This window comes from Capricornis sumatraensis, chromosome 5 (assembly GCF_032405125.1).
Source record: "Capricornis sumatraensis isolate serow.1 chromosome 5, serow.2, whole genome shotgun sequence".
In the NCBI taxonomy this organism is placed as follows: domain Eukaryota; kingdom Metazoa; phylum Chordata; class Mammalia; order Artiodactyla; family Bovidae; genus Capricornis; species Capricornis sumatraensis.
In genome coordinates, this window is record NC_091073.1 from 97,236,714 (window position 1) to 97,307,572 (window position 70,859).

The 70,859-nt window shown below is 47.0% G+C and overlaps 2 protein-coding genes across 4 annotated transcripts; both read right to left on the reverse strand.

Annotated features, from left to right (window-relative positions):
- Positions 1–4,499: 4,499 nt before the first annotated feature.
- On the reverse strand, positions 4,500–36,313 carry RBM28 (RNA binding motif protein 28). 2 transcript variants are annotated; one of them, XM_068972927.1, is made up of 19 exons: positions 36,196–36,313; positions 32,364–32,518; positions 31,968–32,066; positions 31,459–31,534; positions 30,950–31,042; positions 30,089–30,160; positions 29,294–29,453; positions 28,983–29,125; positions 23,478–23,550; positions 21,238–21,347; positions 18,611–18,684; positions 17,480–17,615; positions 16,398–16,462; positions 14,519–14,677; positions 11,313–11,462; positions 10,918–10,992; positions 8,246–8,502; positions 7,579–7,678; positions 4,500–5,129 (listed from the first exon to the last, which is right to left on the reverse strand). In XM_068972927.1, exons 1-19 carry the CDS (start codon positions 36,311–36,313, stop codon positions 4,995–4,997), a joined length of 2,250 nt encoding a protein of 749 aa, XP_068829028.1. In that variant the 3' UTR covers positions 4,500–4,994. The 2 variants fall into 2 exon arrangements, with proteins under 2 accessions (XP_068829028.1, XP_068829029.1); XM_068972928.1 differs by lacking the exons at positions 30,950–31,042; positions 31,459–31,534; positions 31,968–32,066; positions 32,364–32,518.
- Positions 36,314–41,404: 5,091 nt separating this feature from the next.
- On the reverse strand, positions 41,405–49,417 carry PRRT4 (proline rich transmembrane protein 4). 2 transcript variants are annotated; one of them, XM_068973434.1, is made up of 4 exons: positions 48,766–49,417; positions 48,575–48,679; positions 47,573–47,692; positions 41,405–43,230 (listed from the first exon to the last, which is right to left on the reverse strand). In XM_068973434.1, the coding sequence occupies exons 1-4, from the start codon at positions 49,415–49,417 to the stop codon at positions 41,405–41,407; spliced, it is 2,703 nt and encodes a 900-aa protein (XP_068829535.1). The 2 variants fall into 2 exon arrangements, with proteins under 2 accessions (XP_068829535.1, XP_068829536.1); XM_068973435.1 differs by having other exon boundaries at positions 41,434–41,969.
- Positions 49,418–70,859: the final 21,442 nt, after the last annotated feature.

Below are 70,859 nucleotides of genomic sequence, written 5' to 3' on the forward strand. Positions count from 1 at the left end.
CGCCAGGCCTCCCTGTCCTTCACCATCTCCCGGAGCTTGCTTCGTGGCATTACCCACCTCTAAAGACACAGGCCTACTTTGCTCCCTAGGGCCCTGCAGCGGTGGTATCGTGAGGGCAGGACAAGTACATATACTCCAGCAACTGATGGCCACTGCACTCCTGGAGGAGGTGTTTGTTGGGGCACTTTTAAAAGAATATTGTCTATAATTCTAACTACAATTTTGCATCCAACTCCAAAGGGTGTGTTTTTTTCCCCACACTAAGCAACTCTCCAACACCAGCTGGTGTCCTACATTCCAACTGAGTTCTGACACTATCTACTTGGAGATAGCATCAGATCCCACAGGTTAAAGGCCCAGTCCCCTAAGACTGCTCCCCACCCTCAAATCCAGAAACCAATCACACACTCAGGATGTCACCTGTGCTTCTGACCAATCGCAGTTCCAGTGACCCCCTCCTAAAGCAGCTCACAGAACCCAGAGAAACTGGATTACCAGTTAATCCTAAGAGGATGTAACTCAGGAACAGCCAGATGGAAGAGATGCACAGGACAAAGCACTGGGAAGGGGTGGGGGGCTTCCATGCCCTCTCCAAGTGAGCCACCCTCCCCAGATCTCCTTTCACGTTATCAACCCAGAAGTCCTGAGAACCTTGTTCTTCCAGGTTTCTATGGAGGCTTCCTCAGAGGTGTGATTGATTAAATCACTGGGCACTGACGACTGAATCTTCAGCCCATTTCACTGCATGGGAGATGGGAGGTGAGGCCTGAAAATTCCAACCCTCCAATCGCTGGGTTGGCTCCACTGGCATCTTTAGGGACTTTCTAAAAGTCACCTTATAACAAGACACCTCTATTGCTCCCTGCACAGGAAGTTCCAAGAGTTTTAGAACCTCTGTTCCACGAACAGGGACAAAGACCAAATATATATTTCAAATTATAAATCACAATATGACACTATCTTATAAGAAGGGTACACCTAAATCCTCTTATAGGAACAATGTTCTGGACTTCTTCCTCCATCTGAGGTGCCAACTGCCACGATAGGGTCTTCCCCAACACAGGTTAAAATAAAAAGCATCTGTCCTGCAGTACTTCCAAGGGGAAAACCTCATCAAAAGCCCAGCACCTGAGTATCTTTTGGTTGAAAAATGCATGCAGAGAATGGAGTGGCAGACCCAGGACAGAGGAAAATAAGAGGGGAAAGTAGTGAGGCTGAGAGTGAGCAGGTGACACTTGAGAATCAGCTTCTTAATAGGGTTTCTGCACACAGCCTTTAATGTACAGCCCTGTACATAAGGGCTGGGAGTCCCTCGGGCAGAGGGGGACAGGAATGGGATGGGCACCAGCCACAAGGCAGACTGAACATTATCTGAGGGAAGTTGCTGTGGACTGAGGCTCAGACAGTAGTCCAGGGAAGATGAAAATGAGACAGGAACTGACATTAACTGAGCACCTACTATGAGGAACAAGGTTGAACTAGAAAGAAAAAAGGAAATACTTCAAGTGATAGGCTGGGGAGATGTCACTACAGCGGGTGACTGCTGTACCCCTTATCTTCATCACCCTTATTAGCAATCACTAAGGGCACCATCGGCCATGCCCTGGGACTGGGATTGCCATCATGGGGGTTCAGTCTACTCGGGGAGGTCAGACCCAACGAAATGACTAGTAAGCTAGTTGCATATATTACAGAAAGAGTAGGGCACCAACCAGAAAGTGTCAGGGACCAGGGAAGGGGCTGTAATGCCCTGCGTTGGATGAAGGTCCCAGGGAGAAATGGTGGATATGAGTGGAGAGGGACAGTTTGGCATGGATAAGGGACAGCAAAGAGAACACAGGTGGCATGCTCAAGGGACTGTGACCAACAATTTATTACTCCTTTTCTATCACTTTGTATTTTGGATCCCTTTCACATACATCACCCCAGGAAATGACTCTGCTGTCCTTCACAAACCCCGCTAAACCCTGGAACAGATGGCCTTCTGTTCCAGCGAGTTCAATGGAGTTAAACGAATTCCTACGATGGGTGAATCATTGTTGAGTATTGCAGGGTATATAGAAAAGTGTAAAATATAGTCCCTGCCCTCAAGGACAAAAAGGATTTCCCTTCTGTCAAAAGGCCAGGGAAGGAGATCCCGGGACGACTCTGCAGCAGTAAAGTCTTATGTCTGACAAAAGGCAGCAGGCTCTGGGTGGCGTGGACAAGCCTGAGGAAAATTGGATTTACCATCCATCAAAATGCTCCATTTGGGGGTGGTCCAAAAGGTTATTCCGGTGACTCTGCAGTTTCCTTCTCAGAATTACCGAGCTCGAGTCAGTCTGTCCTTCACATTCTTCCCACTATATTACTCCACACAGAAGCCCGTCTGCAGCCAAACACCAGTTCAGAATCAAGAGCCGAAGTCACTGTAGGTGTACTTATACCTCATCCTCCGCTGGGCCACTGAATAACATCCCAATCAATGAGCAGTCTCGCACTCTGCAATTAATCCTGGAGAGGAAGAGGCGTCAGGACAAACACAAAAGAACCAAAATAAGACAGTGCATCTGTGTAACTGCTAAATTAGTCAACCATGGGCAAAGAGAGGTTTGGAAATTTTTACTCTGCCCGAAGGTAACAAAGCAACCTTATCCTGGCCCTTTAAGTGCCAGTGAGGACTGAGTGAGAGAAAGCACAGTTGAGCATCATGAGATAGACGGAAGTGCAGTCCTACCTCGGGAATCCTCAGTCTGATGATGTGGCTCCTGCCGTGGTGTTGGCAGTCCATGGAGGAGTCTCAGGAACCTTCCAAGCTGAGTGGGCAGCGTCGCAGTTACACGACAAAACTGGCAGAAGCCTGTCAGTCACTTCTCAAAAAGTGAGTGACAAGAATATTAAGCAATGAACTAGCTATATGGGTCAGCCAGAGGGCCTATGAACCGAAGATTCTGAGTGGTCAGCACTCACAGAGGCCTAAGTGACCTCCTGCTTCCTCAGATGACTGAAGGTCAAATACATGCTGAGAAGGAGCTCTCTGGAGCCTTGAGGTTCTGTACTCTGAATTTTTAGTTGGAACACCTCTTTTCAAGACAAAAACATACCAGAGGACATTTGGAAGTATTTCCAAGAACAACTTCACATGTCCTGACTTTGTAATAGAGGGAGTTGGAAACCTCACTTCAAGACAGTGGAGGCAGAATCCTTGCCACAGGCGGAGTCTAGAGGAAGGGACTTGTACACTGTGGATCAAAGCAGAGTCTTCACATCGACCGAGTCTCCCCCTTACACCACCCCCTTATGAAAAAAAAAAGCAAAGAAACAGCCAGTACACAATCTTAAGACTCTTTATTTAAAAGAAGTATCTCTGGGGCAAGCTGCTACATAATCGAGCCAGAAAATCTGACACTTGACAGTTCTGACAGACAGCCTTCAGTCTTGGATGTTAAATGAAATGTTTGTTTTGACGTTGTTTTTGAACCAAGGAGCCCAGAAGTCCACTTTCATGTTTAATTCAGAAAATTCCATTTCATGAAACATCAGGCTCTGAAGTGAAGAAGCGGGCACAATTCTCCTTGCATTAAAACTCCCAAGGCAAGCATAAGAGGCTGCCCAGATAACCGGTGGTAACGTGCCCCCAAGGAGGACGTTACACAAGGAATCTGGGTGTTGAGAAAGTGGATGATTCACCCTAGAACTTTTAAAAGAACTTTTCGGGCAACTGAATGACGTTTTAAATATACCAGGTTGCTAAACCTGTCAGGAGAAACATCTGGATCTGAGAAAATCTGGCAAAGCTATCTGAATGAACACCAACTGTTCTCTATCCTAAATGTTAAGATTATTTTTAAAGGTTAATTTATAGATATTTGGACAACAGGCGAAAAACTGTCTGGTGGGCAGAGAGTTGGAGAAGGAAAAACAGAGCAAAGGACAGACAGGCTGTGGATATTCTATGCGTTAATACACCCTTAATAACATGTCTGACTCCATCCTAGGGTTGACGGGCTGCCAAGCTGCTGCCAGGATTCCCCAGGTCACACAGTCTCAAGGTAACTCTGCACACAGAGTTCTCTCCAAAAGCTTTCAGCATTTTCATGGTCTCTCTTTTACCCATCATTAAGCCAGTTAAGAGCATTTCTGAGCATTCACGGGTTTCCCAAGACACTGCAAGGAAACAGTGATATCCCTAGGTCAGCAGTGGTTCTGAAGAAAGCATCTCTCATGACAGCACCGGACTGGACTGGGGAACTAAGAACTCTGTGCAGTATTTCCCTCTCTCTGGCCTGCTCACTGCTCTCTCCACTACCCATGACATCTCTGAGTCCACAGGAGGTGGTACTGGAAGACAGGAAATGCAGGCTAGCACCAGCCAGGCTGGTGTCTGTGGGTCACTGCAAACTGACTTCAAGTTAACTACCAGCTACTCCCCACTCACTTGGCAGACAATTATCAAGTGCTGCTCCTGGCCAGGCCCCATGCCCTCAATTACTTTCCAAGTTTCTCCCAACCTCAGAGATTAGGTTGGAAATCATTTTTCTCTGCTCTTTCTTAATTCCTGCAGTATGTAGACCTACATGACTGCACGAGAGTTGGGAATATTAAAGACATTTATAAATTATAATAAAGAAGTCACATGTGTTAAAAATGAGAGTCTGTTATTCAAAGAGCCCCAAATTATCTCATTTAGAGAAGACACTTAACAAAACATACATCTTAAAACTTCGGCAGGCAAGAATGCTTTTTATAATTGTTTCCATTTGAGAAACACAATTAAAATGGGTAAGAATTAATAGACACAACCTCACTCAGAATATGTAAAAAGCATCACAAGTTTTTCTGATATTCCTCTTTGTGGTTAGCTAACCACGCACAGGAGGAACCAAAGTCCAGACGTTCACATCCCGAAGTGGCAGTGCTCTCAGGGGGCTTCTTCCCTCGTAAGTGACAAGCGGCGGGGGGAGGAAGCGTTACCAAGATGCACACAGTCCAGCTTCTTACCCAGTCTTCTAGCATCAACTGTCAAACCATTTGCTCCGCTTTGCAAGAGGAGCTCCTTTAGAAGGTCCCAATAATTTCTGCTTATACTGTTCCACCAGCTGGTTGAAGCGAACTTCTGTCTTATTTCCTTTAGCTTTTTTTCTAGGTACCTACAAATGAAAGGAAAGGAAACATAAGATAATCAGTTTCAAGCATTAAGCATTACTTTACCCTCAGGCCAGCCAAGGGAGAAAGAGAGTTAGGTTCAGAGATCTTGTCCACCACATGAGGGACTTCCAGGGAGTGACCCCAAAATGATCATCCATTGGTGAGAAAACAGACCAGGAATGCCTAGGAGAAGGACCCCGCTAAAACACCGCTCCCACTCCAACTCCCGAAGGCTCGCACAGATCTCAAGGATGAGTCAGACTCGAGTCCAGATGGTCTCGCTTGCCCTTTCCTTCACCAAGGATGACAGGGCTTCAAAGAGACCTCTATAAGATAGTCTGCTGGGCCAGAGGCCTCCCAGAGACACGGATTCCTTGAGTGGGATGAGAAGGCAAATGCATCTTGTACCCTTAAAATAAAGGAACGAGGCAAGGAAAAAAGAAAATTTGAGCTCAAATGATCAAGAATGCATGACTACCACTTTTTACTAAAAAGAGCCAGGGCCCCTTGGAAGCTAATGCCAGGACTGACAAAGTAATAGGTAAGTGGGGACATCCCGCTGTGTTAGAAGCAAGGACACTACCACAGGCAAGGTTACATCAGGACTCAGGAGTCAACCTGAAGGGGCTTCTGCTGGCCTCAGATGGGACAGAATAATGACTGCATCTGGCTGAAACATGTCAAGTACACAGAAACTCATGAATTCACAATGCTACAAAAGCCTTACTTTCTCAGAGAAGGTTGGTAGGACAACAACTCATTACTCTGGGAACTGATAAAAAGAAAAAAACAAACTCAAGCAATTACCTTGCTTTTCCTACACAAATGGTATTTCTTGGTAACCAAACAGTTGATAAGGGAAGGCTCTTTTTTCTAGAATTTTACTTAAAAAACACATAAGGATTGATAAAATTAAGAAATTACATTCTGCAACTCGTACTGAAATACAGATCTAAGTAAACAGCAATCATCAACGGGTGCTAAGACTTTACAAATGGAGAGATGAAGCAGACAATCTCTAAGGCTACTGATGAATCAGAGCATCACCGAAAATGGAGCAAGCAAGGAAGAATGGGGTGACGGGGCAGTTAGGGAGTTTGGACTGACAGACACATACTGCAGTATTGTTTAAAATGGATATCCAACAAGGTCCTACCGCATTGCACAGGGAACTCTGCTCAATGTTATGTGGCAGCCTAGACCCACGTATACAATGGATACATGTATATGTAGCCGAGTCCCTTTGCTGTCTGCCTAAAACTATCACAACATTGTTAATCAGCTATAATCCAATGTAAAATAAAAAGTAAAAAAAAAAAAAAAGAGGCAACCAGACACTATGCACCTTATGGTACAATACAACAGAAAGCACACAGCCCCACCTATGAAATACTCTCACCAAGAAAACTGAACCTAGATCTAATCAAGGCTCTAGAGCTAACATCCCGTTTGTAAGCAACATGGGGTACTACAGGAACAAGTTCAATGATAGCAACAAGGAAGAAAGCAGCTAAATTCGAAAGGTAATATATTCTAACAGGCCAAGGACCTGGGTGATCCAGCTAATCGATAGCATGGAAAAAAGGGTGTAGTAAGGAAAACTGGATATTATAGGGGAAAAAAGATATAAGAGATTTAAAAAACGAATACAGGGAATTCCCTGGTGGCCCAGCGGTTAGGACTCGACACTTACACTGCTGTGGCACTGCTTCAATCCCTGGTCGAGGAAGTAACCAGGCTTTTTGTTTGGAACCCGATTTATACAAACCAACTTAAAAATATGTATTTTTGAGGTAACTGGGAGTATTTTAATATGGGCCACATATTAGCTAGTAAGGGTTTCTTATTAATTGCATTAGATGTGATGATCGCATAACATGTGTCTGTATGTGTGTGTTTAAAGTGAAAGCAAGTGCTAGTCGCTCAGTCGTGTCTCAATCTTTGTGACCCCACAAACTGCAGCCCACCAGGCTTCTGCTGTCTGTGGACTTCTCCAGGCAAGAATACTGGAGTAGGTACCCATTCTCTTCTCCAGGGGGATCTTCCCAACCCAGGGATCAAACCCAGGTCTCCCACCCTGCAGGCAGATTCTTTACCACCTGAGCCACCATATGTGTGTTTAAGGCCTAATCAGCTGGAGATGAATCCTGAGATACCTTTCTACGTGGGGTACATCTACAAGTGAGGTAGAGTGCACTGTAATATACTCACAGGATGGGGTGGGGGATGGGTAAGTAAAACAAGACAATTGTTGAAGCAGAGTAACAAAATCATGGGGTTCATTGTATTCTTCTCCCTACTTTTAGGACTGTGTACCTCCACATCTGCAGCCCTGTACATAACTGCAATCTAGAAGAAGCTTTTTCCTTTGCTTAACTAATCAAGGCTCAAGCGGCTGCCGACCCCGGCAGAGCTGTGCCATACCAAAGCCTCAGGGCCTACAGAACTTACCTGCTTGGAAGATAACTTCTGCTTCTCTTGCTTCTGGTGGTTTGTCTGGGGCTTTGGCTTCTTGGGAGGGAGAGGCTTCGTTTTGCCTTTGTCCCGCAACCTGAAACAACGTGGTCAAGTGTCACCCTGAGTTCTTCCTCTAATTGGCACTCCTGAGGTTTTCTCAGCCCAAAAGATAAAAGGCCTTTTCTCACACTGGCTCTTTCTAAGCCCCTGAGAAATCAAGGGATACTGCAACAGAATGTCCTAGGGCTCAACATTTGTATACTTGTCTTTTTGCTTTGGCTTAAAAACCTCAAGGGACTTTCAAAAACCATTGTTTACTTAACAAAAATTTCGTAAAGATTGGTTTTTGTTGACAGCATTAATCTGTTGTTCCAGACAGAAACCTCAAGTAGGTGGGCCTCCTACTAGAGACAGCCATCAAGACAAGAGGAAGCGCTTCAGAGGAGGAGAAAAATTGCATGAGAGCCCACCCTGGAAGGCTCCTCTGAGGTGCCCAAGGCCAGTCCTGTTCTGGCCTCCATTTGGTCCAAGAGTGACTGCCGGCATAGAGATACTGCATGCGGGACTGGAGCACCAGCATCCCTTTTATCCACACAAAAGCCCCAAAGAGGGAATACGGTGAAGTAAGACAAACCCTCTGAGAAGCCATGCCACATCTCACCTAATTTTGGGGCCTCGGTGTGAAGGGAGCGCCAGGACCTTTCTTCTCTTCTTCCCATCAGGCAGCTCCACGTGCTCCACTTCGGCCTTGGTCTGGAACCCTGCCCACGAGACAGAGTCCGCCGTCCTCTTCTGCTGCACGGAGGCCTGGTTTTGTTTCTGCATGTGGTTCTGAGCTGCTTTCTGTTGCTGCTTTTTCCCAGGCTCTGGTAGTACCTGCTGGGGCTCACCAGTTTCAGGCTTGGATTTCACTTTTTGCTGCAGAAGACGAGAGAATGCTACTTGGTTACTAGGTGAGATTTATTTGCTGGAAACACTCAGGAGAAGAGGACTTAGTTTGGTGAGAGAAGGGGAATTCTTCCCCCAAATAGTCAGAGACTTTAAGAAAGTGAACACAAGCAGTTCACAGGCCCTGACATCGTAACAGAGGGTTACTGGGTAGGGGACACAAAACAACCATTTTCCTTTTCCCACACAGAAACGAGGGGACAGTGTAGGTACATCCCAAACTCAACAGCCAGCAAAAAAACAAACAAGAAAGGGCCAGCAGCATGGGCCAAAGGTGTAATGGGAATGAGAAGAAATACCTGAAGCAATGAGAGTTGAAGATTTTCAAACTTAAGGACAGACACTAAACCACAGATTCAGAAAGCTCAGACAAACACCAAACAGGATAAAAAAAAAAAAGTACGTCTAGGCATATCATATCAAATTGCAAGAAATCAAGGAGAAAAATCTTTCCCCAGAGGTAGGGAAAACTCATTACCCACAAAGGAACAAAGTTAAGATTACATTGGATTTCCCTTATGTAAGCAAGAAGAAAACAGAATAAAGTGTTTAAAGTATGTGTGCATGGCAGGGCAATCACCAACCTAGAGCTCTGTATCCATGTAATTATCCTTCAAAAGTGAAGGAAAAACAAAACTTTCCCAGACAAACAAAAGTTAAAGAAATCTGGGGATTCTCTGGGGCCCAGGAGTTAGAACTTGGTGCTCTCACAGGGCCCTAGGTTTGATCCCTGGTCAGGGAACTAGGACCCTGCAAGCTGCTCGGTGAGGCACCTACCCACCTCCAAGAAACAATTAAGGAAATTTATCACTGGTAGATTTGCATTGCAAGAAATACTAAATGAATTTACTAAAAAAGGCAAAATGACAGGTTAGAAACTCAAATCCACATTAAAAAAAAAAAGGAAGAACCTTAGAGAAAAAAATAAATGAAGATAAGGAAAAGACATGAGGAGGACATAAAGTATGTTACATATTTATTTTGCACAAGTGGGGTAAGACAAAGAAGATTCATGTGAAATCAATGCGAGAATAATAATGTTATTCTATCCTTTTCACCTCAGAAATCTAAACAGGCATAGTGGGAGAAAGAACAAAGATCTATTTTATGCCTCTTATGTGCCAGTCTCTAGTGGTAAGGGTACAGATGAAAGAATGAAGTGTCTACCTTTTAGAACTCACAGCCCAGTGGAAAAAAGAGATATAAACCAAGTAAAAAACTAAAAAAGAGCCTAAGGACATTCATGAAAGCACAAGTAATAAAGTCTTCTCTCTTCTGAGAGAGGTGGGGAAATGCTACTTGGGGAATATGAGTATGGAGATTGAGAAGTATCCCTGAGTCAGGGGAAAGGGGCACTTCTACACAGAAAGACAGGTATGTACATAAGTATAGACAACAAATAAGGCCACCTGAATTTTTTTTTAAGCCAGAAGCTATAGAATCACCTCTGATTGAGGCAGTAAATAATTCTATAACTACAATGACAAAGCTGCCTTAAATAATAAGCAGAACCCAGATTTTTCCAACCTAGGGTAATGGTATGAATCACTGAAACTCCTCTTCTATGGGTCATGCTCATGATATACATCATAAAGACCCAGAACACAGCAAATGTGTGGTATATATCCAAGTTAAGGTACAGTATCGATGAGATCTGTAAGAGTTATGGTATCAAGAATAACCTGGCCTTCTATGTCCTGTGGCATGATGGACAAGAGAGTAACTACCGACTGTGTACTGACCATGTAGCTTGTGAGACAACTTACACATGTTAAACACAGATGATATTAAACCTATTTTTATAAACCAGAAGCTGAAGCTGAGGGGGGGAGTAACTTGCCAAGGAACTCAGAAAGGGGCAGAGCTTGAGTCTGAACATGAGTCTTCCTGTTCCCAGAGTTCCTCTACACTACACTAGATTAGAAACAGTACTGAAACTACCAGGCATCACACCTCTGGAGCATACAGGATGGAAAGAGGATTACGGAAGAGAGAGCTGAAATCTACAGGTAACGGACAACTTAACCTTGGCTATTAATTCTGACAGGTACCATCACCAAACAGGCAGTGCAAGCACTGCTGACCAGTAACAGCATCGGGCTGATTCTCCTCTCCCTTTCCTTCTGTGGAGCTATCACCAGCCAGCCCAGCAGAGGAGAGACGGCCTGCAGAGTTCTAGGGAACTAAGAGGAAAGGGTACCCAAGAACCTAGCAAGGCAGAGACCTAATTTAAGGGAACAGAACCACAACTGAACAAAACAGGAGTTTAAATATGGTCTGAAAAAAAAATTGAACTGTATGCTTAAAAACAGTAGAGTTTATGTGATGCGTACATTACCAAAATTTAAAAAGCAAAGAGAAAAGAAAAAAATTTCAGTTCTGTACCTGGCTGCGCTGGATCCTCAGTTCCTTGACTTTAAGTTTCCTTCGATCTTCCAAAGAGAATTCCACTATTGGTCTCTGTGACAGGAGGAGGCAGATTGTCATTCATTTGATTTCTTAATCTCTGCATGTAATGGAGCTGAGATGCTCGCCACCCCCGCCCCCACTACCCTCTTGCTTGCAAGTCAGAGGGTGCTGCTCACTTCCCTCTGCCTAAAGGCAAGGGACTGGTTCAGCAAGCAGACTACCCAATTTAGAGTTCCCTCCAATCATCCCGTCACCTGAATCACCGCTCACTTTTCCAAGGCCTTGCCGCTCTTACCCATCACACAAGTGTCAGAGGGCTTCCCATAAATGGCCCCCGGAGCACAGGCTCCCCGCCCCAGGACAAGGCTCACCTTCTGTGGCCCGAAGATCTCTGGATTGTTGTTGATGTGGCGTAGGGCCGCTAGGGCATGCTCGTGCTCCTGGAACTCTGCAAAGGCGTAGCCCAAGGACTGACCCTTAATCTTCCCGTAAGCTCCTTTCAGGTCTCGCATCACCCGACACTACCAGTACAGTGAGGAAAAGAAACAGTTGTTAGAGGATTTATTTTTATTTTGATTAGAGACTAATTACTTTACAATATTGTAGTAGTTTTTGCCATACATTGACATGAATCAGCCATAGATAGAGGATAAAGATCCTTAACAGCTTCAACAAGAAATCAGGTTATTGAAACAGTCTTCATCTATATCACCATCACAAGAGTTTTACTGAAGTAACACTTATGAATGTCTGTTTTATTAGAATATACCTGAGAGCACAGAACACATTAAATAGGTATTTTCTTGCTTTCTAAGGGTTTACAAACATCCACACAGACCTCCAAATAAGCATGCAGAGAAACTTCCCAAGGAAGAATTTTAATGGTAACTACTGACATGACAGCACATGCTAGCCGAGAGGTGCGTGGTACCTGGGGTGGTATATAGATCAGCCCCAGGCCTCAAGTGCTGTCTGCAGGTCTCCTCACTGAAGAAGTCACTCAAAAGAGGTATTACTCAAGAAGGGAAGGATGAAGGCCTGATGGCTTTAGATAAGAAAGTTCTGGCATGAGGAAGATCCTGACCAACAAATAGCCTCAGAAATACAGGAAGGAGCTTCACCTGTATTTGCTCAGAGCTCAGATCTTCTCTTGCATGATTTTTTCCTAAAACTTTAAGCTGTACCAGGCATCTTGGGGCACTGAGGAATGGTGGGGTATTTTGGGAAAACTGATCATTTACAGGGTTTCACTCCCAGGAAGCTGTGTTTGTCGGGTAATGGAGAAGTCTAGGTATCAGGGACATGTGGATGCCGCATTTGGTATATGTCCAGTATCCACTCTGTGCCTAGAACGGTGCCATGTACTGCAGGGAAATCGAGAAAAGCATTTTGGCAGCCAGACACGCTGCGCAGCCCTCCAGTCTCCTCATCTGCCGCCCCTAGGCCTGGCCAGGTCTCGCCTCGATGCAGCATGGCACAGCACCCTCGACTTCATGCTCAGAGCCAAAGTGAGACCATTGGATGGTAAGACCATTCCAAAGGCCTCTAGTCCATTTTCTGGGAGCAGGTGACGACGGAGTCAGTGCACACCTGGCAGGACCATGGCTATTTAGCAACCTACATAAAAATGGCAGCTTTTGCCAATTTGAGAATTTAGCCGCCTGGATCCAGATTTATTCTGGACCTTCAGAGTTATGACTGTGATGCCCAAGGCAAAGAAGCTGACAGTCTTTTGAACACAGTAGAAGAATGAAAGGACTGAGTCAGGACAGTACTGAGCAGGTGAAGTGATTACCACCCGTAGCTAGAAGAGGGGCCATCAAGAGATACTGGCCCACTGCAGATGGCAGACTGGCTGGGCACAGCATCGATGAAGGGGTATGTGATGAAGACTCACCTTAGCAAAACATCAAAATTGTACACTCAAAACAACGTGGAAATATTCTTATCCTCAGTGGGGATGTTACTAAATACTCCATCCCTTGGCACTACTGGTGGGTTGTTTTTATTTTTGAGATGAACATTTATATTAACCTGTGGCTCGTCTGGCACGCTTATAACAGAGCCATAGAAACTGTGTCTTGATACTCTTTTTTTCCTTAGCTTTCTTAGTGATTAAGAAATTTGGATTGTATTTCAAAAGAAAATATAACTGATTTTTTTGCTTTTTAAAAAATTTTTATTGAAGTATAATTGATTTACAATGTTGTTAGCTTTCAGTGTATAGTAAAATGATTCAGGTATTCATTTAAAAAAAGAAAAGCATAAAATGAGGCTCTGATCTTCAAAAAGCTTACTATCTTAGCTGAACACTATACTTACACATACAAAAGATTTAAAGAGAAAATTCAATATAATGCAAATACTGTAAAACACACATACATGTCTCTAAGCAATGACAGGTGTTAGATATGCAGGCTCTTACTAAGTACTGCAGATGCTGATGAGAAAATTGCATAACTGACTCTTATGACAGTAACTCTTTGAATGGTTTTACCAAGAGTGGTGTCAGCTATGTTCAGATTCTTTCCTATAATTCCCTGAATAGCAATATCTTACATTTTGAAGAGGATTTCCAGGAGTAGGAAAATAGTTTATGGTGATGAATCAGAGCAAAGCAGATTCATAATACTGGCTATGCTACTTATTCAATAAACACTGATCAAGAGATGACTATGTGCCAGGTACTATGCCAACAACTGGGAACAATGAGATGACACCTGCCCTCAAAGAGCTCAGTGTGGTTGGGAGAAATGACTGACGAACAATTACAGGACAGTGTAGTAATAAACGCCACAACAGGCATGTGGGGGTGCTGCGGGGGCAGGACAGCAGTTCCTGTAGTCATACAGAGCCTGACTAAGTCTTCGTGTGAATTCAGAGTTTGTCTAACACAACTGCCGAAGACCAGAGTGACTCCTTGTGCTCACCACAGGGCACTGAGAACTTAGTATAGTGCAAGAGCCTAAATGGTAGTGAAATGCTCCTCTAAGGAGCAGAGAACATAGATTATCTTCTCTGCAAGAAAACTAACATTACAGCACCTGGTATAATGCTGAGAATGCAGCAGGTACCCAATAAATGCTTGCTGAATTAAGTCATGAGCGCAGATACTTCTGCACATTCTGCTGCAACTGGTCAGATATGAAAAGCAGTTCTTAGAAGAGGGGAAAAAAGTTTTTTAAACCTCCCCAAACCATGAAAATCACTAAACTCAGTCTTGTGTGCTGACAATGAGCCCAAAAGAAAATGTGTCAATCTACTAGCACCTTGGGCATGCGCGCTCAGTCGCGTCAGTAGTGTCTGACTCTTTGTGACCCCGTGGACAGTAGCCCGCCAAGATCCTCTGCCCATGGGATTTCCCAGGCAAGAATACTGGAGTGGGTTGCCATTTCTTCCTCCAGGGGATCTTCCCGATCCAGGGATCAAACCTGCGTCTCCTATGTCTCCTGCAATGCAGGTGGATTCTTTACTGCTGAGCCATCAGCGAAACCCACTAGCACCATAGCCTGAAATAAACATGTGCTCTGGCCCAGGACGAGCACTGAAGCCCCAAGTGGGCAGGGCCAACTCTCACCTCTTTGATGCGCACCACCTTCTCCCCTCTGGTGGCATTCAGCAGCAGCTTTCTGAGCTGTTTGTCATCCATGGCCTTTGGGAGATTGTGCAGGCACAGCCTGGTCCGGGAGACAAAGATATTTTGGTCCTTGAGTTTCTGATGCTTCAGCAGCTCGAACTGAAAAAATAACAAACTGTTAACAGTACAATCCACCCTTTAAAGATACAGGCACATAATTCTCCAACAGGAAAGAACCATGACCCCAATCCAGTAACCACACATCTAGAAAAGATAAGGGAATCACCCATGCTGCAGCCTTTTGGTGATGCCCAGCACATAGGGAAATAAAGGTTCGAGGCGGCAAGAGGGCAGGTGGGTGATAAGATCATGGAGTCGGGCTGAATTTGAGAAGTTACGTAACACTTTTTAAGCCTCAATAATTTCACCTACAGGGTAGAACTGCAGATCAAAATATAATACCGATTTTTCAGTACTGATGTGAGGCTGAAATAAGGTAACATGCATAAAATCCCAAGCTCAAATCTGGCCCAGAGTAAATAATAAATAATACTGTAGTTAACATCTATGCCAAGTCCTTACCTATCCACCAACTCAAACTGATTGTTTACTCCTTCCAAAAGGAAATGGATTTACTTAAAGAATACGCGACACAATACTGTCTTGTCTCAACTCTGCCACCTTGAGGCAAAGAAATGTCAATAGAAACAAACAGTTTCCAGAGCCTGACCTATGTTGCACAAAGCACTGGCCCCAGGACAACCTCTCTCTAAAGTGAAAGGGTGACCTTCTCCTGACTTGTTTCTTAACAGCAGCTCAGCAGAAAAGTTTTAAGCTAAACTTTTATCAAGTTTCATTTTTGCCACTTCTTACTTGGTAAAGATACTATTACAGAAACTCACAAAATAAATACCCTGGAAACGAATATTAAAAGGGCTATCTGAAGGGTTATCGTGCTTAAATTCAATAGTGTGATTTTTCTCCCAGGAAAAGCTGTGTCTGCTGTTTAATTATAATGCATATAATCTAGTGAGCCTTTTGCTAGGGAAATTCACTTTAAGGAGAATTAAATGTGTCACTATCGCACTGTGATCAGAAAAGGGCATTCAATGCCCCTCACATACTTTGATCTCCAGATGCTCACTACCAACACCTGTCGAGGACACCAATCTAGAGCCTGCACAGAAAAGACATGCTGCCTCCAGCCGTCACTATATTCTCATCTCTGTCCGTCATCTTTTGCACTTCCAGGCTCCGGAGCTAATTCTATTAATGATCATGCATCTTTAGCATTCTAGGCTGGCTTAGCTTTGTGAAAGTAAACTATACGGGCAAAAGCAAAAATTATTGGAACCAAGATTGCTAAGCAGCAAAGGAACTCAACAATATTAGTTATCACTAGAAATCCCATAGTATGGGGTTTTCCTAAAATGATTTCATAATCTGGAGATACCACCCTCCCTCCACCAAAATACATCCTATCCTTCCCTTCCAAGACACACATCCACACTTCCCTCCCTATTTACTCTAGCCCACACTGACCTTCCTTTCTCATATTATTCTGCATTTATACTGACACCTAATTATATATAGCCTGAGCCTCTGTCTACTTCATGATCTAAAAGCATACTATCTGGCAAACACATACTGTTGAGCATTACAAAAACAAAGAATAAGACCCAGTACATAATGTTGACATGGTATGATGTATAACGTCAGGTTAGTGGCTGTTCCACCTGTACACATGTTTTCCAACAATAGTATAAGTAGCACCTGTGACCGATACTTGCTTGGCTCTTTGATGAGCACCTTTAGCATTATTATTTATTGATTTATATTAAGTCCTGCAGAATCTGAAGCTGGTGCCTAATCTACTCACTCGTTCTCTCTTGGCCATATCAGCAGCGCTCACACCCTCTGCAGCCTTCGTCCCAGCACGAATCACTGCAGAAAGAGGGAAAAAGGCCAAGACATCAGCAAGGGAATTTTCACTGAGCAATAAGAGGAATGTGATGTGAATGATGCAAGCTCTCTATAGAGGGCCCAGAGGACTATGCTGGCCAGGACACAGTGGTTATCTGGGTAGGTCCAGAAATAGGCTACAGGGCTAAGTTCTTGTCTACGAGCTGCTCTCAAGGACTAAAACTCTGAACATTTTGTGATTTTGTTCTTCTTCTTCCTTCCCTTCAAAAAATTTCACGTCGTGCCCAAAGTCAGATGGGAAGGCCTAAAGGAAGTTTTGGAAATAAGTACATTTTAGGCATTTGGAATGCCAATATGCTCTACCTATGACCTGTCCTTGGAAATCTCCCTGCTCATGTATTTGGGAGCCATTTCTAAGCGGTGAGATAAGCCAGCCAAGAGAACAGCAACAGTGTATAACACCGGGCCCGGCCTCCAAGGTTAACGGCCTCCCATTTGCTAGTCCGGGCGGTAAGGTTGTGCAGCAGGTGGCAGTACTGTGTGACCTAAAGGAAGGAATTCTCTCGTTTGTCTTAATTAAAGCTAATTTCTGATTATCTTTCTGACACTAAGGGAAAGGTGCTCAGTGCATATTTTAAATCCATGAGTAATCCAAAAGAGTACTTTTAGTCATAATTTTCAACTCCTTCAAAAAACCTATCAGAAATGATGACAAGGGACAAAGGTAATTTGGGTTTTTCCTCCCTCTGATGAAATAATCTTCTGATGAAAAGGTCTAAAGGCAATCAGTCAGAAAGGAGAATGGGGAGTGGCTAATCCATGAATTGGGTGAAGGCTTCCTATCAGAAAGCTGTGCTTCTGTTAAAGTGGAATATCTGCTACATCTGCTAAAGTACAATAATAACAGTATACCACCATTAAGGAGGGTGCAGGGCTTTTAATTTGAAACATGCTCCAAACATACTGCTGTCAGGTTGCTGTCATGGCAAGTGGCCAGCTACTCCAGAGCCTGGTTCCCCTCTCCCTGCCACTACTCACAGCCTTCTCGCGCCAGGTAGAGGTTACGGGTCCCAGTCGGCTTCTTCACCTTCTTCGTCCGGAGTTTTGCAGCCTCATCACGGGTCACTGCCAAGTCAACCTTAAGCTGCCGGCCATCCAGTTTAAGTCCGCCACCCTGAAACAGATTGCGACCTCTCTCTTAAAATTCATGGTGAGTAGAAACTAAACACCTGACAAGGAGCACCAAGGAAAGGGAAACCAGCAAACCCCCACTGTTGTGTGGACCCCCGCTGCTAGGATGTTTTAGGCCAGCCGGATGCAAGTGGATCACTGAGCTGAACAGTATTTAGCACAGCTGTGCAAAGGCCACATATTCGTTTTCAGGGAGTTGATTAGTCCGAAAGAAGGACCAAATTAAGAAAAACGATCTGTAAATAGGCAAATTTATAGTATGCTAAAGAAATCTAATGAAACAGTAGTGATAACTCTACTCATGAGAATTTAAGAGACAATGGCAATACACGATAACTCAGCTCAAAACAATTTATACTTGGTTATAGAATACACAGAAAAATTCTCTATCACCTACACACTTTCTCTCTCAAACATTTACTCCACTTCATAGATGGCCTTAATCCCTTCTTGTCCCAGTCTTTCACGCCATCAGCCTAGGATAGAGACTGATATAAGAAACTGACCCATAATATAGATTATTATACCTACTTCCTCACCTATAAAGGATTACTCATCTTATAAACACCTATAGGACTGATGTGAGGATTAAACAAGGTCATGCGTGTAAAGCTCAGTGCCTAACACACACTCTGCTGTGCTTAGTCCCTCAGTCGTGTCCAACTCTTTGTGACCCCATAGACTCCATGCTCCTCTGTCCATGGGATTCTCCAGGCAAGAATACTGGAGTGGGTTGCCATGCCTTCCTGCAGGGAAGCTTCCCCACCCAGGGATCAAACCCAGGTCTCACATATTGTAGGCAGATTCTTTACCATCTGAGACACCAGGGAAGTCCTAACACACACTATGCATTCAATAAGTCTTAGCTTTATTATTTTCACATCATTGACAATAATAATAAAGTTTTGTGGAAATATCAGCTGTTGCCCCTGGAAGGCAATCACCTAAATTACAGAGTAAAAGAAATGTCTTCCTTACCTCGGCCTCTGGAGAAGCAGCTTCAAGGCATTTTTGGGCTGCTTCTTGAGTCATGAACTGGGCAAATGCACAGCCTGCACAGAGAGACAAAACTAAGTGGGATCCCAGGCTCACATGGCCCACCTGGAAGCCAAAGACAACACTATGCATGGTGGCAGCCTGGCATGAAGCGGAAGGGGTAGTAGCACCATTGTGTTAAGTACAATGAAACTTAACTAAAAAGCACTGTGTCCAGCACCAGGGGTTCAAGACAGGCAAGACAGCACACCTGCTCATAATGAAATTTTATTATTATTGCCTTCATCTTTTCTAATGCTTCTTAGAAACTTTAGTCGCACCATCTCATGCAATGAGAAATATCCACAAGAAATACTAGAGAAATCCCAGCCTAATGTTTCAGTATCACATTCTACGTGCTTGTTAGAGGACTTAAAAAAAAAAAAAAATGAAGCAGCAATCACTTAAGCCTGAAACTAGAGATCTCACTATCATCAGAGTCCCTAAGGAGGCATCAGATGAGGGCAGGTCTAGTTCCTGGAGTAAAAGTCCCTGGCCTCTATCCTGTGAATATAGTGGTGAACTGGAAAGTCATGAGCTCAGCTTTTGACTCCTGCTATAGAATTTCCACAGGCATACCTTTCACTGGTTAGAGGCAGGACCTATCAACTATCCTAATCTTTTGCTTTTGTTAAAAAGCACCTTTTATAAGGGAAAAAAAAAGTTGACTTTATAGTAAACTAAAAAAAAAAATTAAGTTCCATAATATTTTGTTAACATTCCTAAAAACCTTAATTCTTCCCTCACAGAGGAAGGCAGTGCCATATTTCCTAGAGCTACTGGGGCACTGAGCTTTTGCCCCTCTCAGAATGAATGGCAGCCAACTAACTGCAAGGACGCATGTGGCAGGCCAAAGGCCTCGTCTAGTGAGGTCTTCCCTGCCTCCTGCAGGCAGAGCTAAGAACCCCTGCATCCCTCCCCTGCCCCCACACTCCACCCCAGCCATCCTCCACTCCCATTTCTATTATGGATGTCAGGGAGCATCTTCCTCAAAAGACTTGAACGTCTCAGGAAGAAAGCTCATGTTTCTTGGCTGTTTCTACATCCAAAGCATGTACCATAACATCCACCATTAGAAGATACTCAATAGGAAGCAACAAGTAATACAGAAAGAAGTCCAACGTGAAGAAAATGAGGTGGGTTCTTCTCTCTGAATGGGTAAGAATGTTACCATGGGAATTTCCAGGGTATCTACTGGGTCAGTTTTAACACTTCCCCAAAAGTCTTCAGATATTACTTAGCCCCTTCCAGGCAGCAAAATAGCAGCTAACAGGGATGAGGGGTAGGAGGCAGCCAAGGCTGTGTGAGCAGGCAGAAAGTGCCAGGAAAATCTAATATGAGCTAGGGAAAGATAACATATCATGGGGGAAAAAAAACAAACTATGCTTATTAAAACCATTAACTCTCAGCTAACATTAACAGACCAAGAAAGAGATTGAGCAATTCAACCACAGACTCCATTCTAAAAATGTCAACCCAATACATTAGGGCACTCAGAAAGAGATAAAAGAGATGACCAAAGTCAAGCAGTATCAGACAGTACTTGCAACATTCTATGCAATTCTAGTCACCCATTTTCAGAAAAATAAAAATGGAGAAGGTCCAAGAAGTATAACTGAGTATCAGAGCTAAAGGCACCTTAAGTGATTACTCTAGTTGAACCCACTCATTTTACAGATAAGGAACAGAAGCCCACAGTGGTTAAATGGGTGCCAAAAAATCACCCAGCTGGTGATTTAGCTGGGATTAGACCCCTAACCTAACCTTTCCATTATACTACCTCATTTTACATCTTCTAAAGCTAATGAAACTAAAAATGATCAGGTTTCATCAAACTGGAAAATAAGATTTAGAATGGAAGTAATTAATCCATAGATAGGCTCCAGAGAGCTGCAAAACACTCAGAAATGGCATTTTTATGAGGATAGGGTTCAGAGTTCTTGCTAGATCTCAAAGGGATCAAGAACCAGAATGAATTAAAAAGTCACTGCTTTAGCAGAACAATTGCACTTGATAAAAATCAAAGATTATGAATGGGTTGAAAAGATGTTTATCTAACAACAGTATATTAGAATGAGGAGTGGTCAACCTTTAGCTCAAAAGAAACAGCTTAGGGAAAAAAAAAAAAAACCAGCACCACCACTAAGGCAGTACTTCTGCTTTTCCTTTTGACTGTTGGCATTGCAACAAAGTTTCCATCAGCTTCCCTCACTAACAAAAGCAACTGAAAAATAGCTCCCTAATTTCAAGCACTGTGGAATGATTAATACCCATGAGATGCTATCACATTTGAAATTCAAAGAACAACAAATGAAATTCATTACCCTAAAGTAAATAAGCAAGAGCTTAAAAAGCTTAGACAAAATTACAGCTGGCAACACCATGACAGATGCTGAGTTTGACATCACTGGAAGACAACCTCAGAAATGTCCTTGGTGCTTCTATGGATCACAGAAACCTGGATAATGGTGGACCCCTCGGAGGGCACACATTATGCCCTCATGTAACCTAGTCAGTGCCCATGGCAGTGGTCTCAATCCTTTTGGGCCTAACCAGATGACAGCAAATACCTTTAGAATGCTCTGTGTCTGGATGCAAGACAATGCGGACATATTTAAGATCTCCAAATTGCTGCAGGAGCTCTCCAAGGTCTTCTTCCTCTGAGTCGAAGGACAGGTTTCTATGGAGGACAATCAGGTCACAAGAGAGCTCAGTTACAAAAGTGAGACCCTGCGCTCCAGTACAAGGTGAATGAGTCAGACATCATCTGGAGTGGTTCCTTGGAACCACCCTCCCCAAGGATAGCACCAAGGGGTGACCTCCACTAGCCAGGCCACCGATGTATGACTCTGGCCACTGGCCATAACCGACTGAACTTCCTCTGTTAATCAGATTCTCTCTCCCAGGAATATAAAACTTGAACACACATATACAAAGACCGGAAGTTGCAGATACAGATTTATCTCAAAACAGCAGTGTGGGGAGCTGAAAATGTTCTGTAACATATATATGTATCTCCACATATAAAGGTATATGTATATCTGTGGCTATATATATGAAAAATGTCACTGGGTTGTACACATACTTTACAGAATACATGTTATACCTTAACAAGGGATAAAACAAGAATGAGTGTCTTCAGAGAAAGGATCACACAGTGTTCCACAGCAAAGGACCCAGCAAAGGTCCCTTTTGGAGGTTTGCTCTTTGACAACTTTGATTCTGTGAGCTACCCTAACGTTCATCCGACAAACCAGGTTTTTCACTTAAATTGGCCAAAATTAGTTTCCCTTAGAACCAAAAGACTGACAGCAAATGAGAAATCAAACATCTCTCAATGTCTCCTCTGTACTCCTATGAAATCTAGGTTTCAGTTAAAACTTTACAAAAGTCAGAGAATCCTTCAAAATAGTAACTCAAAACCAAACATGGTAAAGTTTATTAGCTAAGTACAAAAAAAAAAAAAGGGTAGGGGGAGAGAGAGAGAAAACTACTATTTCCCTTGATGGGATTAAAAAATGTTAGAAGGGGATTTTGTTCTACTAAATTTCAACACAGTGTAAAGGTTCTTAACCCAGTTATACACAGCCTTCCAGGGGCAAGAAAAAGAGTTCCAAATAAATATCTACAATTTTACTTCTCTTTTGCTCAATTAACAGCTCCATAAATTGTTTTATCTTATTGAGCAACCAAGATAAAAAAGATTTTCTACAATAAGACACATCCTAGCTACATTATTGCTTCTAATTTGCCTCATCGTGTTCATAGCCTTCTCTCTTCCATCCCTTTACTTTCCTAAGTTCTCTTTAAATTAAAAAGATGTATAAGGAAGGGAATCCTTGGTACTGAGGTCACAGGCTTCTAAGTGTGACATTCCTCATTCCTATTACACAGAATCCTCTACAAACATGAAATTGTTTATATGGAAATTCCAAATAACACAGAAGAAAAAAAAAATGGAGACGTGCTATAAAGGAAGACAATGGGCTACAGCACAGCACGTATAAGCTGAAATCATCCTTGTTAAGTATTTATGATATGAACACGAGTGGGTATTCCTTGAGTAGTGATGAAAGTTAATTCTGTGTGTATGTCTTTTTGCCTATTCATTTCCTAAATTTCCCACAATAAACATAAATTACTTGCATAATGAAGACCATCTTTAAGAGACTGTACAAGAGAATAAAACAGAAATCTCTAAAATAAGACCCAAATAGCCCGAGCAAAAATGGTACTCAAGAAAGGACGAAAAGGCCATTGAGGGGTGCCAAGGACATCCCGACTTCCTGAAAATGCCAACCTACGGCAGTCAGTGCAACTGAAACAGCAAAGGCAACGTGACACAGTATCCCCTTCTCTCGGTTTTCCAGGAAACAGATGGGATGCTTCACTTTATGGACATGACTTTAGATCAGTCAGGCATGAGGAGAGAATTAGGGACAAGAGGTACAATCCCTCCCCAGCACTCACCCTAAAACAAAGGCCAGAAGCAAGACGCTTCTATTAATAATAGTTGAAGAATTCATTTGTTCCAATGACGCCACCCCAATTACAAAGAATGACATCTAAATGGGGACAAGATACAAAGACCCCTGCTGCTTACCTCCTGTGTATAGTTGATTCTCCTACACGTTTCTCAGTGGTGCTACGTTCCTAGGCAGATGTGCTGATGGTCTTACATGTATCTAACTTTTTGGCCTAGCTAACAGAATTAGTGAAAAAAAAAGAAGAAAGGAAGGGAGAGAGGAAGAAGAGAAGAAAAACTTATGAAGGTGACAGAAACAGCAGTTCTCCAGATAGAAAGTCATACCTGATAAAGACAGTCTTTCCTTCATTCACATCAGAAGGTAATTTCCTCTTCTTCCTCTTCTTCTTTGAGACTTCTATATTCAAAGTAAAAAGAAAAGCAACAAACTGAATTTTGGACTATTGCCAGCCTTACAACAAAGAGCTAAGTTGTTAAATATATAAAGATCTTACATAAATTAAGAAGAAATCCAACTAAAAATGAACAAAGGATATGCAACTAAATATATGAAAATGCTCAAATTCACTCATAATTAAAGAAAGACATAGCATCAGAAATGAGATATTATTTTTCACCGAAGACTGGCAAAAATCAAAAATCAAAAAAGACAGATGAAATTCATTGTGGTAAGGGTGTGGGGGGAAATGAGAGAGAAAGAGATTCCCCTACACTGTCTGATGGTAAACTTTCTAGAAATGTAAAATGTAGAACATCCGAAGAGAAAAATAATACATTCACATAGACAAATATACATTACACTTTACACCAGTGCACATACATTCATGTTTTAGCTTACGGAAGTATTATATTAACTATCCTCAGATACACAAGAAACCCTGGTTGTCTGGTGGTTTACTTGCTAAGTTGTGTCCCACTCTTGCGACTCCATGGATTGTAGCCCATCAGGTTGTTTCTGGGAAAGGGCCTTAAGTGGCTGTGGATTTAGGTTAAAGGGAGATTCATTGATTTTAAGAATTGACATATATGCTTATATATATGAAGAAAATTTCTGGAAGGATACAAAAGAAATAACAGAGGCTACTTTGGGGGAGCGACTGAACTGAACAGAACTGAACTTTGGGGGACTGCTGGGAGGACTGGTGAGGAACTTTTACTTTTCTGTGTTACATCCTTTTGCACCACACATATATTTTAAATTAATTTTCTCTCATTAGTGTCTATCAGTTATTTTTCCTAGTGAAGAAGAGACAGCTGAATCTGGTTGCAGAATAAAAGGTCTCTCAGTCCTCTCAGTGTAAACGCTTCTTTGCTTCTAAGGTGTCTACCATTCTCTCCTCATAGAAAAAGTTTATTTCCTCAGATTTCTCATATGGTCAAATCAACATGCCAGACTTACAAAAAAGGGAGAAGGGAGACCTGATTAGTGTATAAAAACCTCCAAGGAAACCAAAGGACCACTTACTGACCACTCTTGATTCTGTAATGACCTGCCTCACTCAATAAATAAGTGGAGTTTAAACCCAACATTCTTGATGAAAGTAGTAATATGGTTTGGTTACAGTTTTACAAAATGCCCCAGGAGGTCCTTTATCCCCATTTCAATTCAAAATTGTTGTTTATACTCCACTACTGGCAGAGAACAGTAACAATGATAATATTGGTAGTCATTAGTAGTACAGATGATTTAATCTTCACATTCCTATGTGGTTACTAGAGCCATTTTATAGATGAAGGAACTGAAGTATAAAGACGTTAAGTAACTCGCCCCAACGTCATACCTCAAGAAAGGAGCAGAGACAGGATTTGTAACTCTTTGCTAAACAAGCTGCACCTGTGATCTCTAGGAAACATGGGGTTTTATTCTCTTAATTAACTCCTGTTCACCCAGTATCCAGCACTACAGGCATTCTGAGTATCTGCTGTCTGAATAAATCAAGGTGTGTATATCAGAAAAAATGTCAACAACCTCAGATATGCGCATGATACCACTCTAATGGCAGAAACAGAAGAGGAACTAAAGAGCCCTTGAAGAGGGTGAGAGAGGAGAGTGAAAAAGCAGGCCTAAAACTCAACATTCAAAAAACTAATTTCATGGCATCTGGTCCCATCACTTCATGCCAAATAGATGGGGAAAAAGTAGAATCAGTGACATATTTTATTTTCTTGGGTTCCAAAATCACTGCAGATGGTGAATGCAGCCATCAAGATGCTTGCTCCCTGGGAAAAAAGCTATGACAAACCTGGACAGCGTATTAAAAAGCAGAGACATCACTTTCCTGACAAAGGTCTGTATAGTCAAAGCTATGGTTTTTCCAGTAGTCAGACGTACGGATGTGAGTAGTAGTAGTGTTAGTCACTCAGTTGTGTCTGACTCTTTGTGACCCCAAGACTAGCCCGCCAGGCTCCTCTGTCCATGAGATTCTCCAGGCAAGAATACTGGAGTGGGTTGCCATTCCCTTTTCCAGAGAGTCTTCCCGACCCAGGGATCAAACCCAAGTCTCCTGTGTTGCAGGCAAATTCTTTACCATCTGAGCTACAAAGAAATCAGCTGGACCATAAAGAAAGCTGAGCACTGAAAAATTGATGCTTTTGAACTGTGGTGTTGGAGAAGACTCTTGAGAGTTTCTTGGACTGCAAGGAGATCAAACCAGTCAATCCTAAAGGAAATCAGTCCTGAATATTCATTGGAAGGACTGACGCTGAAGCTCCAATACTTTGGCCACCTGATGCAAAGAACTGACTCTGGAAAAGAGCCTGATGCTGGGAAAGATTGAAGGTGGGAGAAGGGGACGACAGAGGATGAGACAGTTGGATGGCATCACCAATGAACATGAGTTTGAGTAAACTCCGGGAGATGGTGAAGGACAGGGAAGCCTGGCGGGCTGCAGTCCATGGGGTCACAAAGAGGCAAACACAACTGAGCAACTGAACAACAGTTAAAAAAGAAAAGGTACATTTTTCTATCCTGACAGGTTCAAAAATCACCGTCACATGCAGCATCTATTGCAACAGTTCAAAGAGCAAACACGTGGGCATTTATTTGCACACAATTTGGAAGGGTATGCACAGAATAACATTCATTCATCAGTTTCAAATTTGTTTATCTACATTAAAAAAAAAAACAAAACCTCTACAAATGCAGAAGTGTTTGTTGGTCTTTGCTTGTTTTCTTGCCAATTCTTTGGGACTGAAAGTCATGGAGCCAGATTAAAACTTCCAGGAGAACAAGGATTGGTTTTTTGTTTTTTTTTTTTTTTCAGTTCAAAGTTTAACATTAGTAGGTGTTCAATAAGTGTTTCTTTTAAGTGAATGAAGAGGAGAGGGGACTTGTTTTGCTGAACTGAATGGAGCAGTGGAATGCCAAGGTTACATCCTAGTTAGCAGAACTCAAAAACTGCCTCTACATCCATCCTAGTTACCGCTAAAGCCAGAAGATTCTATCAGCAGCCATCTCACATCTAACTTGATGAGCCTCACACATTTTTTAGAAGGCTGTTGGAGGAGGAGGCCATAAAAAGAAGACAGTAGCAACAAAGGCAACTAGTATAATTGAGAGTCTACTATAGGGAAGGTACTCTTCTAAATGTCAGGAGATGAGGACCTCTGATATCCAGTCACAGATGAAGTAATGAGGACACCAGAGGCAAGGACTTGACAGACCCATACAACTGGAAATAAGAGAGTCAGGACTTGAACCCATGTGATGTGACTCCTAAGCCCATGCAATAAAAGGCAGAGATGACTGCTAAAAAGACCTGAGCTTTTCCAGATAAAAAATTCTGAATTCAGTAGTTTGTTGCTATAATAATGAATTACTTTATTGCTGTTGTTAGTCTCCGTCTTGGAAGGTGTCAGTGATTCAGTTCAGTTCAGTTCAGTCACTCAGTCGTGTCCGACTCTTTGCGACCCCATGAATTGCAGCATGCCAGGCCTCCCTGTCCATCACCAACACCCGGAGTTCACTCAGACTCACGTCCATCGAGTCCGTGATGCCATCCAGCCATCTCATCCTCTATCGTCCCCTTGTCCTTCTGCCCCCAATCCCTCCCAGCATCAGAGTCTTTTCCAATGAGTCAACTCTTCGCATGAGGTGGCCAAAGTACTGGAGCTTCAGCTTTAGCATCATTCCTTCCAAGGAAATCCCAGGGTTGATCTCCTTCAGAATGGACTGGTTGGATCTCCTTGCAGTCCAAGGGACTCTCAAGAGTCTTCTCCAACACCACACTTCAAAAGCATCAATTCTTCGGTGCTCAGCCTTCTTCACAGTCCAACTCTCACATCTATACATGACTACTGGAAAAACCATAGCCTTGACTAGACGGACCTTAGTCGGCAAAGTAATGTCTCTGCTTTTGAATATACTATCTAGGTTGCTCATAACTTTTCTTCCAAGGAGTAAGCATCTTTTAATTTCATGGCTGCAGTCACCATCTGCAGTGATTTTGGAGCCCCAAAAAATAAAGTCTGACACAGTTTCTACTGTTTCCCCATCTATTTCCCATGAAATGATGGGACCAGATGCCATGATCTTCGTTTTCTGAATGTTGAGCTTTAAGCCAACTTTCACTCTCCTCTTTCACTTTCATCAAGAGGCTTTTTAGCTCCTCTTCACTTTCTGCCATAAGGGTGGTGTCATCTGCATATCTGAGGTTATTGATATTTCTCCCAGCAATCTTGATTCCAGCTTGTGTTTCTTCCAGTCCAGCGTTTCTCATGATGTACTCTGCATAGAAGTTATATAAGCAGGGTGACAATATACAATAAAGTAATGCTCAAAATTCTCCAAGCCAGACTTCAGCAATATGTGAACCGTGAACTCCCTGATGGTCAAGCTGGTTTTAGAAAAGGCAGAGGAACCAGAGTTCAAATTGCCAACATCTACTGGCTCATGGAAAAAGAGAGTTCCAGAAAAACATCTGTTTCTACTTTATTGACTATGCCAAAGCCTTTGACTGTGTGGATCACAATAAACTGTGGAAAACTCTGAAAGAGATGAGAATACCAGGCCATCTAACCTGCCTCTTGAGAAATCTGTATGCAGGCCAGTAAGCAACAGTTAGAACTGGACATGGAGCAACAGACTGGTTCCAAGTAGGAAAAGGAGTACGTCAGTGATTCAAGTACCTCTGATTTTGAGTAGCATATACTAAGCTGAGTTTCTGGGGTTTGCTAACACTGTTGTTGTTGTTTTAGTAACTATGTCGTGTCTGACTCTTCTGTGACCCTAAGAGCTGCAGCCCACCAGGCTCCTCTGTCCCTGGGATTTCCCAGGCAAGAATACTGGAATAGGTTGCCATTTCCTTCTCCACTGCTAACACTGTAGATACTTCAAATAATATCTCTTAATCACTGAGGGGAAAAAACACCCTCTTTGGGTTTTCAAATCTACTTCATATAATTTGTTGTTTACAGACAACTGCAAGAATGGAAAAATACAGCAGGGATGGGAAAATGAGTTTGTCACATTTAATAGAATGTAATTTTAGTACAAAAATAAAATAATTAGATTAATGAAAGAGGACCTACTTTGGTGGCAGGATGCAATATCCTGTTTATCCAGTTATTCATTCAACATAGATAATTCAGAGAGAGAGAGAGGCAAGACCTCAGCAGTAAGCTAGGTTTTAAATTCCCTAAGAATCTTAATCCTCAAAACCACTCCAAACTCATTTAAAAAACAAAAAATATCTTTAGAAGAAAGGAATATAAAGGTTTCACTTTCAGCATTTAAACACAAGTTTGACAAAGAGGCCTGAGTGGAACTGATGCCCATTTCTCAGTAAACTATTTCAAATTTAAAGGTGTCTACAAAAAGTCCAGGCAAACCTTCCTCCCCTTGCTCTTCACTGCTGGTATCACTCTGAGCCAGGTCCTCTCCACCATCAATACTATCTCTTTCTGCCAGGTCGCTGTCGTCATCAGAATGCTCCTCGTCACTGCTTTCTGCAGGTGCTGGCTTCTTGACTGCCCTGCAATGGCACAGATCAGAACTGAGGTTCTGGGCTGAGAGGGGGCCCTATCCAACTTCACCACTCATGCCAATTCTTCAATGTTCGGGCCAGGGAAAGATACCATCTTCCTCTTAGGGACAGTCCTAAATCTTCCTCTGTTGTCTCAGAACACACTGAGCCACTTACCTCTTGTGAGTCTGTACAGGCTTGGGCAGCTTTGATCCTTTATCCTCCTCCTCCTCATCATCATAATCACTCCCACTCTCCTCCTCCTCCATATCCTCTTCTTCCCTGCCATTCTCTTGACCCAATTCCTGATGTTCAGGTTCAGGCCTCTTCTCCTCACCTTCATAGTCGATAAAGAAAGTTAGGAATTCATCAGGTATCCAAAACAAGGTCATTTAAACAAGAGTTCCTAACACCCCAAGTTACTGGTTCCTATAGTCTTACAGACCCTCATATATTTTTCTTACTCTACCCAACAGGAGAAAGTATGAGGGAAAAAAAAAAAAGCAAAAAACAAACAACAAAAACCCCTCATCCCTGAGGTTTCCTTCAGGCTGTTCCATTCATCAGAAGTCTTAAGGTTAACCTGGCTCAGCAACTGAGCCTCTGCAAACAGTCCACCACTGTGTGCCACGGCCAGCACAGGGAACACTCTGGAGCCCAGCCATGAGCTTTAACCTCTGTGAGTTCTGTTCTCTGAGCTCCTGATGGCTTAAAAGCCAATTGTTTTCTAAATAAAACTCAAGTCTTAAGCTTCCCTATTTATAATGTTCCATTACTCTGTATTATGAAAGCTGGGAAAGGACAGCAAATAGTAGGGATAATGAACTTGGGCTCCACTACTCACATCCACATCGAGGAGTGAGCTTAGACTCAAAAAGTCCTGTTTTGGGACCAGATCACCAGATGATACAATGCGGACTGACACACGGTTAGGACACTCAGCCCCTCCTACTCAACACCACTGCATCTTACCTGGGACAGAAGTAGACTGTGTATTTTTATATTTATCCTTTGCCACAGCCCAATCCACAGCCACTGTCCGCCCTGTCAGACACAAAAGTAGCATCAGAAAGGCGTTCTTCTCTTTTACATTCCTATTTCCTATAAACAACTTCCTAGTCAACAAAGGCAGTAATGGAACCAAAGGAGGCAGATAAACTGCAGATTCAGAGGCTGTTGGTCCTAAAACAAAACTCCTGGTAGGTGTCTATTTTTTAACCCTTAACCTTTTTTTATCAATGAACAGAAGTTTTGCCTTTCTACATAGTCACTACGCCTGGAATAAAATATAGACTAAAAAAAATAAAGCGTTAGTACAGTGCTTCTAGTTAGATCAAGTTTCTAGTTATATTAGCAAGAGGGAAAACAGACATTCTGGAATAATCTGCACATTACTCAGAAGTTAGGAAGTCTCCAGTCCCTTCTTTAGGCATAGTACCTGGTAAATTAATACCCAGAGTAACCTCAAGGTCAGTTTAGGAGCCCACATATGCTGAATAGGGATCATAATCAAGAAGGAAGAATGTGCTAATCCCACATCCCCTAGACAACAATCTGCCTGTATATTAATAATTATTTCAGCAACGGTTTTTCATTAAGAGATTTAAAGGACACTCATCACTGAAAAAAGAAAAACAGAAGGCTGGGAAGGGTCCTGTCGAGGTTAACCCTAAGATCAAGTCCTAAGAACAGTTCACCAAAGCAGCTTCTATATTAGCAGTGAAACTCTCAACAAGGCAAACACCTTTCGGAAGTGCAGAAAGCGGGTTACTGTGTTAATCTGCATGAACACCAGAAATATCTGAGTCAATAGTATGGGCACAGAAATCTTACCTTTTATCTCTTTCATGTTCATGCCTTTGAGAGCCTTTCCTGCTTCTAGGAGGTTTTTGAACTGAACAAAAGCAAAACCACGCATCTTTCCATCTGTGTGCAAACATAACAAAGAAATTAGAGGTAGCAGGAGGGACCAACAGACACTAAAAAGGACTATACAGCAACCTGGACTGGCGAGAAGGCTCAAATCCTGCCAGCCAGTCAGCCCCCTGCCCAAAGCAAGAGCCTTTATCCTGCTGACGTTAGCCTGACACAGGCTCAGGAGAGCAATGCATTTAACTCCTCTTCTAAAAGGAGTTCTGATCGAACTAAAAACACCATCTGGGGAATAAACATTGTTCTATGTCAAGCACTATACTTATATATGTATCATATCATCTGGGACTTGGAGATTATGACCCAAAACTTATATTTCCATTTCAAATAGTGCTTAGTTGAAAGGTGACATGGAAAAACACCATTATGTAAAATAATCTAATCCACACAAAATAAAGCTTGGCAGGTACCTGGTTTCCTAGGGATATTTACTTCCAGGATAGTTCCAAACTGAGAAAATACTGTCTTCAAGTCATCTTCTGAGCACTGAAGTGGAAAGTGAGAAAGACAGAGATGTTATCATAGCAAATAAATATAAAACATCAACTATTAAATTAGTTCACTGGGAAGAGCTTGAGTATTTTTACTCCTTTTAAAATTTTGAGACTAGGACATCAAACATTCCCAAATAGAGGACATCTTGCTTTGTACCCAAAAGGTAAAAAGGACAGACATGAGAGAGCTTGTCCTCCTCTCCCAATCTTAGCAGTAGTTTCTGCAAAAGGAAGACATCTTCATGCTTTCTGTCCTCAATAAATTCTTGTTTATAGAGGCCCATTTTCTGAATTCAATGCTGCTAAAATTCATTCCCAGGAGGAATGAAGCCCAATTATACCACCTTGGTGGGGAGTTCAACCAGCAAGCTGGCCTTGGCTCCAAGAGCCTTCAGAACACTCACTGTTAGTTTTCTTTCTCTTACCTTAAAGCTCAGGTTTCGAATAATTAATCTGGCTTTCTTATCTGCCACTTTGGCTTTTTTAGGCTTCAGCTCCTTCTTCGGGGACTCTGAATTTTCGGAAAAATAACAGGCAATGAAGTAAGTCTGTGATCCTCTCAGCCCAGAATATCACAGGAAAGAAGTACTAGCAACAGAAGGCATTTATCACAGGGTTATGTATGGCAATGCCCAGCAACACCAGGTTTTCCAAACTCATAAGTAAACAAAAGACTAAAATGAGTAACAAAACACACTGGATGATTCTGGACATCAAGAGAAAATTCAGGAAGCTTTTAAGTCTAGATGCCACCCCCAGCCAATCCACTGCCCCCTCAATCCTGGGGGAAAACTCCTTTCAGTTACTAGAAACTCACCAGTTTTCCCCTTTTCCTTGGACTTATTTCTCAGTTTTTTCTTGGCAACGGTCACGTTGATCTTGCGGCCTTCAAAGGTGGTAATCTCCTTGAGGGCCCTCTGAACGTCCTCCAGCATAGAAAAAGTGACATAGCCAAAGCCTCGACACGCCTTACTCCCTGGAACAGTATGGGGGGCGGGGGTTAACAGTAAGCCAAGATCTCTAAATCAGTAAATTCTCACAGCCCTAAACTGGCAGATATACAACCAGCCCAGCCAGTTATCAGTTGGCCAAAGTTCTCAAGAAGGAAAGAGACAAGATTAACATGAGAGTCCCTTGCCCCCCATCTCCTTTTTCCTCAAAATCTATTAGGCTTCCTCTTCTAATGTGGTGTCTTGGCTGTTAGCTCCCTTTCTTCCATCTTTCCTGGTAATCTCAAGAATATGGAGAACCCATAATATGCATTACTCCTCCAAAGAAGATCTCAACATCACACAGAACAAAACATCACCAGAGAAGGTAGGAAAGATAAGGATGGTAGCTTCAAAAACTACAATGAAATAATTCAGTTACCCCTCCTCAGAAAAGAGGACAGATCAGCAATGAATGCTGGGGGCCCTGAGAAAAGAACCTCAAACAATAAACACTGCTTCAGGAGCCTGCAGATACTATTACTGTTATTACCAAGTCTTAGAAATCAATATCAAATTAAACCTTTCCAAAGCAGCTGAAAATCTCTTATCTCATTTTGTCAGAACATACCAAAAAGGGAAAAGCCAATATTATCATCGCTTTTTTCCAAAGGAATTATTGAAGATGAACAGTAGCAAATGTCAGCTGTAACCCACCTTTGCCCTTTCTGGTATTCTTTTTTTTTTTTTTTTTTTTTAGTTTAATATTTTTGTGTAGTAAAATTTTAAGTAATTTACTGCATCAAAAAAGAAAAAGACCAAGCAGTCTGCCTATTACCCGAAAAAGAAACAAAACTCCACACGCTCTCCTTTACAACTACACACTAACCTGCTTTAGGGTGCAAGCCTTCTAACACAGGACTCTGAGCCACATAAACTGGTTAAAGTTGACACCTGGCACTAGGAAAGCATACTATATTTCTTTATCCTTGAAACTCCTTCTCACAAAAACCTGCCCACTCACCTTTCAGAAAACAAGAACAAGAAAAATCAGGGCCCCTCCTGATCAGCACAACCAAAAATAAAAAGCAGCTGAAACATGAAGGAGTTTGCTGACAAAATAAAAGCATGTGCTCACAAAAACACCACTGTTATAAACAATTACAACAATACTGTGAAATTATTCCCATCTTAAAGAGAGTAAGTGGCACATTCAAGTCACCACTACTGTTAAGACCTCATTCGCCACCCCCTCTCTCCCATCCTTTGAAGTAGAGTACTCAATACATTTGGCTGTCTAGACAGGAAAGCAGGTTTTTACTGTTGCTGTTTAAAAGGAATAGGAGCTTTTGTTAAAGATGCTGACTACGTACATAGCTACAGGTAAGGTTACACGTAGCCTATATTCTCAGGACCCAAAGGAGAATTCCTATTCAAAGGCCTGTTCTTCCCTGGAACGCAACCAACCATTGTAGAGCAGTGTTTCTCAGACTGGTTTGGTGACCCACAGTAACAAACATAATTTACAGTGGACCCAGTTGTTTCTATACTGAAAAAAAAAAAGTCTTATGAAAACTTCTCCTTTACCATATATAGATATACTCCTATTTCATTTAAAAAAAAAAAAACAACAAACTTGAGTCATGAGCCACGCAAGACCCACAAATGGACAATGATCTGCCGTTTAAGAAACACTGCTGTACAGCACTCTCATTCTCTCATTCGCCCGTATCTATACTTAAAATGATAAAGGCCCCAGCTGTGTGTATAGCAATCAGAGCCATGTCAATGATCTTAAATCTAATTTCTGTTACTAAGAAAACAGAAGATAACGATGGCATGATTATTAGCGCACTGTTAGCCTGCCTACTCACACACTCTGGTACCATGGGGGAAAAGAGGGGTACCCAAGATATTACTTCAAACCAGTTGCTAGCCTGAAAGGCAAGAAGGCAGCCACCTACTGCAACAGATTGATGACTTGGAAGGAAGCTAAATTTGTGTTCTGGGCAACATCAGGTGTCATGTAATATAGTCTAAGTAAGAAGAAGAAATGCTTCTACAATTAAAATCCTTACAATTCTTACTCATTCTAATACATGCTAACCCTCCTTCATAGTGATGCCATGAATATCATATAAAATGAGAGGCATATGGCAGTATTCCACAAGTCAGTAAATACCTCCCATGGCTCAAGTCAAAACCCTTGGAGTCAGACTTGACACTTTTTTTCTCAGACCCCAAATCTGATCCATATTCCAATCATGTTTTACCTTCTTCACTGCTAGAGCACATGGTCCAACCCCATGACCTTTCACCTGGATTACCACAAGAGCCTAATACCTGGTCTCCTGGCTCCTGTCCTATTCTCAACGGCCTATTCTCAGCATGGCTGCCTCAGAGAATCTTTCAAAATGCAAGGCAGATCATATTCACTGCTCCCTGCTCAAAATCAGTGGTTTCCTATCTCAGAGTAAAAGTCAAAGTCCTTTTGATGGCCTGTAAGGTCCTACATGATCTGGAAGGACCACGTGGCATCTGCTAATTCTCTTTCCTTCACTCAGTGCACTCCAGTAACCCTGGTCTCGTCTATATTCCTCCAATATACTACACACACTCCTCTTCAGTATCCTTGAGCTCCCTCTGCCTAAGCTGTTCCTCGCACTGAGAAACCCAAGTTCACTCTCTCACATCAGTAAGGTTTCCCCTGTCTATTCTTCACTCTTCTACACCTTCCCCACCACCACCACACACACGTACAGAGACTCCCTTTCTTTCTTCCCTGACTTATTTTTCTCCTCAATATCTATCACCATCGTCACTATGTATTTTGCTCATTGCCCATCTTCCACATTCTGAATTTGGTCTGTGCACTACTGTATCCCGAGGACCTACAACAGTTGCCTGGAACCTAGTATAAACATTCAATTAATATTTACGGAATACATAAATGGGGGAATGAATAACATATTGGTTAAGAGCTCCGGGTCTGGTGATCAAATTCTGAATCCACTTCTTACTAGCAATACGAACTTAAGCTGAAGTTACTAAATTTCTCTAAGCCCTAGATTTCTCATCTGTAAAACAGAGTTTACTCTCGACTCAACAAGACTGATGGGGAAATTAAAGGAGCTTACAGATGAAAGTCCTCTTGCCTGGAAAATCCCATGGGCGGAGGTGCCTGGTAGGCTGCAGTCCATGGGGTCGCACAGAGTCGGACACGACTGAAGAAACAGCAGCAGCAGCACAGATGAAACTCAAGCACCGTACCCGGCAATCAGCTGCTTCTCAGTAAGTCTTAGTGGTGTTTTACCAAGTTCAGTTCAGTTCAGTCGCCCAGTAGTGTCTGACTCTTTGCAACCCCATGGACTGGAGCACGCCAGGCCTCCCTGTCCATCACTCTGTCCATCACATTTATTAAGTTATTCACTAATAAATGAGATCTTGTATGTGAGCGCGAATGATAAACAGGAGCCTGGTGGGCAACAGTCCATGGGGTCGCAAAGAGTCGGACACGACTGAGCGACTTAACATAAACTTAAGGGGCTGACTTGACTTTCAGAAACGGCTCCTATGGATTTATCTAGTGTAGAGTCCGTTTGGAAAAGAAATTCAACTTCCAAGGCCTTTCATTTAAGGGCTCACTTAAGGCTGGGAGAATGTCCTCTGCCTCCATCCGGCTCCCAGGAACCCCAACTCTGTTCTCGATCGCCCCGCCCCCTACCTTTTTCAGTCACCACGAAGCACTGCTTGACCGGCCCCACCTGACTGAATAGTTCCTCCAGTTGCTCGCTGCGAGCCGAGAGCGGGAGGCGGCCCACAAACAGGGTCAGTCCAGCCATGAGGCCGAGAAACGCGCGCGAAAGGTCACGCACGCGAGTCAACTAACTGGCTTTAGTAAGCGGACCACGCTTACTAAAGTTGCCGGGAGACTCCGGAAGTGCGCGTCACTCAAAAGAGTCCGGAGGAAGACGTCGTAGAAAGGGAAAAACCATTCCGGAAGGGAAGAAAAATAGTGCCGCCTGAGGGCGGAGCTTCTTGAGCGAGGCTCCACCCCCTAACCCAAGTACCGCCCCCGCCTCTGTAGGGAAATTTGGCTTCGCTTAGTTTCTAGGCTTATTACAATCTAACCTGCTGGGGATCGATACCAATCAGGCCAGAGAAGCTGTTTTTGCTCTGGGTCAACAGGATCTGACATATAGTGGATGTTTAATAAATATTTTCTAAACTGCCTGTGTTCCAGGATCCAGGAGCACCCAGATTACGTGCATAAAACACAGCCATAATGCAAGTCAACACAAGTCATATATCATTAGAACAAATCTCCAGTTCTCAGAGAATATGAGACATCTGTCACACTCTAACAGATAACTGTATCTGTGCCTTTAACACTTCGCTGACAAATTATAGCTATTAAGGTTCAAATAGGCACAGGTCACACATAATCATTCTTTCAAAAAATATTTACTGAGCTCCTGCTATGTGCCAGGCACTAAAGATAAAATTGATGAGCTAAAAAAAGACAGGGCTCCTGCCTTCATGGAGAATAGTCTTGTGGAGATAGACAAACATCAGTACAAAAAAAAACTTACAAGTAAATCAAAGCCTGCACCATGCAAGATCACAAGAGAGCACACCCAGAATAAGCAATACATCCAGCTTAAACAGACCTAGAACCCAGGTCTTCCCAGAGACAGCTTTTCTCAGGTCAGCTTATTAGATGGCCCCAAGGCTGTGGGCCAGGAGATCTGGGTGCTCCTGGATCCTGGAACACAGACAGTGTTTGCCACCCCATTGGGTTCAGGAACTGACCTGTGTGCAAGACTGCAGCACCCTGCAGAACATTTGTACAGAACAAAAGTACCCCATGTGATTTTTTAGTAATTACTTTTAAACGGTATAACCTGAACACAGGGCAAAAAAAAAAGTACAAAAGGTACAGTGAAAAGGTTTCCCTTTCTCCTCAAACCCCATCTACTCTCCACACATTTTGGATTGGTGGATAACTGGTTGATAGCGATGAGGGGAAAGGGAAAATGTTTAACATTAGATTTATGAAACCCTAACTCGAAGTATTTTATGCTTAAAAGAAAATGCCACAGTTATTTTTAAACACATAACTCAGCAGAGGAAGTATTGAAATATGAAACAGATTTATAAGGGCATGGGTTAATTCCATCCAGGATAAAGAGAGACAAATAGACAAAGGAAACTGAACACTTTGAATAAAGTTGATTTGGAACTCCACATTTCTCCTTTATTTTCTCCTCCTCTCCTGCCCCCTCACCACCTTAGAAATCAAAATTTCATACCCAAAGTCTAAGTTACAAGCGTCAGGGCCCTAGCTGTGGGGACACCTTCCCAGTCCTGGCTGCAGTGTGCACTGGGGAAAGAATCCTGAGAAGGCTGCTCCAGCATCCCTTTGAGACACCCCCTACAGTGTTAAGTTGGAGATGCTTTGGACCCAAACCTTCCCTACAGAACAAAAAGAAACTGTGGTCCTGTGCCCATCAGAGGGCAGCAGCCACCCACAGTGCAGAGGAGCTCCATGCCCCTAGAGAAGGAAAACAGTGCAGCTGAGCCTTTGTACTCTTCCCGACTTTCACAACTGGCTCCCCATCTCAGTCTCCCAGCCTCAGCCTCAGCCGCATCTCCTGCTATCCACTCATATCAGGAAGGCCATGCGGTTCTTCAATCAGGAATGTTTGCTCATTCATCTATCCAGGACACATGCAGGGTTCTTTATTAAATAGCAGGAGTCGTGGTACCCTGCACCACATCAGCAATGTGGCTTCCAGGGGAAATAAACTGCTGGACTCTCTCTCATCCATCACTTGCAGCAGCCTGGAAAGGAAGTAGGAGAGGGCTGGGCTGTACTCAACCAGCCTCTCCCAAGCTCCACCCTTTTGGCTCCATTCCTGCTTGCAAGCTAAACATTCTTATAATACTGCGTACTTCTCATTCTTAGCACTTTTCACCACTGTATTTAATTATTTGTGTTATTGAAATTACTTATGTGATGTGCTCTTCAATGTCTGCTTTCTCCCAAAGAGCTTCAGCTTCACGAGCTCAGGATTGTTGTCCACCTGCTGCTGCTGCTGCTGCTGCTGCTGCTGCTGCTAAGTTGCTTCAGTCGCGTCTGACTGTGCGACCCCATAGACAGCAGCCCACTAGGCTCCCCCAGCCCTGGGATTCTCCAGGTGAGAACACTGGAGTGGGTCGCCATTTCCTTCTCCAATGCGTGAAAGTGAAAAGGTAAAGTGAAGTCGCTCAGTCATGTCCGACCCTCAGCGACCCCATGGACTGCAGCCCACCAGGCTCCTCTGCCCATGGGATCTTCCAGGAAAGAGCACTGGAGTGGGGTGCCATCACCTTCTCCGGTTGTTCACCTAGGTCACCTTTTTACTCCCAGCATCAAAGCACACTGTAAGAACTCAATAAAGTGTTTTCAAGAGATTGAATGAATGAAGATGAGTTTGTCTCTCAGTCTTCTGTAGCACTAAGAACTGGAACTGAGGGTGTATATAGTACATCCTGGTCTACCCAGGCTCTTCTGGGAAGCTGCTTTGGGTTAGGAAGGGCTGTCTCACCAAAGCCTCTGCCTCTTGATCAAGTCAAAGGGCTTAGGCGATTCCCACTGAGGAAAATCAAAGAAGTGATGGAGTTGATGTACACCAAGCTCTATTCCCCCACCCCACTCCCAACTCACCAGCCCCATTCAGAATGTCCAGACAGAAAAGAAGCCTGTGTGTATGTGTGTGTGTGTGTGTGTGTGTGTGTGAGAGACAGAGAGAGAGACAGAGTGACTGGAGGTACACGGGTCTTGGACTGCTTTGCTGGGAGGTGTGTACCTGAACTCAAGGACCCATGGTGGGAAGAGTGAGTGAGAGCAGCTGGCAAGCATTACAATGAGGAAGAGACAGCAGAGAGGAGCTGAGTGTGAGCAGAGGCAGATGGAGGTGTACGTGGGGAAGAAAAGAAACAATTTCTCAGAGCAACAAGCACTCCTTCCATGACACAAAGCAGCTCTGAGGCTGGGGCCGCTACAGCCACTATGACACCAGTGAGAAATGCCTGTAATTAGGAGGATGGCAGTTCTCTGGGCCTCAGCCCAGAGTGACGATGCAGCAGGAATTTCTGAGCCAAGCTGAGCCAGGTAATGGAGAAGACACAGTCAGAACCACTCGGGTCCCATCCCTCAGCGGTGCCTGCCCTATCCTCCTCTCATTTTTTCCCTACTATGACTCTCACTTACTGCCCTTCTCCTTCTGAGGTTCCAAGCCCTGGATGCTCCTTTCAGCCAAGACAGAGCTTCAGGGGCGAGCTGAGCAGTGCTGTAATTCTTCCACTAGAGCATTAGACCTGGTCTGGTGAGCGCCCCACCCCCTCCCAGCCTGCTTCCCTCTTGGCTCCCTTGCTTCCCTTCTCAAATCCTCATGAGCTGATGGGCAGAGTTGGAAGAAAAAACCATTCCTATTCCTGTTTTTCCACTTCAAGCCTAGTATGTGTGCCCCTGTGGGCCTCCCTGTGATGTGCAGGACATCTGCCAAAACACTGCCAGAATTTCGTTCTAAAATCTACAGCTCTGTTTTAGTGCCACTCTGAACTTACTGCATTTGAGCCAAATGACAAATGCACACTGCAGCGCTCAGAGCCAAATGCCCTGGACAAGGGAGGGATTAGAGTGCCTGGTGGCTGGATGTATTCCTGGGTCTCTGCACTGTGAGCTCTGCTTTGATGGGTAGGATGGTGCTGCAGCTTGGGGAAGACAGGCTTTCCCCAGGGAGGCTCTGCACCTGTGGGAGATGAATGTTCTCCAGGGAAGAGGGTTGTGAGTGCAGACTTGAAGAGGTCCTGTTGGTAGATGGAGCGAGCAATTTCTTCTGTGAATCCAAAAGGCCTCTGTGAATTACTCTAGATACGTGGCAGGGAGATTGCTGGGAATCCCAGCTCAAAGTGATCATGCTCTTGAGATGCGTATCAACATTTCCATGAAGGACTTTGCCACTAACTAGTCCCTAACCAGTTGTCCCCCAGGATGTAAAGCTAGGTCCTTAGGAATACAGACGTTTCCACCAACTATTGCAGAGTCTCTGCCTCACCTCTCAGAGCTGTGTTCCATCTCTGAAAAGCCACTTCCTGGGGAGTCAGAAGGATCTTCAAGGGGCCACTCCCAGGACCTTCACTCATCCCGATGGGCCATGGAGCCATCTATGGGGAAAGGTCATGTGGAGGACAAGACTCGCTTGGGTCAGGACTCACTAGGGTGTGAGATGGACCCACCCCACCCAAACACTGCTGCTCTTTCTGTTCTTGCAGAACCACTGATGCTGTTGCCTCATCTAGGCTTTTCCAAGAAGGTCAGACCTTTCTCCTCTGAAAATATTTTATTGATAAATTAACTCTGAAAGCGCTCACCTCCCACCCAACTGCTGCAGAGTCTCCTAGATGGGCCATGGACCCTTCTACGGGGAAGGATCATGTGGAGGACATGGGAGTCTCACTCAGCAGGGATGGGATTCCTGGGCGTAGCAGAGGTGGGTCTGGGGACAGAGGTGGGTCCTGAGGTCTTCTAAGGACAGCCCCTCTCACTCAGCACCAGAGTGGGAAGTGGTGGTCTGGAGTGGAGCACCTTGGAGCTTTATTGCTGGTGAATGCCAAGGACAGTGGGACCCCTGCCAGCCTAGAATTGCAGCTGAGGGCATCAACGCCCCGGGGCTCCAGAGAAGGTGGCACTAGTTCCCCATCAACAGAGCCTGGCTGCTGACCCACCCATCCAGGGATCTCTGGATGGGAAAGGAAGCCGGGAGAGGTATCTGAGCCAGGCAGGATTGGGGAAGGGTTACAGTGTGCAGGTCTCGAGTGGGAGATGAGGGGGCAGAACAGGCGCCAAAAGGGGGCGTGCGATCGGGGGTGGCTGGAGGGCCACCTCTTCACAGGTCTATGGTGTCGCTGCCCATGCTCAGCTCGTCAATCTGTCGGCAGGCGTCCAGAAATTGCTCCTGCAGCAAGGCCTCTTCGGCCTGCAGCTCAGGAGCAGGTTCTGGGGAGTCGCGGGAGGGTGGGGACAGAGCCTGGTAGGATCCTGAGGCCGGGAGGCTGGGGCTGCTTCCTGAGGGCCGCGGGGGACTGAGGACGCAGACCAGCGGACAGCGCGGGGCCCTGTCCGGGCTGGAGCACAGGAGCACGGACGAGCTGTCCCGCGAGAGTCCGCACAGCGAGCCGGAGGAGGCGCTGCTGCCCGCGGGCCAGGTCCCGGGAGAGGGGAGCTCGCGGGGCGCCGGGGAGCCAGGGCCCTCCCCAGACCTCCCAATGGGCCCGGCCCCGGTCTGAGCCCCCAGCGAGGCGGTGCGGTAAACGCCGAGGCTAGGCAGAGCTTCCCCGAAGGCCGGGACATGGAAGAGGCCGGGCGCCAGCAGGGCTTCGCTGCAGAGGGCCTCCTCGATGCTGCGCCGCAGGTTGATGGGGGAGGGCGGGCGGAAGTCCACTGTGTCATCGCTGCAGGGAGATGAGGCCGGGGAAGGCGCCGGGTGGGCGGCCGCGCCGTCGAAGCTCCGGCAGCCTGCTCCCTGGAGGAGGAGGTCGGGGCCCGGTCCGGCCAGGGCGCACAGCTGCAGAAGTTCCGCGTCGCCACGCGCGATGGCGCTCCCCAGCGGCTTCTTGTCCGGGGCCCCGGTGACCCAGCCTCCGGGCAGCAGCGGGGCAGCGTGGCTGGGGGACAGGCGGAAGAGCTTGGCCCAGCAGCGCGGCGGCACGCGGGGACTGCAGAGCGCCGGGTAGAGGCCCAGCAGCGCCAACGGGAGCGCGACGCCCACCTCGCCGAGGCGCAGGCCGAGCTGGAAGGCCCACCAGGGCCAGGGCCCCTCCAGGCCAGGTTGGCCGCCGTAGCCCAGGGCGTGCAGCACCTCGTAGCCCTGCAGAGCTCCGCTCAGCAGCCCAAAGGTGCCCGCCACCGGGGCCGTGCGCGCCGCGCGCCGCCAGGACTCACGCGGGCCGAAGGGGCTGCGCGCCTGCGGGAGAGGCGTGGCGCCCTTGAAGCCGGCCCCTCCCAGGGGCGCTCCAGCCCGCCGCCGCCGGCCCCCCCAGCAGGAGAGCGCCAGCAGGAGCCCGGAAAGAAGGGCGGCGAGGAAGGCGTGCAGCCCGCGGGAGGCGAGCCGCAGAGCCCGCAGCGGGCGGTGGGCGGCGCTCCCGAGGGCGGCGGCAGCCGCCAGCCCCAACCCCAGGAGCAGCAGCGCGGCCAGGCCGGCGGGGCAGCGCGGCGGGCGCGGCCGGGCCAGCAGCAGGCAGGCCAGGCCCAGGCCGGCGGCCAGGCAGGGCAGCGGGAGGTCCTGCAGCAGCAGCCAGGCCAGCGCCGGCAGCCGGTCGCGGTGCCCGTAGGCGTCGTAGAAGAGCGGGAAGGCCCGCGTGGTCCCGGCCGAGAGCAGGAGCATGTCCAGCAGCGCCAGGCAGGGGGCGCCGGGCGGGCAGCGCCAGGGCAGGAGGGCCAGCGCCAGCAGCGCCAGCAGGGCCACCAGGCCGAAGAGCGCGCCTACCCCGTACACGTGGGCCTCCCAGGCCAGACCCCAGCGAGCCTTGGCCTCTGCCCAGTCGGCCTCCAGCGTCAGGAAGAAGAGGGGCAGGGGGGCCGCAGGCGGCTGCCCCTCGCGTTCAGGCAGCTCTCTGATACTGCAGGACCCTGGCCCACACTCTGGGTGCACTGAAAGGTTCCCAAGGCTGGCAGGAGAGGGGTCGTCCAGGCCAGAGGTGGGGGTGGTGGACTCTGTGGGCAAAGAATGTTCGTCTGAGGCATTCCTGTAACCCTCCCCTTACTCACCATACAGCCAGTAGCCTGTATGCCAATGGGAGTCCTCCTGACATCCAGGAAGGACTTGTCATAAATATGAGACTCACGGACCTGGCCGCCCCTCACCGGCCCCTCCCATATCAAACACCTCCAGAGTTTCAGCTCTCAGCCCCTCCGGTCATCCCATCCAGGCCTGCTTTGTTCAGTACACTGTGATTCCACTGAAAAAGGTTTTTCTTAAGAGGTCACAGAATTTTACAAGTGGAGGGAGCTATAGAAGCCCCCTCTAACTGAACCCTCCTGCCAGGAAGGAGGAGTCATGAGAACAAGGATTTCTGTTTGCTTTGCTCACATCTGAATACTCCTCCCTAAAACATCCTGGCACAGAGTTAGCGTTCAGCAGATACTCACTGAATACTTGCCAAGTGAAGATATTCAGGCTGCACCGAGAGGCAAAGTGACTTGTCCAAGGTTACACATTAGCAGAGCTGCATCTAAAATCCAGATCTGAGCACCAGTTTGAGCCCCTCTTCTTGATGGCACAGCAACCTCGTAATACTACTTTGCTTATCTCTTTTTCTGCACCCCTGACTCCCATCTCACACCTTGGTGCTAGAAGGAGCTTCTCCAGCCCTTTTTCAATAGCTTCCCCCTTCTCCCAGTCTCTTCAAGGAAGGCCACCATGCGTGCACGTGCATGCGTGTACACACACAGCAGAGGAAGTGATACAACCCTCCTGTCTCTAGCAATCTTTTCACTGGCCTTCCTGCCTGCTATACCTCCAACCCTCAGCCTACCAATGGCCGTGGTCCCCGTTCTGACTCAACTACAAGCTATTAGTCTGAGGCCCTTAATATTCCTTTGGTTTTCACCCCTTTTACAGAAGATGACATTGAGATCACTCCCCTAGGTCTCAAGACTACCCTTGAACTCCCAGGAAGGAACAGTTGTGGGGATCATAGTGGGATAAAATGCCATCTTAGCGAATGAGCCCCTCAGGTGCTCTCGGGGGCTCGCGCTAACTCGGGCTCCCAGCCCCACACATCCTTTGGGAAAAGGAAAGTCAGGTAAGAGAGTGTGAGGACTAAGATCCCCCATGCTACTCTCTTGGAACAAGAGAGGAGTGAGAAAGAGCTAGACCCAAGGATTTTCCTCCTGGCCAGGCAGCAAGGGAAGACGCTTCAGGCTAAACCTCCCTCCCCCACCTAGCAGGCTGGGTAGAAGCACAGCTGTAGGCAGGGATGGAGGCAGAAAGATTGTGGTGAAGGATAGGGGAACCAGCTGGGGGTCGGGAGGTGCACAGGAGACAGCTGTAGAATGAGGCAAGGAGGATCTCTTGACAAGCAGACCCCAGCCCCAACTGCCTGGCCATACTCAGCCCTGCCTCGGTGGGACAGAACAGGAAGGCCCCAGGAACTCCCACCACCACCCACCCCCACCCCAGGCAGTGCCCGCTTGAGCTGCTGCTACTGTTGCTAAATCGCTTCAGTCATGTCCAATTCTGTGTGACCCCATAGACGGCAGCCCACCAGGCTCCGCCGTCCCTGGGATTCTCCAGGCAAGAACACTGGAGTGGGTTGCCATTTCCTTCTCCAATGCATGAAAGTGAAAAGGGAAAGTGAAGTCACTCAGTCATGTCTGACTCTTTGTGACCCCATGGACTGCAGCCTTCCAGGCTCCTCTGCCCATGGGATTTTCCAGGCAAGTGTACTGGAGTAGGTTGCCATTGCCTTCTCCGAGCCTAAGCTTAGGACATGCAAAACTGAGGAGTCCTGAGAACAAGGGTAAGGAGTGAGGGGGCCCAAAAGCCGTCTGGAGAGAAGGGAGGGAAAGGTAGAACTGGGCAACTGGAGAGCGCAGAGAGGGAGCTGCCAAAACATTGCATATTTACAGCAGGCTGCCTGCTCAGTGGCAGCATGTTCCCTGGTTCCTGTCGCATCACATGCCTCGAGTCTGAAATGGGGAAGAGTGCAGGGCTGTGATGAGGATAAATAGCCAATGTGTGCAAAGCTCTGTGGAGAGCCTGGTGCATAATCAGCATTCGATATACAACTGCTGTTGGGCTCATCATTATGGGCTAATGTTCATCACCCATCAGTCATTGGTGTGTGTCCGTGTGAGTGTAACCATTTCTGGGGCCTCAAACTCATTCTTGATCTAACTAACAAAAGGCTGTTGTCCCTTATAAAGTCAGCAATTAGCCAAATCAGTGAACATCAACACATTGTCTCACTCTGTGAACCCTGTTTGAAGAACACCATTTGGATAGACTGACCATCCCCAAACACCTACTGAAGACACAGCAGTGAATTAAATGGAGAATCATTCAGCTGGAACTGACGGTTTGCTGGTGGGGTGGGGTGGGGCAGAGCCAGTCGGACAGCAGTGGGATCAAATACACACACACTCTCCCTCACGCCTCATGTTTTGATCTCCTCAGATGCCCTTACATGACTACTGGAAAAACCAAGGCTTTATACGGACCTTAGTTGGCAAAGTAATGTCTCTGCTTTTTAATATGCTGTCTAGGTTTGTCATAGCTTTTCTTCCAAACAGCAAGCATCTTTTCATTTCATGACTACAGTCACCATCCACAGTGATTTGGGAGCCCAAGAAAATAAAGTCTGTCAATGCTTCCACTTTTTCCCCATCTATTTGCCATGAAGTGATGGGGCTGGATGCCATGATCTTAGTTTTTTGAATGTTGAATTTTAAGCCAGCTTTTTTACATTCGTCTTTCAGGTCCAAAGAGGAACTAGAGAAGAGAAGCCCTAGGGTCAAAGGCTAACTGTACCTAGGTTAGAAAGTTCCTAGAGAAGATACAGAGAGATTCCTTTATCCCCTAACTACTTGGCACTACTCCCCTCAGAAGGTACCGCCATGAATAAAAAAAACCCTTTGGCCTTTTCTCCAGGAGGCCTGGAGCCCTCTGGGGTTTATCCAGGAGGAACAGCCAGGAAGAGACTGGCTTCCTGCAGCCATCAGTGAGGAGGGGGAAGGAAAGTGGGGCCACCAGCCGGCCGGGCTGCCTCTGATACTGTCCAGACTCATTAAACCTGCCTGGCCAGCGCTGTCACCAAGGCTGACAGACCGCCAGCCAGCCTCCTTCCCTTGAGGCCACAGAGCCTGCCCCCAGCTCCACAGCAGATCCTGCCACTGCTGCTCACTGGGCTGGATGGGGAAAAGACGGCAGGCTTCCCACCCACATGCCAGGGAGTGCTGGGACTGCTAGGGAGTGAGCGACAGTCAGGTGCTCGACAGTCAGTTGCTGTGTTAAGTCTAGAGCTGGAAGAAGCTTGGGGACCAGTGGTTTCCTTTGCCGCACCAGTTCCTGGTGTGGGGTGGCTCAGAGCATTCCCAGTCAGTTAGCCCTTTGTATGGCTCCCTTGGCTTCACCTACCAGAACCCCTCCCCAAGCAGCGTGTCCTCTGCCTTTTACAGTATGTGTTGTCCCATCACATTTTGGGGCCACAGTTGCAGTGTCTGAGAGGTATACCTGGAAGTGCATTTGGAACACAATGGGGGGACCCACATTAACAGATACTATTTAATGAGCTAATACTTCATGACCAGCCTCATGCCCGAAATTTACATTACGTGGAAGCTTGACAATAGCAAAATACGCACTATTACTAAACCCTAGATATATGAGAAAATTAAGGCTCAAAGAACTTAAATAGCCTATCCAGCCATCATTGAGGAGGGGGAAGGAGGGTGGGGCCACTGGCCAGTTAGGAAGCAGATTGGGATCCAAAGCCAGGTCTCAAGACCCCGCAGCCCCTGGTCTTTCCTCTGCACCAGCATCTTGCCTCCACGCATGTTCTAAGGGCTCCCTTGACAAGGGTGGTGCCTGTCTGCTCAGGATCGTCTCTTCAATGTCTTCCCAATGAGGGGCCCTGCTCTGCCCGTATGTGACAGCATGTCATGTCAGATCAGACAGCAAAGGAGAGAGCCCCAAGCTCAGAGTGGGAGGGCGGGAGGCAGGCCAGGCAGATTGAAGTGGAGGGCGGGGTTAGTACTGAGGCTGTGGAAATCATGAAGGAGTTCCTGAGTCTGTTTGCCCTGATACATCTGTCTACATCCTGCTCTGCCTATGATTACAAAACTCCCAGAGGACTGCTATGTAACTCTGTGGGACCATCCTCAGCAACACTTGCTCTCAGACCATTAATATACATCTCCATGGTGATGATGAAGAGAATGGTGATCATGATCATGATGACCATCAAATGAAAGGATCCCAGAATGTCAGTGCATGGCTAGCACATAGTATGTGCTCAATAAATAATCGTCAAGTTCAAATGAATTGGACACTTACCTAGTGATGCTGTTGCAATTAATGCAGAGCTTAGAGAAGCAGCTGGTTCCAGTGGCCTTGGACTTGGGAGCTTTCTTTCCTGGGGGGATGGGGGCGGGGACAGAGTGGTGCCAAAGAATCCTGCGAAGGGAGCACATTAGGGCTAGAGTGCCAGCTGGGCATTGGCCTCTGGAACTCTGGAGAAAATCAAGTCCTTTCTCAGAGCTTGACCAAAAGGGGACACTGTCCCAGGAATTGGAGCCACATGTATGCGTGTGTGCATGCTAAGTGGCTTCAGTCATGTCTGACTCTTTGCAACCCTAGGGGCTGTAGCCTGCCAGGCTCCTCCAGGCAAGAATACCGGAGTTGGTTGTCATTTCTTTCCCCAAGGGGTCTTCCCCACCCAGGGTTACCCTGTCTCTCACGTCTCCTGCATTGGAGCAGGGTTCTTTGCCACCGGTGCCACCTAGAAAGCCCAGCCACATGGATGTGCCGTGCTGTGCTTCACCACTCAGTCATGTCCGACTCTGCGACCCCACGGACTGTAGCCCACCAGGCTCCTCTGTTCACGGGGACTCTCCAGGCAAGAATACTGGAATGGGTTGCCATGCCCTCCTCCAGGGGATTTCCCTACCCAGGGATCAAACCCAGGTCTCCGGCATTGCAGGCGGATTCTTTACCGTCTGAGCCACCAGGAAAACCTGAGAATACTGGAGTGGGTAGCCAATCCCTTCTCTGGGGGGATCTTCCCAACCCAGGAATCAAACCAGTATCTCCTGCATTGTAGGTAGATTCTTTACCAGCTGAGCTACCAGGGAAGACCAGCCACATGTATACCAGAAGCTAAACTACAAGAGCCAAACCAGACTTTGTATGACAAAGAGGGCATTTCCCATGGGAGCAGTGGCTGTACCCCAGGGCCTGGGAGAAGGAATGCAAGCTCCCCTTAAGTCAGAGAAAAAAGGAGGCACTGTCATTTAGAGGTGTTCTATAAACGTTTGTTGCAGAGAAGTAGACACTCACCTGGAGAATCTGAAACTCCAGAGGCAGAGCCTAGGGATGTAGTTGGGCCTGGGGGGCTCGGGCCTGATAAGTTCCGGAGCGGGGACACTGTAGTGCCAAAGAACCCTGCAAAAGGAGCCCCATGCTGAAGCTTCCTCCTACCTGCCGGATGGCCCAGCAGCAGCTCTCCTCGGGAGGGGGTGGGTACTCACCAAAGGGTCCCAGGCGCCCAGCAATCTCTGCCAGGCTGGCCCGCAGGCTGGGCAGCAGGGGCAGCGTTCGATGCCCGAGCGTAGGGGCTGCCCCTGCTCTCAGCGCCACATCAAACTTCAGCTCCAGCTCACTCTGGCGGAGCCTGGGAGCACTGGATGGAGGCACTGTGGCTGTCAGAACAGTGTCCCAGGTCACAGTGCCCATCCCGGGTCGATAGGGTGCAGTGGGCCTGTCAGTGGGCCGCGAGAGGAGGGATGCGGACTCTAGAGCTGGGGAGGAGGCCCACGGAGTAGAGCTGCCTTCTGCAGAGCCCCACTCTGGGGGGGAGTTTCCGAGAGAGCCCACCAGCAGTTCCCAAAGCGGGTCAGTCCTCAGCCCGTTGGCTGCCTCTTCCTTGGGCTCCCGGCTGGGCCTGGGAGAAAGTGCCTGGGTCTCCGTGACAGGGTTCCCCCAGACAGCAGCCGGTCCCCGAAGGTGGAATTTGAAGTTAAGTCCCAGGTTGAGAGAGAGCATAGAGGCCTCACTCTGGGGCGGGGGGGTCAAAGTGGTGAGAGGGGCCCCTGGGACAGAGGAGGCAGGCTGGGGGCCCACAGGAACAGCAAGCAGGACCCAGCAGAACAGCCCCGGCCCCAGATAGCCGTACCCTGCCATGGCCTGGTGGGGCTGCGAGCTTGGGTCTTCTGCACCTTTGCGCACGAAGGTCCTGGAGAGAGAAGTGCTGTGAGCCCTAGCGGGTTGGAATCCGATGCCTCCAAGAGAGGCTGCAGATCCAGGAGAAGCAGGTGGTAGGGGCAAGACACACAGGCTTCTGCCCAAGGAGAGTAGCCAGCTTCTTGCTGAACATTCAGGCCCCAGCACCAGTCTCTCCCCTGCAGTTGCCCTTCCCTTCCAGCCAAGGCTCCTTCTCCCTAAGTGCCCACCCCCCACCCCCGCCTGCTCAGTCTGAGGCCTGGGGTCTGATGACTGCATCCAGCTGCCCTCACCCTTGACTGATAACAGAGCGTGTGGACTTGACTCCCAGACTCTGATCCCCTCCCTTCCTTTCTTCCCTCTTTCCTCCTTTTGCCCTAGAGTATCTGTTCAGGCCTACTATGTGGCGGGCACCCTTCTGGTAACAGAACTGTGAACAAGCTCCCCTCACAGATGAGTGTCCCCCTATTCCCACCCCTGCTCCAGCCTCACTCTCACTCAGACCCAGGGAGCCCTGGAGGCATAAAGCACAGGGTGAGTGATGGCAGAGGTTGGAGAAAGCGGCTCTGGCCAGGGAAGCAGGGTGCCCTAGGCTGGCAGAAGCTCTGCCCCTTCAGCCTTTTCCCTCTTGCCTGGGTTTTGGCTTGCTATCCATCCCTTAACCCTAGAAGTACTCGGGGGAGGAATGGCCTGGCCATCTCTGGCTTCCTGGGGGAAAGATGGCCAGGCAGGCAATGGACCGAGGGCTGACTGCAATACACGCCTGACCCACCCCAGGCACACAAAGCTGGAAGGGGAAGGGGAGGGGAAGCCAGGGGGCACACATGTGTATCCACCACTGTTACCTCACACACACGGCCACACCTAGCACCCTGAGCCACACTCACTTACTCACCCTTCACACATCCCTGCGCCTAAGTGCACACACACATTCAGTCCTGTCAAGCCCCCTCCCTCCTACATGGGTTCAGTTCCAAGCTCTGTGAGCTTCCAGCCTGCTCTGTCTCACACACACACACCCCTACCTCACAGACACACAGTATACACAGACACAGAGGCACACACACCCCTACACACATTCGCACAGTCAGAACACAGATACACATCACACACCATCACCCCCCCCCCACATGCACATTCCTACACACCCACCCCCACAGACAGGCACACGCGCACACACATACACGCGCGCGCACACACACCTCCCTCTCCCCCTGCCCAGACAGCAGACCTGCTCCTCTCCCGCAGGAGGGTCTCCTCCGCCAAGTCCCCGGAAAAGGGGCGGTCGCGGCGACCCAGGCGCCCGGCTGGGCGACGCTCCACCGAGTCTGGCCGGTGCTCCCAGCGCCCGACGTCCCCTCGGCTCGTCCCGGTCGCGGCAGCTTCGCCGACGCGCGGCCCCCAGTCTGGCGCGGCCCGACCCCGGCCCGCAGCGCTGGCCCCAGGCGGGCGGCCCGGCCCGGCTCGGGCTCCGCGCTCCCACCCGCCGCGCCGCCTCCTGGCTGCGAGCCTCGCTCCCCGGCAGAGCCGCCCGCGCCGGGCTCCGCGGCAGCCGCGCTCTGCCCGCCCTCCCCGCCTCCTGCGCTCCCGCCCCGCGCGCCCGCCCTCTCCCCTCCTCCTCCCCCGGCCCGCGGCCCGCGGTCCGCCCCCAACCCGGCCGGCAGGCGGGCGCGCACCGCAGCCCCGAGCCGCCGCCGCCTCTGTGCCTGCGTCCCCACGCGCGCTCACTCACTCAGCGCTGCCCGCCGGCCGGGGCGGGCGCCGGTGCCGCGCTCTCAGCGTGGTGCCGGCAGCCGCACGCTCCCAGGGCGGCCCATCACACACATCCACTCGCATGCCCTCCCCGGGAAACACCGCGGGCTAGAGCACCGCGTGCACACTCGTGTGCACACACGCGCACGTGCACACACACCGCAGCCTGCCCAGGATGGCACCCGGGAAAGAGGAACCACTATGTTTATTAAGCCGTGAGTGGAAAGTGTAATAAGCATGTCCACACCCCTAGTTTCATTAGTCCCTGACAACAACTCGGTGGGTGTACCCATTTCACAGATAGGTAAATTAAGGCTTGGGGGAAAAAAAAACTCAGGAATTTGTCCAAGATGGCACAGTTTGGCAACCTGAACTCAGTCTCTCTGCTGTCTTCTCCATCACCTGATGGCTTTCAATAGTTGGAAGTGCCTCCATTTCATAGATGAACAGCCAAGGCTCAATCCGTGTGTAACATTTCTTTTTGCTAAGACTGAGTTCTCAAAAAAAAAAAAAAAAACACGTAAAGAGCCTTGTGAGAAGTGGTTTACAACTTGTTTCTAATAATGGGCAAGAGGAGAACAGTGAAGTCAAAGAGTGTTGCTGCTACTGCTAAGTCACTTCAGTCATGTCCGACTCTGGGCGACCCCATAGACGACAGCCCACCAGGCTACCCCATCCCTGGGATTCTCCAGGCAAGAACACTGGAGTGGGTTGCCATTTCCTTCTCCAATGCATGAAAGTGAAAAGTGAAAGTGAAGTCACTCAGTCGTGTCCAACTCTCAGCGACCCCATCGACTGCAGCCTTCCAGGCTCCTCCGTCCATGGGATTTTCCAGGCAAGAGTCCTGGAGTGGGTTGCCATTGCCTTCTCCGTCAAAGAGTGTTAGCCCAGGAATATAAGAGCACCCAGGCCAGTGTGGAAAATTATTCATGAGCAGGGCAGTTACTGTGGACACTTCAGGGACCCCGTGGTTCTGTTGCAGTGACTGATTTAAGTAATACTGGCTGGTTTATGCAGACTTGAATCTCTAAATCCCCAAAATGTTCCTATTTGAAAGTATCAGGAAAACATAAAACACAGTGGGTTCTCTGCACCATATAAAGCTGTCCTGGAAAAACCCAGACATCCGACCATGGTGGGTGCGTAGGCATCTCCTCACTTTAGTCCTCATCACAAGCTGCATAGAGAGAAAATGTGTCACCAGATTACAGCCTTGGATGTTACCCTGATCCCTCTAACTTGCTGCTCGGTAAGATTGGGGAGTGGGTGCTTAAAGAGTTACCTAGGGCAGGTCTGTCTCAGGTATGGCCAGCATAGCACTTGGCCCAGGGGCACGCTCACCGTGTATTAGCAAAATGAATAATGAATGAATGAATGATTCTGGGGCCCAAATGGGCAATGGGTAGCATTTCAGAAAGGCATCCAGGGCTCACTTTCTTATTACAGAATCCCCACAATTGATGTAAGATAAAATCAGGCCACTGACTGAACACCCCCCACCCTTCCAGGGCACATCACTGATGAAATCTGGGATTTATTCTGAGTCTCTAAACAAAACATTGCCAAGGGCATTCCCTGGATGCACCCTCAGGGATCGCTATAGGGTCCTTCCTCTAGTAGGGAAACTCACCCTCACCCCACCTTGTCATTTAGAGGCTGCCTGGAGACTGCATACTGAGATCCAGCCTCTGGGCTTCTCTTATATACTTAATAAAAGTTATCCCACTAGAGACATTTTCCTTTAATCCTCCTCATAGAAAGGCTCATTTCCTGCTAATCATGTTCACAGAAAGACTTCTAAATGGAAAGACAGAAATAAACATACCCCAATACATTAAAATAACAGCCCTCCATGGCCAAGGAAGGTGATTCCCAGGAATTATATTTTTAAAAACATGTTGTAAAGGGAAGTTAGGGTTCTGGGTTAAGATGGTAATTAACTGTGTACATCTACTTTCACTCCTTCCCAAAACCCCACTAAAACTTCAATAAAGAGGTTTTTTAAATCAAGAGATAAACCTACAAGGATAGAGAGAACATGGAAAAAGACAACAGCCACAACATTTTTGAAGCAGAATGGCAGACCAGCACTGACTTATCGGCACCAAGGAAAAAGCCATGTCAGCTATCACGGCTGACGGGAGCTGAAAGCCTACTGGATCTGCATTGCAAGATTCTCAGAGGCATGGAGAACTTCTCCGTGGTACCTATGGATTCCCAGAAGTGAAAGGTGGAAGAGGTTGCTAGGATAAGGACCAGAATGGGCAGTTAGATTCCTCCATCTCTCCCCTAGCTCCAAACCCCTGGGCAACAGCTCCTCTCATATCCCAGCCAGAGTCTGGGGAGTTTTCTTCTGAAGATAAGATAGAAGGTATCTGGGTTGGAGCACAGTTGTCAATGGAGATAACACACTGAAAAATACTGAAATCCAAAGGATCAGTTGACCTTGCCAGATGGAATCGTGAAATGCAGAGATGCTGAGCTTTCTGTCACCATCAGGCTCCCCAAGTGCTGGGAGTAGGACCTAGATAGGAGATGACACTACTCTGGGGTATTTCACCAGTCCAAGAGGAAAGACCTAAAGTTACTGACATGAGAAACAGCCCAGCTAGCCCACGCTGCAGTGGCAAACCCAGCATCTTTCTGAGCTCAGAGTTTCTGACTAGCCGCCCTCCCATCCCCACAATCTTAATCATAGCCAAAGATTGCCAGACATCTAGGGAATTTTCAAAGGCAGAAGAGAGTAACAAAACAATCAGAAAAAAAGTAACTTCGAGGAAACAGACTACCCAGAGAGAAGAGAGGGTCAAAAAGACCACAGTATCCTTAGAGGGATAAGATCTGCATCCATGAAACAAGAACAAGGTGCTATACAAAGAAACAGCCAGAGAATAGCAAAAGCAACAATTATGTCTTGAGAAATAAAATCCTGACAGCAGAAACAAAAAAATCAACAGAAAGACAGGCAGGTAAAGCTGATTGAATCTCCCTGGAAAGTAAAACAAACGTACAAAGAGATAGAAAATGTGGGAATGCGGGAGAGGAAAGATGAGAGCGTTTTAAAAATTGGAATATAGTTGATTTACAATGTGTTATTGTAGTTTCAGGTGTACAGCAAAGTGAATCAGTTATACATATACATATGTCTATTCTTTTTAAGATTATTTTCCCAAATATGCCATTACAGAGGGTTGAGTAGAGTTCTCTGTGCTATAAAGTACGTTCTTGTTGATAAGAATTTTAAAGGACACTTTCAGGATAATAGAAATAATCTAAATAGAAATAATATAAATTCTAAAAAGAGAAAACTGAAAGGGAGGAAATCACCAATGAACTAATTGGAGGAAATTTTCCAGAACAGAAGGATATGAGTTACTGGATTATAAGGGTTGGTTGGATGAAAATAAACCCGTACCCAGGCCAATTAAAGAGAAGAGTCAAGAAACTTTCAAAAAGGAAAAAAAAAAAAAAAGTAACATACAAAGGATTACATATAAGAAAGGCTTTGGATTTGGATTCATTCAAGTTATCTATCAAGTAAAAAGAATATATAGATTTTTCAGAAACACAAGATTTCAAAAAGTTTATCTTTCATGCAGGTTTTCTGGAAAGCATAGGAAATCCGTCACAGGAGAGAGGCAAAAGGATCTCCTGGGAAGATAGTGAAGGGGGATTCCAGGGCATCAGCCGTGTGCCTCATGTAAAGGGACATGGGTTCAGATCGGAGCAGCGTGACTGACTCAAGAGACGGACGCGTTGACAGTTGTCACCACGATCCTTGCACCATCTTTAGACTCTCAGCTCAGAATATCTGGGTGAGCCTGCCCCGGTCGGTGTTTGCAGTACTTGCCTTGTCTTGACTGAGTACAGTGAGGCTGCTGTTCACCCTTCCACACCTGCTGAGGAAGGGTTCCACTGTGGCCTGCTCCTGAGAGAAGATGGGAGTGAGCTCCGAAGCAGAGAGCACACACTGTTATGTGGCAGCCTGGATGGGAGGGAGTTGGGGGAAGAATGGATACACACATGTGCATGGCTGAGTTGCTCTGCTGTGTACCTGAATCTATCAAGACATTGTGAATCAGATATACTCCAACATAAAATAAAAAGTGTTTAAAAGGGGAAGAAGCAGAGAGCGCAGCGCAGCCTACTGCCCTGAGCATATTCCATCCAGACGTCCGAGGTCTAGTTCACAGCTACAGCTCTCACCGCAGTGAGCTCTGTGTTTTTCAGGACTCCCTCGAGATGTGCTCCACAGTTATTCCCAGCAAAGGGTCTTGTAAACTCTCAGGGATGCCAAAGTCACACCAAAACCCAGAAGCTCTGTTCAGCATCTCTCATCCTGGAAGAGTGCAAGAGTGGCCTTTCGTTTCACAGTTAGGATTGTGTTTCCTTCTCTGCCCTGTTTAGGAAAATACACAGATGCAGTGAAACCATAAACAAAAGCAAGGAAGAGATTAGCCTAAACATCAAGAGACTCATTTCCTAGGGGAGGGGAGGACATAACCGGGGACTGGTTAAGACTGGATGAAGGGAACTCAGGGGGCTTCTAAGATGCTCCCTTCCTCCCAAAAGAAAGGAGGGACTTCCTTGGTGGTCCAATGGTTAAGATTCCACACTTCCATTGCAAGGGGTGTGGGTTTGATCTCTGGTCAGGGAACTAAGATTCCACATGCCTCACTGTGTGGCCAAAAAAACAAAATAAAAGATGAGATGCTGGTCATGTTCTATTTCTCACCTTATGTGGTAGATACATGAGTGTCCATTTTAGTATATTTTTATAATATCATATATACTTTATTTTTTACATATAATTTTATAAACTTTTGAATGTATGATACCAATACCTTTTTCAATAAAAATTTAAATGCACAAAATAATATATCAACAGGCCCACTACAAAAAATACATTTTCTCATTTTACTAGATGTTCAAAAGATATTCAAAAAAGAATAATGAGAGGATATCACCTTTATTGATAAAAATTATATTTCAAAAGAACAGCTAACCCCATACTGAACTGTCAAGCACAAGAGACATTCTCATTAAAATTAGAAGTAGAGATTCTTCTATCAATGCTTTCTCCAGCACAACTTTGTTTTGCAATTTGTAGCCGAATTGAGATGTAAACATGTGAGAAGAAAAAGGAGGAGGAAGGTGAAGAGGAATAGAAGGAGGAAGAAGAAACATAAGTATGAAATATTGGAAAAGAGTAAATGAGAAGCCAAAATAGCATTACACTGTGAAACACTTGGAAACCCATTAGAAAAAACTGTGATTAGGTTAAAGCTAAATAGAGAAGGCAATGGCACCCCACTCTAGTACTCTTGCCTGGAAAATCCCATGGATGGAGGAGCCTGGTGGGCTGCAGTCCACGGGGTCACTAAGAGTCAGACACGACTGAGCGGCTTCACTTTCACTTTTTACTTTCATGCATTGGAGAAGGAAATGGCAACCCACTCCAGTGTTCTTGCCTGGAGAAGCCCAGGGACGGGGGAGCCTGGTGGGCTGCCATCTATGGGGTCGAACAGAGTGGGACACGACTGAAGCGACTTAGCAGCAGCAGCAGGTTAAAGCTAAATATCTCCATCAATAGCTTTTCTATACAAGATTTGGGAGAAATATCCCATTTGATATAGGCAAAATGCATTAAGGAAAGAAGGAAACTTAACAGGAAATGAAAGAAACCTGGGTGAAGAAACCTACAGAACTGTATGAGAGCTATAAGAGGCTGTGAGAATCCCGCAGTGTGTGCATGTGCCAGACCGTCACACGACATGCTTACCTATCTCACAACCTTGTATGTCAATCTGTACCTCAATAAAACTGAAAAACCTGAAAAAGGCCTTGACCAATGGAGAAACAAATCTCGTTTCTGGGTAGAACTTCTCATTATTTTATAAAATCATTAATTCTTTCCAACTTGACTTATATGTTGAGTACTATTCCAATTAAAACATCAATGAGATTTTTTAAAATTTTGAAATAGTTATTCTATAGCTCAGCTGTAAGAATAACAGGCAAAAATACTTAAGCACTTTTGGGGATAGAAGAGTGACAAATGGGATATATGGCAAAAACTTGCTCCTCGGGTGGTATATATCCATTTACATAAATATTCAACTATATTACAAAGCTACGACGATTTATTTTTACATAATTTTAAAGGTTACTTTCCATTTACAGTTATTACAAAATAATGGCTGTATTTCGCATGTTGTACACTACATCTGTGCGCCAGTATCTTATACCCAGTACTTTGAACCTCCCACTCCTCCGCCGCTATATTGCACCCCAACTGATAACCACTAGTTTGTTCTCTATATCTGAAAGTCTACTTTTTTATGTTATATTCACTGGTTTGTTGTACGTTTAATTTTTATTTATTTTTTTAAAGAACATTTTATATGGGCCATTTTTAAAGTCTTTATTGAATTTGTTACAATAGTATTTCTATTTTATGTTTTGGCTTTTTGGCTGAAAAGCAGGTGGGATCTTAACTCCCTCAGTTCAATTCAGTCACTCAGTCGTGTCCAACTGTTTGCAACCCCATGAATCACAGCACATCAGGCCTCCCTGTCCATCACCAACTCCTGGAGTTCACTCAGACTCACGTCCATCCAGTCGGTGATGCCATCCAGCCATCTCATCCTCTGTCATCCCCTTCTCCTTCTGCCCCCAATCCCTCCCAGAATCAGAGTGTTTTCCAATGAGTCACTCTTCACATGAGGTGGCCAAAGTACTGGAGTTTCAGCTTTAGCATTGTTCCTTCCAAAGAACACCCAGGACTGATCTCCTTCAGAATGGACTGGTTGGATCTCCTTGCAGTCCAAGGGACTCTCAAGAGTCTTCTCCAACACCACACTTCAAAAGCATCAATTCTTCAGCGCTCAGGTTTCTTCACAGTCCAACTCTCACATCCATACATGACCACTGGGAAAACCATAGCCTTGAATAGATGGACCTTTGTTGGCAAAGTAATGGATCTGCTTTTGAATATGCTATCTAGGTTGGTCATAACTTTTCTTCCAAGAAGTAAGCGTCTTTTAATTTCATGGCTGCAATCACCATCTGCAGTGATTTTGGAGCCAAAAAAAAATAAAGTCTGACATTATTTCCACTGTTTCCCCATCTATTTCCCATGAAGTGATGGGACCAGATGCCATGATCTTCGTTTTCTGAATGTTGAGCTTTAACCCAACTTTTTTGCTCTCCTCTTTCACTTTCATCAAGAGGCTTTTTAGTTCCTCTTCACTTTCTGCCATAAGGGTGGTGTCATCTGCATATCTGAGGTTATTGATATTTCTCCTGGCAATCTTGATTCTAACTTGTGCTTCTTCCAGCCCAGCGTTTCTCATGATGTACTCTGCATAGAAGTTAAATAAGCAGGGTGACAATATACAGCCTTGACGTACTCCTTTTCCTATTTGGAACCAGTCTGTTGTTCCATGTCCAGTTCTAACTGTTGCTTCCTGACCTGCATATAGGTTTCTCAAGAGGCAGGTCAGGTGGTCTGGTATTCCCATGTCTTTCAGAATTTTCCACAGTTGATTGTGATCCACACAGTCAAAGGCTTTGGCATAGTCAATAAAGCAGACATAGATGTTTTTCTGGAACTCCCTTCCTTTTTCCGTGATCCAGCGGATGTTGGCAATTTGATCTCTTAACTCCCTCACTAGGGATCAAACCCCCTTAATCGCTGGACCACTAGGGAGATCCCTGTTGAACTTTTTAAGATTCCACATATAAGCAATACACAATGATTTTTTTTTTTTAATGTAGCGTAACAGAGCACAAGAATCAACAGGTAGGGGAAAGCAGTGGTAAGAAGCACTAGCCAAGCAACTGGCCTACTGCTTTGCTCCTCACGGCAGAACTTCTCCAGCTGTCTGCCCCATCATCTCTACTTCCTTACCTCCTGCTCCAGCATGGCCTCCATCCCACTGCAATCCTGAATCAGCTCCTGTCAAGACCAAGTGCAGTGGACCTGAATCTTCTTTCTTGACTTCCCTGAAACAGGAGACACCTTCCATCACCTTTTCCTCTGTCGCTTACTCTTCTTGGCTCTGGAGACGCAGTGCCTGCCCGGCTCCCCTCCTCTGCTGCTCAGCCCCCTCCACATATGGTATAGTCTTGCTTAGGCAATCTCATCTGGTAACTTGGCTTTAAATACCAACTCTGACTTCTGGGCTCCAGATTCCTATTGTCTAACCTCCTACCTGACATCTCTGCTCAACTAAGAAATGCTTCTTGTCATGTCCAAAACATAGCTCTTTCCCCTAGTCATTTCCCACAAAACACCCAGCCAACCTCTCCACCGAGAGAACTTTCCCTTCAGTCTCCCTCATTCTTCCCTATTTTATGTAATGTTACTACTTTCCCCTCCTCAGTTGACTAACCAAAGATCTAACTGTTTTTCCTGACTCCTCGCTTGCTCTCACCGTTGCATCTAATTCACCAGCAAACCCAGGCAGCTTGATCTCTAAAAGCCTTCTCAGTCACCCCTTATCACCCTCCATCACCATCACTGTCTCACCTAGATTACTGCTTTCTGTTCCCCAGCTCCCGGCAACGACTGATCCTTTCAGTGTCTCCATTCAGTTCAGTTCAGTCCCTCAGCCATGTCCAACTCTTTGTGACCCCATGGACTGCAGCATGCCAGGCCTCCCTGTCTGTCACCAATTTCTGGAGTTTACTCAAACTCACGTCCATTGAGTCAGTGACGCCATCCAACCATCTCATCCTCTGTCGTCCCCTTCTCCTCCCACCTTCAATCTTTCCCAGCATCAGGGTCTTTTCCAATGAGTCAGCTCTTCGCATCAGGTGGCCAAAATATGTTTTGCCTTTTCAAAAATGTCATTTGGTTGAAATCATATAGTATGAAGCCTTTTCAAGCTGGTTTCCTTCATTGAGAAATATGTGTCTAAGTTTCCTCCTCAATGGCTCTTTTCTTCCTAGTGCTGAAGGATATCCCATCGTCTGGATGAACCACAGTTTAGTTATCCATTCTCACATTACCACATTTAGTCATCCATCCACCTACTAAAGAACATCTCGGTTACCTCCCAAGTTTTGGCAGTTATGATAGAGCTGCCACAACATTCATAGGCAGGTTTTTGTATGAGCATATGTTTTCAATTCATTTGGGTAAATATCAAGGAACACAATTGTTAGATCATATGGTAAGAAAGTGTTTTGAAACAACCAGTCTCCCCACTTTGCATTCCCACCAGCAGTGAATGAGAGTTGCTGTTTCTCCACATGCTCAATAGCATTTGGCGAAGTCAGTGTTTCAGATTTTAACCCTTGTAATGAATGTCTAACAGAATCACACTGCTTTTTTAGTTTGGAATTCCCTGATAACATAGGATGTTGAGCACCTTTTCCTTTATTTACTTACCATCTTCTTCAGTGAGATGTCTTTCAACTCTTTTGCTCGTTTAAAAATTGAGCTATTTCCTTTGCTTGTTGAGTTTTAAGAATTCTTTGTATATTTCGGATGATAGTCCTTTATCAGATACATCTTTTGAAAATACTTTCCCTCAGTGAAAACTCAGTGATTTGTCCAAACATTATTTTTTAACCAGAAAAATAGAGCTTTTTACATTCAGTACCACACGCATCACCCAGGAGAGTGCTTCAACACGTTCCACACCTCCATAACCCAAGAATCCTGCACTCTCCCTAAGTCCTACACTAGGCCCCCTCTCGGCTCCTCCCAGCGGCCTGGCTAACATCTTCCCTCAGACACCGCCCTGTCCAGCCTTCCTGAGCCTTGCTGTTCTCTAACGCTCCCTCTGAACCTGGCTCTGAGATTTCCTACCCCTTCTCTGTGGACAGAGGATGAGGTCACATTCCAGGGAGTGGAGTTTGGTTTGACCCTCAGAGGCAGAAGGGTGGAGGGGCCACAGCAGAAACCATTGAGAAGAGTCAGATTTCATGCCTGGGGTGGGAGCTCCTCTGCTCAGGAGGTCAGAACACCTCCCCAGCACCCAGAAGGCCAGTGCCTGTGGCTGATTGCCTGCTTTCTCCAAGAGAGATGAAGACAAATAGGGGCAAATGAGAAGCAGTGTGGTAAGAGGAAGGAGGCTCCAGGAACCAAGCTGGCCCCCAGGGTGGAGGAGCTGGGGCAGGTTGGCAGGGAGCCTCCCCAGCGAGTCCCCACATTTCATCTCTTTGTGTCTTTAGCTCTTGGGGATTAGGAGTGACTGGGACAAGGGTCAGGGAGGTCTGCTGCACACATTACTGTGCAATTTTTTTAAAAGAAAAAGAGTGCTTTCATCTTTTGACAAGGACAGCTGTTGCCAAATGTCTGCTTTGGGGCTCTCCAGCTCCTTGATTTCTGCAGTCCTTAGACTTAACCTTACTGTTTTCCAGTGATTCAGACTCCTCATTTGCCAAATGGGGATAACAACAACTCTTCCTCCATAGAGTAACTAGTAACTGGGACCACTAGATGAGTCTGTATACATGAAATGCATATATATATATATATATATATAGCTGCGCTGAGTCTTTAGTTGCAACATGTGGAACCTAGTTCCCTGACCAGGGTTCGAACCCAGGGCTCCTGGATTGGGAGGGCAGTCTTAGCCACTGAGCCACCAGGGAAGTCCCCAAAATGCTTTGGATACATAGAAATAGCACACAAAATACTATGGAGCTGTTTGCTGCCATATTACCATGGTGTTACGGTTCCAGGGGTGACAAATAAAGCCTCTGGGTGAGTGGAGGGGTTGAAGTTTAGGGGGAGCATGCAGAAGAGACTGGAGGGGGATAGGGTACCAGGAGCAGGTAGGGATGAGTAAGAGACAGAAGTGGCTGGGAGAGGAGGATTCCTACCCAGGAAGGGATGGCAAGGTGCACTCTCCCCAGCAGGTAGAATTAAAGAGGTTGCGGCTGGTAGGAGCAGTGATACCATCTGTGAGGTTGATCTGTTTAAGTTTTATAGGGCAGAGTGGGCCCCAGGGAAAAGTGTCCTTGTTCTAGCATCCCAGTGTAAAAGCACATGCCTTGCTTAGAGCTGAGGTCCCTACTCAGCCCCTCCCACCCTACCCAGACACTGGGACCACCCAGGATCAGGATCAGAGGGCAGTGGGGGAAAAAGATTGAGAGCCGAAACTGGGGCTCGGCCCCTTCTCCCACACAAACAGGGGTTGGGGCAAACTGCAGCTGGGCTTTGGTTTTTGACAGCAGGAAGCCTTCCCACAAGGGCCAGGAAAACCGAGTCGTTTTCCGCAGCAGGGGAGTGGAGACCTGCCACCTTTCCAACCTCCTGGCAATGCCCCCAGCCCTCAGGTGCTGGGAGGAACAGAGAAGCAGCTGAGGGGCCCATGGGGCCGAGGGGGGAATGACCACAGCCACCACGGCAGCATCCATGTGAGGTTTGGTCAGGACATGGATGGGGGGAGGCCCCCTACTCAACCTTTATTGCCAGAGGAGAAGCCAGCAGCCCCAACCCGGGGCCAGCTCCTCCTGCAGCCGGCTGAGGAACCTCACAGCAATCTCCTGTCCTCATCTCAGATCTCCTCCTTTCCTGAGACCTGATGCCTTCATTATGTAAATGGCAAAGTTGACACTGGGGACTCACTTCTACCTTACCTGCCACAGCACCTGGGCTGGGTAAGGAAGGAAGGAGCGGACAGGCTCCAGGCTTGGGGCTGCCCAGTTGAATGCCCTGGGGTCCCCTCACCCTGAAACACAGGCTGTGGGTACAAGTGGCCTGTGGTCTATTTGTTTCTGTGCTCTGGGCCCTACTCCCAGCACAGGTGTAACCTCTGATCAGGTTGCCTGTGGGAGGGGGGCTGGTGGAGTTTCTTGCAAAACTTTTCTAGGAATAAAAACAAGGGTGAGGGGTAAATCAGAAATACTGTTGCCTCAGGCAGTTGGAGCAGATTGCTTATAACAAGCATCTTGTTTCACCATGTGAAATAAGCAATTCATCAAACTCTATCATTAACAGTAACAGTGATAATAATAATAACAACTAATAATGTGTCTGAAGAAGCCTCACTTGGGAACTGGGAGGGCAGTGTTCTAGTCCTGGCTCGGGCAGAGCTGTGAGGAATGCTCACTTTTCCCTTTGGGCTGGGTCGATGCTGATAGGAGGGTGAAGTCATGTCTGCAGGGTAAGGACAGGAAAAACTTGAAGGGTGGAGACCGCCAGGAGCCTTGGGGCAGGCAGGGGCTTGGGAGGTGATAAGGGAAGTCAGAGTGGACACTGAGATACGGAGAGTGGGGGAGAGGTGGGGGTGACATGGGAGGAGGGCAGAGAGTGGCATCCTGTGTGAAAGTGAAAGTGTTAGTTGCGCAATTGAGTCCGACTCCTTGAGACCCCATGGTCTTAGCCCACCAGGCTTCTCTGTCCATGGAATCTTCCAGGCAAGAATATTGGAGTGAGTAGCCACGCCCTTCTCCAGGGGATCTTCCCAACCCAGGGATCAAACCTGTGTCTCCTGCATTGCAGGCGGATTCTTTACTGTCTGAGCCACCAGGGAAGCCCCGTACTGTGGAAGTGCAGGAAGTACTGAATCGTGGACTGAGTGCAGGAAGAGTGCACTATGAACCAACCCTCATCCCAGCAGCTCCTCACAGCCTTCTTGGCCTTGGCGCCTGGTGCTGGGTGAATCTTTGCAGAAGGCTGGTTCAGAGAAGGGAGCCCAGAAAAGGCGGGTGAGGACCAGCCAGAGCAGGGTTTGTTGATCCTCAGAGGTCAACCCCCTTCTGAGAATCTGGTGCTCCCTCAGCCCAGAAAAATAGATGCACAACCTTACATGCATGGCAGGGGGGCTGCCAGAGCCCACAAAACCCAGCCCACAAAATCCTCTCTCTTCTTACCATCCTGACTTTGCCCATGTGCCTGCTCCTATGTGCCCCATGCCAGGACCCCAGGAGTTAAGACACAACCCCCTGCTTCGGAGCAGCCTGTGGGCCAGACCAAGATGCAAACCCAAGGGGCTCAGAGCTAAAGCACAGGGGCCAGTGGGAATTCCCAGGAGGGAGGGGTTCATTTCCAATCTGGGGAAGCAGCCTTGGGAGCACAGCGAGCCCACAGGCTCTAGAGTCAGCAAGCTCTCCATCATACAGTGGGGATCTGAAACCATCTCTTAGGAATGGTGTGGTACACAGTGTCTACTGTATTTCAATATGTATTTCTTTGGCTGCGCTGGGTCTTAGTTGTAGCATGCGGGGTCTTCCATCTTCGCCAAGGCACACAGGAGCTTCAAGTTGTAACATGTGAACTCTTATTTGGGATCTAGTTCCCCGACCAGGGATTGAACCCAGGGCCTCCTGTATTGGGAGCTGGGAGTGTTAGCCACTGGACCATCAGGGAAGTCCCTTGTCCGTGGTATTTAGCAGAGAGCAAGGTTCAGGTAAAAGGGCCATAAACACAGAGGAGGTGAGCATCCTGCTGGGTGTGGTAAGCTGAATGATGGCCCTCCAAAAATGCCCATGTCCTAGTCACTCTAGTGACTCTCGCACAGCCAAAGGGACTCTGCAGATGAGACCACATCAAGGGTTTCAAAACAAGCCGTTATTATGGATCATCTGGATGGAACAATGATTCCAAGAGTCCTCTAGGAGGCTTCCCTGGTGGCTCAGATGGTAAAGCGTTTGGCTGCAATGTGGAGGACTGGGGTTCGATCCCTGGGTTGGAAAGATCCCTTGGAGAAGGAAATGGCAACCCACTCCAGTATTCTTGCCTGGAAAATTCCATGGACGAAGGAGCCTGGTGGGCTACACAGTCCATGGGGTTGCAAAGAGTCAGACACTTTTCACTTTCCAGGGAGGCAGGAGTGTCAGTCGGAGCAGATGTGACCATGGGAACTGAGGTCAGAAAGGCAGTGCGGTTTGAAGATGACGCACTGCTGGCTTTAAAGATGCAGGAAGGGGCCCAGAGCTGAAGAATTCAGGTGGTCTCTAGAAGCCAGAAAAAGCAAGGGAATTTTCTCTCTTCTAGGGCCTCCAGAAGGAACAGAGGCAGGGACTTCCCTGGTGGCTCAGTGGTTAAGACTCCCTGCTTCCAGTGCAGGGGATGCAGGTTTGATCCTCGGTCAGGGAACTGGGATCTCACATGCCATGAAGCATAGCCAAAAAAAAGAAAAAGAAAAAGAAAAACCAGAAGGAACACAGCATGGAGGATCCATTTTCAACTTCAGACTTCCAGAACCATAAGATAGAACATTTGTGTTGTTTTATTAGAAGCTGCTGCTGCTGCTGCTAAGTCGCTTCAGTCGTGTCCGACTCCATGCAATCCCAGAGACAGCAGCCCACCAGGCTCCCTCGTCCCTGGGATTCTCCAGGCAAGAACACTGGAGTGGGCTGCCATTTCCCTCTCCAATGCATGAAAGTGAAAAGTGAAAGTGAAGTCACTCAGTCATGTCGACTCTGTGCGACCCCATGGACTGCAGCCTACCAGGCTCCTCCGTCCATGGGATTTTCCAGGCGAGAGTACTGGAGTGGGGTGCCACTGCCTTCTCCTTATTAGAAGCTAAATTCGTGGTAATTTGTTACAGCAGCCACAGTAAACTAATACACCAGGCCTTGCCAGGGAAGGCCAGATCCGGTTGTGATGCAGGAGAGAGGTTGCAGGGGGGCATTTTGCAGCCCACAGGGTGAGGAGTGAGACTCTGATGGGAGGGAGGAGGGGCCAGGCACCAAGTGCTCAGCCCGTGACCTCACCCTTGGCCAGCCAAGCTGCCCTGGCATCCGGACGCCTGTCAGCCCGGGGTTACATGCCTCACTGGGCCAGAAAGGGATCCCTGTGTAGCCAGGCCCCAGGCAAGGGTAGGGGTGTGGCAGAGAAGGCTGGTGCCAGGGGAGGGAGCCCCATCAACCCCCAGGGCTGTAGAGGCCACATGAGTAAAGGGGGTGGAGAGAGGCCGGCAGTGGCTGGCGAGGTGCCCAGACACTCAGGGCCCCCTGCCGGCTCAGTCCCACTCTGCTTCTCTCCTGCAGGGCAAAAACCTCTCCCTTCCTCTCCTCTTTTTCCTTCTCCACCTCTGGGATCCCCTGGGAAAGTGGGAGGAGGAGGGACTTGGGGGCTAGAGAGCAAGCGATGGTGTCACAATCTCAGTTCAGTGGCTGAGTAGCTGGGTGACTTTGGGCAAATCACTTTGCCCCTCTGGGCCTGTTTTCTCCTCTGGAATCGAGGACATGGTTTCCACTTCATGGGGCTTTATTAAATGACATAACACAGGCCTATACAATGCCCAGCATACGGCAAACACTCCAAGAGCATCATATGTTATCATATGTATACACGCCACTCCCCACAGACAGAACATCAAGTTTATCTGCCCAGCCAGGTGCCAAGTTCCACCAAGGGAACATGGTGTCCTGTCTATCTTTGTATCTCAGCATTGCTCTACTTACCGGTGTGTATTAGGCGATGCGTTGTACTTAATCATTCACTCATGCAGACAGTATGTTTGTGATTGTTGTGAAAAACAACAAAGGAAGAAGAGGGAATGCCAGCAGTGGGGGTAGGGTAGTGGTTTGCTGTTTCGTACAGGGTGTCAGAGAGAAAGTTGTTTCACAAGATGCAGCTGGAGTAGAGACTCGAGGGACATGAAGGAGTGAGCCCTGGGGGTTTCTGGGGAAGCGGAGGGCTCTGGCTGGGGGGAAGCACTGGAGAATAGCAAGCCTTGTGCGATGGGATCCGAGCGGGTGAGGGCAGAGGGAGAGAAAACAAGGTCTGGCATAGTGAGGCCGGACCACACGGGGCCTTGTAGGCCACAGTAAGACTGAGCTTTACTCGCTGAGCCTGAGGGGGCCTTCTTGGAGAAGGCTTGCTGCTTGGGAGAGGCCCCCAAAGGCCCTGGGAGGCAGTGCTCCGCCTCCCATTGGGCTTCTAGGAGGGGATTATAGGAGCACCCCTAGAGTCAGGCCACCGCCTGGGGAGAGGCAAAGACCCCAGTGGGCACCCCAGCCCCCCTTACTGTGACTCCTCACACTCAGCAATGACCTGTGGGCTGGGGGACCCAGGATGTTTTTAAACCTAGGGTTTGGATTCTGGACTAAGCTTCATCCATGTCACTCACAAGTTGCTGTCTACATGTCTAGCTTTTTAAATAAAAATTTTTTTTTAATACAGAAAACAGAAGTTTTCACAGCGCAGAAGTGTGCCAGGGGTTTGGCACACTTGTCTGTGCCCACCTGCCCCGCCCTGGCCCACTGGCCCCATTCTCTGGGCAGATTCACACCCAGGAACACTTTCACTAACAGACCAGGTCACACACACAGTGGCACTGTAACAGACTGCCACACACACACTCTCACTCACCTGTGGGTTTTGGGTTCCGTTCACTTGGGGCTTTTAACTTTACATGGTCAGTTCTGCTTTGCCCCTCCTTTTGTATGGAGTTCCATCTGAGGGATTTCACCTCCTGCTTCAGTCCCGAGGCCTCCTGCACCTGATGTGATACACCCCAAGTCATCTATGTTTCTTATATTATTATTGATAATAATCATAATATTATTATGTAATACATTTATAAGAAATTTTAAAAAAAGAGAGAGAGAGACTGGGCTTTACTTTGCCACCAGAGGTACCTGGCTTCTGGAAGACTTTGAACAGAGGCATGAGTTGCTCTGGCTTATGTTTTAAAAGAATCACCTGGGACTTCCCTGGTGGTCCAGTGGCTAACACTCCACACTTCCTATGCAGGAGGCCTGCGTTCCATCCCTGGTCATGGAACTAGATTCCACACGCCACAATTAAGAGTCTGCATGCTACAACTAACGATCCTGCATGCTGCAACTAAGACCTGGTGCAGCCAAATAAATAAATAAAATAAAACCTTTTTTAAAAAATAAAAGAATCACCTGGCTGCTGTGTTGGGAAGATCCTGTAGGGAGACAGCACGGGGGCTGGGAGAACGGGAGCTCATTGCAGGAACCCAGGCAAGAGATGGTGATGGCCTGGGCCAGCATTGCTATGGGAGAGAGTGGAGGAAGTGGTCAGACTGAAGATATATTATGAATACAGCGAAGACAGGATTTGCTGATGGATTAAACATGGGGTGTAGGAATTGAGGGTGGCTCCAACAGTTTGGATGGGGGTTGCTATTATTTGTTTATCTGAGCAACTAGAAAAATGGAATTGCTATTTTTTTGAGATGGGGCAAGTTTAAGGAGAACCAGGTCTGGGAGGATGGTGAGGGAGTGTGGTGATTAATTTTATGTGTGAACCTGACTGGGCCTTGTGGTCTCCAGATATCTGGTCACACATTCTGGGTGTTTGTGCAGGTATTTCTGGACGGGATGAACACCTGAATCTGCAAGGCTGGGTAAAGTGAACTGTCCTTCCCAGTGTGGGTGGGCTTCATCCAATCTATTGAAGGCCTGAAGAGAACAACAACAACAGGCTAAGAGAGCATTTGCTTCCTCTGCCTAAGTCCTCGAGCGCAGACATAGACCTCTTCCTGCTTCTGGAGCTGGCTCTCCCGGTTCTCAGGCATAAATAAATATCGTGTACATATGTCCTATTGGTTCTGTTTCATTGGACACCTGACAGAGTCAGCGGCTGGGGTGCTGCTTCTGTTCAGCACGAGACCCTACTCAGTATCCTGATGGAGATGGGGAGTAGGCAGAGATACAAGACCATGAGGCAGTGAGAGCCGAAGCGATCACTGAATTGAATCCTCCCAATCTCTGTCCTTCCCCCCTCCCCCTCAATATTTATTTATTTGGCTGCACCAGGTCTTAGCTGCGGCATGTGGGATGTAGTTCCCTGACCATGGGTTGAACCTGCAATGGGAGCTTGGAGTCTTAGTCACTGGACCAGGGAAGTCCCCCAGTCTCTGTCCCTTGACCCAGCGGAAGTTGCTTTTCTCCTCTGCAGAGCTGCTGAAGCATCCTTTCCTGATTCTTCTCCCCAGAACAGTCCTGGGCTCCAGCTTTGTGTCCTCCTTAGAGAGGTCACCTGTCTTTGGTTTCCCTAGAGAGTGCACATAACCCCCAAGAAGCCCTAAATCCCCTCCCCTCCAACTGTGTGGTCCTCTGACAGAGGGGAGCCCCCTACAAGATGAGGGAGCCCTGAATAGAGAGATACCCCACCCACAGCAGGCAAGAACAGCTGGGCTGGAAAGGGTGGGTTTCTCTTCACTGCTCTCTCCTGGTCTCCCAACAGGTCTGGGCCCCAGAAGCGACCCCCACGCCAGCTTCTCCTGTGGGGTTGGACCCTTCAGACTTCCAGAACTAGGAGGTGCAGTGGAAGGGAAGGGTCATCCAGGCAGGTCCAGCTTCCTAACTGGGCATACCTCTCATCACTGGTGACCTGGGCAAGACACTTTGTCTCTCTGAACCTCATTCTCCCCATCCACAACACAGGGATACGTGTGAGTGCCTTACAGTGTAGCTGAGTGTGGGATGCACCTGCCGCAGTGACCTGTCCTTAGCAATAAATGACAGCAGAGAGCAGGTCTTTCAGTCTTCTCCCATCCTCAGCCAGCCTCTCTCCTTTCTGAGATTAGATTATTTTACCCCCAGCCTGTCCTTCAGAAACCAAATTTTTACTAGGGACATGGGCAACCAGGGAACGGTTGCCAAGGGCAGGGCTTTCAGAAAGGCTGCCCGTCGCCCAGGAAACTGCCCCACTCTGGTTCCCTGGGGTCCAGCAGGTCGATGGATTCTGGTGCCACCTGCTGGACACTGTGCCACACTGCTCCTAAAGCACCCACACGCGGGAGTCCCCGCATCCCCGGGCAGGGAACACCCTCTGCCCTGCCCCTCTTCTCGCCCCAGCATCTCCACCGTGAAAAGTCCTTCCTACTTCTTGTTCCTAGGTTTTCCCAGAGACTAGAAGAACGGAAAGGAGCTGGAAGCACTAAGTGTCCTTCCGGGAGAATGGCCAGGATCGAGGAGCAGGACTCCCGGTGGTGGGAGGTCCCAAGGAAACCCCTCCCCTTAATTGACTTCCTGAAGCTCCGACTCCGCAGTGCGGACACACGTTTCGCTTCTCATTCGTTCGCTTCCCACCGAGAGCAGCGGCGGCGTGGGGAGGAAGAGGTTAACACGGGGTGGGAGAATGACGTGCGAGGTCACAGCCAGGTCCTTATGCAACATCCCCTCCTGGCTCCCTCCTCCTTGCCAGCCGCTCAGCCCCTGATGCTCCAGTGCCGACATCCCTTTTCTTCCCTGGGGAGAACCTGCCTACTACCTTGACAGGATGTCAGACCAACCCCACCCCCCACCCCCCACCCGCCACCCGCCACCGTGGAGCCTCCGATCACCCTGCTTCAAAGGGAATCTTCAGTGCAGGGCAGAAGAGCAGAGAAGCAGAAAGTCCTCTTCTGTGAGAGACCAGGTCTCCTGAGTTGGATTCCTGCCTGGGGCAGCCCCTGCGCCCGGCCATCCCGAGGTCAGCCTGCCCTGAAAAGTGAAAGGTGAGGTGGAGCCACTGCTGAGTGTGTGTGTGTGTTGGGGCCGGGGGCGGGGGTGATCAAAAGACAGGAGGCTGCTGGGGTGCCTGTGGATGGCTCCTCTTTCCCTGGTTAGGATCACAAGCAGAGAAACTGAGGCGGAGGCACTTCCAGAAGGAAAGGCTAGTCTCTACGCACCTGTCCCAGGGGAATATTGCACCTTGCAACCCACATGCCTCCTCCCAGACTTTTATCTGGGCTGGGGATGTCGCTGACTTGTGAGCCAGACA

What these genes read in the sequence shown, in the direction of transcription:
- RBM28 (XM_068972927.1), bottom strand. Translation starts at nt 36,313, where the DNA reads ATGGCTGGACTGACCCTGTTTGTGGGCCGCCTCCCGCTCTCGGCTCGC. An exon ending in GGAAAGACTGTCTTTATCAG is followed by an intron (nt 21,348 to 23,477) that starts GTATGACTTTCT and finishes TGTCCTCCATAG; the next exon opens with AAACCTGTCCTTCGACTCAG. An exon ending in TGAGGATCCAGCGCAGCCAG is followed by an intron (nt 8,503 to 10,917) that starts GTACAGAACTGA and finishes CGTCTTCTGCAG; the next exon opens with CAAAAAGTGAAATCCAAGCC.
- PRRT4 (XM_068973434.1), bottom strand. Translation starts at nt 49,417, where the DNA reads ATGGCAGGGTACGGCTATCTGGGGCCGGGGCTGTTCTGCTGGGTCCTG. An exon ending in TGGAGTTTCAGATTCTCCAG is followed by an intron (nt 47,693 to 48,574) that starts GTGAGTGTCTAC and finishes CTCCCTTCGCAG; the next exon opens with GATTCTTTGGCACCACTCTG. An exon ending in AATTGCAACAGCATCACTAG is followed by an intron (nt 43,231 to 47,572) that starts GTAAGTGTCCAA and finishes CTTTGCCCACAG; the next exon opens with AGTCCACCACCCCCACCTCT.